At 48.5% G+C, this 72,089-nt stretch overlaps 1 protein-coding gene and 3 non-coding genes across 7 annotated transcripts; all 4 read right to left on the bottom strand.

Moving 5' to 3' along the window:
• Positions 1 to 7,697: 7,697 nt before the first annotated feature.
• On the bottom strand, positions 7,698 to 45,628 carry LOC133349283 (transcription factor AP-2-beta-like). Of its 4 annotated transcripts, none has more exons than XM_061562654.1 (8): positions 45,306 to 45,628; positions 41,000 to 41,449; positions 35,552 to 35,603; positions 29,809 to 29,940; positions 28,041 to 28,275; positions 19,078 to 19,196; positions 15,980 to 16,121; positions 7,698 to 8,564 (listed from the first exon to the last, which is right to left on the bottom strand). In XM_061562654.1, the coding sequence occupies exons 1-8, from the start codon at positions 45,351 to 45,353 to the stop codon at positions 8,270 to 8,272; spliced, it is 1,473 nt and encodes a 490-aa protein (XP_061418638.1). In that variant the 5' UTR covers positions 45,354 to 45,628; the 3' UTR covers positions 7,698 to 8,269. The 4 variants fall into 4 exon arrangements, with proteins under 4 accessions (XP_061418638.1, XP_061418639.1, XP_061418640.1 ...); XM_061562655.1 differs by lacking the exon at positions 45,306 to 45,628 and adding an exon at positions 41,881 to 42,367; XM_061562656.1 differs by lacking the exon at positions 29,809 to 29,940.
• Positions 45,629 to 65,339: 19,711 nt separating this feature from the next.
• TRNAE-CUC (transfer RNA glutamic acid (anticodon CUC)) lies at positions 65,340 to 65,411 on the bottom strand. The gene has a single exon. It is a non-coding gene; the product is annotated as a tRNA-Glu (tRNA).
• Positions 65,412 to 69,222: 3,811 nt separating this feature from the next.
• TRNAE-CUC (transfer RNA glutamic acid (anticodon CUC)) lies at positions 69,223 to 69,294 on the bottom strand. Its single transcript has one exon. It is a non-coding gene; the product is annotated as a tRNA-Glu (tRNA).
• Positions 69,295 to 71,283: 1,989 nt separating this feature from the next.
• On the bottom strand, positions 71,284 to 71,355 carry TRNAE-CUC (transfer RNA glutamic acid (anticodon CUC)). The gene has a single exon. It is a non-coding gene; the product is annotated as a tRNA-Glu (tRNA).
• Positions 71,356 to 72,089: the final 734 nt, after the last annotated feature.

Raw genomic sequence — 72,089 nt, forward strand, 5'->3', positions numbered from 1 at the left:
TGATTTTGTAAGTTATGAACGTTAGGCTCGACTATATTTGTGCCAAATGTCAGCTTGCTATCCAATCGAGAACCTCAGTATGATTTGCATAACTCAGTCAAGATCGTCTCTCATGTATCCAATCGGACGATTCATAATCGATTGTTTAGGTTAGGCCACGTGACGCAATGTATTAATCGTTTAGGTTAGGCCACGTGACGCAATGTATTAATCGCAGTTTTTTCAAGTGATCAGTATGTCTGTTGACATTGGTTGTGGTGATTAGGCATGTCCTTCACCCGCACCGCCGATTAGCACGGTTGGCTACGTACGGTGCGAAAGAAGTGCACCATGCAAACACACATCAGCGCAGCAGCGCACGATTAATATCTAACCCCTCCTCTCCTCCAGCTGATTTTAATGACGCGTTGAAAGCAGGCGGCGTTATGTGCTCCGTGGTACTTTATGGGTTTGCCGCGTTCAGTGGATTAATTAAGTGAATGGTTTTTTTCCCGTTCCTCGTGGCGATATATTTTACCTGTGTGGCTCAAAGCCACGGGCAGAGGAGGCGTCTCTCATTCTCAAAACCAGACGGGCGGCTGCATGCCCCCCCCCCCCTCCACGGCCTACGGAAGGCATCCAGTGGAGCGCTGGGATGAATTAAGCAATAGGTCTTTAATAAAACAAGGTTGAACTCAAAGTGGATTAAATAACAACGTTTTTTATAGTACCGTATACTGCTACATGTCGATCAGAGAACAAAGTTGAATGAGGAGACACTCATATTAGGGGATGCAAGTAGGATGGTGCAGGACACGCGGCTACCGAAGGGATGACAGCTGATGGTCGAAGCTGGTGACAGACCGCCAGTTAAAGGAGGGATCGCACCCGGTAGAATGACCACAGAGGAAATGGATGATGAGATCAGCTCATGTGCAGGAGTGAGATGGATTGTCGCAGCGGCAACTTGGGTAGGCCTTCTTTCGGTAGTGGGATAGATCAAGGATGATGATGTTTAATGAGGTTGCACAAATGTTAAATGTTTTTCATTTATGGTACATTACAATTAGAAACAGTAATAACAATACGCAATAATACGAATTATTTAGCCTTAAAAAACTCAATGAATATTGAGAGGTTTTGTCCCCAGGATACTGCATTGGGATATATGACAATTTTTGCGAATAAATCTTATTACTGATAACATGCAATGGCTAAGGCAATGGCTAATGCATTGCATGTATATTATTACAAAATAAAAAAAAATCATAACTGCCTGTGCTTATTTCAAGCACATTTGTCGGTGCCCTTTTTGAATTAAATTAACAACATATAAATACGTGACGTACATAAACAAACCAAATTGCTGAATAGGCAAATCATCCAATTTTAACACGTGCAACAATATATTCTCTAAAACGAAAACACACATATATTCACAAAGTTTTTGCAACAGACCTTTCCATGTTCATATTTCCATTGGCAGACATAAAATAAAAAAGTATCCAATCGACTCGCTACTCTTGGTGCTCATCAGTAAGCCAGAGTGGCTTACACACGTTGCTAAACGGCTTTGCACAGAAGTAAAAGTCGGCAGCACAATTATGGTGAGGCCCACCAATGTGTAGGTGGTGGTGGAGACCGGGGACTGGACATCTGTGAAAAAGAGCTTCATAGTTCATTTGATTCCACCAGCGTTAATAAATATATTGAGTCTTCCGAGCCTCTCACAATCTCCACAACAACAACAACAACAACCCCGACACGCCGAACGGTAACACTGCCCTACACAAAACATAAAACGACATCTACAATATGCACACCTTCTTCATGCCATCTCTCTGCCACGTTTCCTCGCGTCAGAGAGATGGCATGAAGTGGGGTCATTGTCAGAAACGTCGCCCAAATAAAACTATATTTTAATTACTTTTTAGAAGCGGCGCTGTTGACGAATATGTTGGAGTTCGTTGTTTTTTTTTAGCACTTCGTGCACCACTGGCAACACAGTCTCACAGAAAAAGATTTCCTCGACTTTGCTTTCTCCCCCCAGGGCCCGATCCTTAACCCCCCTCAACTCAAAAGCCCCTCCCCAACGCGACCCCCTGACACTCACGCTCTCCAGGCCCCGTCGCAGGCGCCCGGGACCCCTGATTTACTGGAGAAGCCAAATAAATTTGTTGCCTAAGCACCGTGGCGATGGTTGGAGGGGGGGGGGGGTGGTACGGGCAAAGGGGGGAGGGGACTTTGAATGGCGCACAAGAAGTCGCAGCAGCTACGACTGTGAAGCAGATGCTGCCTTTCCCAGACGCCGCCCTTCAACTCAAGCGGAGCGTTATAGCGATGAATAAACACGGGCCCCATTAACCCTTTGAGGACCGCCCTCCGTGCAGAATCAATTTCTACCCCCCACCCCACCACCCCACCACCGCCCTATCCAATACCCCCCCCCACCTCCTCCTCCTCTCGCACTCACTTCTCCGGGGCGTCCGTAAAATGCCATCCGTTCTGTATCCCTGGACAGCTCATGGACGATTTAACGCTCAAGGAACTCGTATTGCTCCTCTGTGTGCGCGTGAGCGTTTTCTTGTTGTGTTTGTTTCGCAATAGACGCTCCTACATCTGTTTGTTGTACGTGCCGAGTCTACGCTGTGTGCGTGTATGTTGAACTTCTTTCCGTACGTAGCCAACAGTCCGTGGTGCGGGGAAAGGACAACAAACTAAACACGAAAATCAGTTCTAAATAAATGCGTTTTCAATCTAGATTTAAAAGTGCATAGCTCCAGTAGCTTCCTAATATCGTAAGTAAGAGCGTTCCAGACGGTCGTAGATGCGCATCTGAAAGCGAGCGATGTGGTGACCGTCTTTGTTCGATGGCTGACCCGAGTTGGTAGGACAGCTTATGCTCCTTGACAAAATCAACGTGTGTGTGTGTTGGATAGAGCGGTTGCGTGATGCTTAGCACCGAACCCTGGTCACCTGAGTTCGACTCGCGTTCACGGATAACATCATTGGCGATTTCTATATGAACCGGTCCCGTGGCTCGCCTAGGTTGACTCGGCCTCAAATCAGTACCTCGTGGCACGTGTAAAATATCAGAGCTTTTAAGATAAGTGCGGACGGATGTGGTGCTGGCCACGCAAATTCACACGTGCCATTGTGCTGGGCCCTTCATAGGCGCTCGCGAACGACACTTGTCCCAACAGTCTGTATGACTATACGGGGGGTCTTTGTCTTTGTCTTATCGCACCCAACGTGCGTAATCTTACCCGTGTTTGTTATGTCCGTGCGAGTGTCAGTGCAGCTTTACTCTCAAGGCGACTCTGCCACTATAGGGCCTCGTATCTCCAGCGCCGACGCGAGACAATGTCGTCAGTTATAATCTACACGTACGATGCAATGCGATATTGTTCCATACAGCGTCTAAATGCATTTGCACCTCGCTGACACAATCGGATGTCGTTGTCTGCAATAAGCACGTGTGCAACTTGGGCTTGCAGATATACATCATCTTACCGGGCAGAATGTTGTTGATATTAACAAGGCCTTTTATAAGGTGCATTTTACCGTACAGGAATCATACAACAACAACAATACAAATTGCAGTCCTTTGTCAATCAACTGCCGAATCAAGGCCTGCCCACGCAGTGTCGTCGGTGTTGACAGCTCATGGAACTTGCTTCACCGCGACGATTGAGTGCGGGTTGTTGGTGACGGGGATAAGGGGGTAACAATCGCCCTTCAAATATCGCTCGCTATCCAATGACAATTGAACTTATTTTGCCCGGGTTCACGGCGCAGGGCAATAACTGCTGCGCCACCGCTCCGCCAAATAACGCTCTCGGATATTAGTATTCGAGTATAGAGTACAGATATTAGTATTGTCGGTTTTTCTTACTGAAAAGATCGCGTCGTGTTGTGACGGCCTGTCAGGCGAGCTGTGACTCGGTCAGCATCACGTTGTGATCTCGTCCCTTCAATATTTTCCTCCCGCTGGTATTTAACCAATGCAACTTTAAACACGGAAAAGATAACATAATGTATACTTCATATACGATAAATAGACGCGTTGCGTACAAAAAAAGAAAGAACGATAGGCGCAGGAAGGAAAACTATCCAATTATATTGAACACATAAATGTCAAGATATACTGTGGATGGCGAAGATAGATAGGCAATAAAAATTGTATTGGCAAAAAAATTGTGGCAATGTGTGATGCTTAGCCCACAGGTACATCACGCGTGTGAGGCAGATACATGCCTTAAGATGTTGGTTTACATGAACACAACTTTCACGTAGACAAACAAACACAGAGAGCTGAATACGTTTTGAGAATGAGATCCCGTCATGAAATAAATTGGGACCGGTGTCTTTTGATGTCCCATCTTTGGCCAAAAACTCTGTCGTACAACCATATCCCGTTTCAATTGCACATTGCAACATATGGGAAAATAAAGTACGAGCATCATCATCAGCAGCAGCCATGGTCAATCCACTACTGGATGAAGGTATTTCTCAAGTCGCCGCTACCGCTCATGATCTTCTGATGTATAAACATCATAATCCACCTACAAAATAAAGTATAGCATGCGGTCCCACAATTGTGCAGCACAAGGGTGCCAACACCGTCAATAATTTAGTTTTATTGAAATAGAAAAAAACAGGCGACTGTCCTTCGTTTATAATACATGCACAATATCGCCGGGCCCTATTCATGTACATGTGGTTGACCTCCTGGACCCGAGCCCAAAAGGCGAAGGGGGGGTTTAATTGTCCGTGTTCAAAAACACACACAATCATATTAGACGCTTTGCGAGGCGCATTGGTTAACCCCTTTTTGTGTGCGTTTCAAGCGATTATCATGGTCTTATACGCGGCTATTGAACTTGAAGTCTGCTCAGCCGGCTGCCCGCACCACTTACATCCACCATCTCCTCCCCCCTTCACCAACCACCACCACCACCCTCCCACCACCACAACCACCACCACCACCCTCCCACCACCACAACCACCACCACCACCCTCCCACCACCACAACCACCACCACCACCCTCCCACCACCACAACCACCACCACCACCCTCCCACCACCACAACCACCACCACCACCCTCCCACCACCACAACCACCACCACCACCCTCCCACCACCACAACCACCACCACCACCCTCCCACCACCACAACCACCACCACCACCCTCCCACCACCACAACCACCACCACCACCACCCTCCCACCACCACAACCACCACCACCACCACCCTCCCACCACCACAACCACCACCACCACCCTCCCACCACCACAACCACCACCACCACCCTCCCACCACCACAACCACCACCACCACCCTCCCACCACCACAACCACCACCACCACCCTCCCACCACCACCACAACCACCACCACCCTCCCTCTCCACCCCTTCTCGTCACACACACGCCCCCGACCATATGCAGCATCTATTATCAGCGCGCCTCTATTTATTGGAATGAGTGTCATGCTGAATTATGAGAAGGCTGATTAGCGCCAGGTGCAAGCATCATCGTTGTCCTAATCGGCGTGCGAGAGATGGGGGGGGGGGGTGAGGTTTGGGCGCCTGGCCCGACCTGGTAAAGACAAAAAATCAACAAAAACCAGAAGCGCCGACTCATAATGGCCAACATTCGCCTCAGCGTCGCGGGAATAAATCATTGGGCGAAATAAAGGGATGAAAGAAAATAAAGAGAGAAAGGAAAAAGATTAACTCGGATAAATCCTGACTGGAGTATATTTAATTATTAAGAGGTTTGTGTTCCATTTGAATGAGCACTTTACAAACAAAGAAAGCTGCGATAACTTAGCAGTCATCATCATCATCGTCGTCAATGCGTTGATGCGATACTTGAGATTGATATGGATTTTAAATAAAAGGTTATTTTTTAATGAGATAGAAAGCCACCACTTTCACCTTTGCTGTGGACACATTCTAACCTAAGAGCATCCAGTGTGTTAGTACATATATCAATTATAAATAAAAAATATAAATAGTTAACATACAATAAAATATAAGCTGTAGGCCTACAGATTATAGAGCATGTGTGTGTGTCTTTGTCTTTTGTGTATGGGCGGCGGTAGCGGTATGGTTCGCCGCAATGCGCTTCGAAGCTGGCAGTCCAAGTTTAATTGCCGGCCACGGCTGACATCAGTTGCGATTATCCAAATCGGTCTTGAACCTTCTCTGTGTCGAGACAGCTCTAAAATGAGTACTGGACATGGTTTCACGAGTGTACACAACAGCACTGGGGAGACAAACATGTTCATGGTGTTGTGCTGGCCACGCCGTTTGAGCCTTAATAGGTGCTCGCTCATGAGAACACACCCAGCAAACCTGTGCGTGTTATACCGGGGATCTATGGTGTAACAGCACGCGTGCTGTTCACGTAAACACATTGTGTGTGTGTGTGGTAATCTCACGCTTTGTCACGGTCAAAAGTAAACTACTGTATTCTGCAGTTCTCATAATAGTATCATTTTAATACAGTATTTAAATCTAATTCCTTACAAAACATATTCAAGCGTCACCGTAAGTTTCAAAGAGCACCTCAAGTTCATGCCCTCCCAAACCCCCCCGCCCCTCCCTCGCCAGACGCGCGCCCCCTCCTCATCGAGTCCATAAATGAGTTCAAGTGATCGAACATCTGATGCTAATACCTTAACATCGCATCGTATTCCAGAGGAGCCAGACAATAACAAACCACTACTACCGATCCTTCGCTTAGAAAACAAATCTTGATTTATTTATGTCCGTTTTTAGATGTTGTTGTTTTCCCTTGGGTTTTTTTAAATATACGCACGTATCATGTATCAAAATTCCGCTCGGTAAAGTCGACGCCTATGGCACTCGTATAGGAGGGGGAAACTGGAACGCAGAGAGCCGCGTTCGTGACATTGAAAAAAAGGGGGGTTAATGTTTCCAGTGGGCCACGGACTTTTCGAGAACACGAGAACATGACAGACGGATACGACTGTTGCACCACTTAACCGGACGGTGTACACAATTAGCCTAACACTGAAGAAACACTGTGTGCTCGATTGGAACATTATTCATGTTGTACACGTAAGTATATATATATACAGCACAACGTCACGTGGTGTAATGAGAGGCTATTACGCAAGGGGCAAGAAGGAACATGTCGATGGTGATTAGCAATAGGACATCTTCTCTCAGCAGATTCATGGACGACAAGGTCTTGGAACAACGCATGTGACATTTATTAAACCAATGGCCAAAATTACGAAATCACTTTTTTTGTAGTAAGTCAAATGACAAAATATCATACAGATACAAATTTTCTATAAGCTTAGTCCAATTTGTTGTTGCTGTTGTAGCTGTGTTTGCCTTTATCCCTTTTTTTTGTAATACAGTATTTGTATTTTGATTGTCTTTTATCTACAAATCCCAACAATATACAATACACTGTATCCAGAACAGCCATTCATCTACTCTAATTTCCCAGCACACCATTTAAAATGACACGAAAACATTGATAGTGTTGAACATATTATTATCACGAGAATTCACTGATATACTGTAGCAAATGAAACGTGCACCGTATTTACAATCCCCAATAAAACTGCACATAAATAAATAGACATTCACGTCAAAAAGACTCCCCCCCCTCCCGCATCCCCCTCCACCCCTCCCCTCCACCCCCTCCCCCCACCCCTCCCCTCCCGCCCTCCCTCCCGTCGAAATTATATCCTAAATCGAGCGAAAGCGCCGAGACTCGGACCTGTCCAATGTGCGAGTCGGCACAGCACTGGAGGCTACGACGCACTCAGCTGGAGAATTAACCGCTAACAATTTGGGGCAGTCTGTTTAACACGGGCGACACAATTAGAATGCATTGAGGACCGTTGACCCGTGGCACGGGGGAAATAATAAGGGAGGGGGGGGGGTTGGACGAAGAGAAACCCTCTTCAACAGCGATTGAATCGCGTATTCGTAGGCGGCTCTTTCTCTCTCCGTGGTCTTCTTCCGCTTATTATTTCGTTCGCTGCCTTTTAGTGGTGTTGTTTTTTCCCCCCTCTCCTAAATTTGAGACAACGCGGCTATAAACTGAAACCACTGGAAGGTGAACAGAGTCCCGGTTTCAGAGCGTCCTTCCTTGCCCGATGTCACGGATAGAGCTTGCTTTGTTTGTGTTATCCTCCTTGCACACGCGACGACGACTTTCATCCTCCACACTCTCCTCCTCCTCCTCCTCCACCACCACCACCACCTCCTTCTCCACCTCCCAGCCCCCTCCAGCATCATCACTTTCGGTGCTTCTCGTCTTTGTCGCTCGCTTTGCCCGAGTTCTCCGCATTACTGTGACTGTTGCTGGAGCTGTTCAGGTACATCTTGTCCATGGCCTTCAGAGACTCGTTCAGGTAGTTCTGCAGGGCGGTCATCGCTGCGCAGATGGCGGGGCTGCCGAAGCCGTGCGTGATGAGGCTGAAGTGCGTTAGGCAGCTCTGAATGCCCGGCTCCAGGATGGGGGGAGGTCGCGTGTTGCCCAGCGGGGAACGGTCCTGTGTCAACAGGTCCATGAACTCTTTACAGATTTGCCTGCGAGTGAAGAGAAAGGTCGTGTTGAGGGGAGGGGGGTAGGGAAGCGGGATAGGGGGAGGCGAGTGGCGGGGAGAGAGGGTGAGGTGAGTGCGGTGTTAAGCCGCGAGCTTGTCTCTTTGGCGAGAGTCCGTTTAAATAAATACGGGGCAGTTTTGAGATCAACCTGGCGATGTGCACGTATCAATAATACCTAATTTACACGTCACAGTCATTTGTCAAGCCTCCTGTCGGATCAATCGTGTCGTGTCGGTCACGAGGGCTCTTTGGCCATACTTCGGGTCCAACGAACGGTTGCGTGAAGGGGACCCGTTCAGATATTATAACCAATACATTGTTAAATCTTGACTGAAAGCTTTCGTGACTGCAGGAATTCATATTCTTTGGATCTTTCGGTAAAGTTACGTAGATAGGTTCAAAGAAAAAAATAACAAAAAACGACGACGTTTCGATCACAACACAAGCGATCGTCATCAGGAGGAAACGTGATGACGATTGCTTGTGTTGTGATCGAAACGTGTATTTGTTTTGTTATTTTCTTTGAACCTATCTACGTGACTTTACCGAAAGACCGAAACAATAGACTGCTAGCCATGGCCAGGAATCGAACTCAAGCGGCGCTGGGTTCACGGTGAAGTGTGCTAACCAGTGCGCCACCACTCCCCCCGTGAATTAATAGAGGTCAAACATATTAACTCAACTTCCGTTTTCTGTATCCTCACATTAAAATTAAATATATCTACATATTTTAGTATATTCGCTTTCGTTTTTCCGGCACCACCTTAACCCTTTAGTCACGCGATCTTTGTGCTCATCAGTAGAGTAAACACATTGAAATATGTTAAATATATCCCGTTAAATGTGATATGTCACGAATGTTTTGCGGGGAATTTACATATCGATGTACGGCGTTATTATATGCTGCTGTAGTGTGCAATGATGCATTATTGCAATACGCAAGTCTATTTTTTTATATATTCATCTTAGAACGCAACACAAGTACCTGAGCTGCCGTTCGGTATAATTTAGAATAAATGAATTAAACAATTATAATATTATTATCACACACGTGATGGTCACTTGCGAAGCAGTCCTCAATGTAACGAAATCCGGCAAGTAGTTAAACAACAGTAGCAAGCATCACCATACTCCATACAATACAGTCTACATGCAGTCTACATGCAGTCTACATGCAGTCTACATGCGGTCTACATGCGGTCCACATGCGGTCTACATGCAGTCCACATGCGGTCTACATGAGGTCTACATGCAGTCTACATGCGGTCAACATGCAGTCTACATGCGGTCTACATGCGGTCTACATGCAGTCTACATGCGGTCTACATACGGTCTACAACGCGTTCCAGCGGGGTACTCCCCTTGAACAACGCACGCGCGCGCAGGCACTAAATTACACTCAGGACATCTTTTAATTGAAAAAATTGAAGCACCGAAACAATTTTTTTTCGTACTTTGCACTGGCATATTATCGTGTGGGGGGTCCAAATGAATGAAACGTGAATGGACGTTATATAGCCTCCCTCGCACGCGCAACGGTGTCATTGGTTTTTATTGAGCTGGATTCAAGAGAAGGCAAAGCGCCGCATGCAATGGCCCGTGTAATGCCGCATATAAACTGTAATTACTTAAGGAATTAAACATATATATATAATTTTACTGTAGACAAATCGTACAGGTAAACACACGTGGCGATTATTGTTTTTTTTATTTCCGTAATTTTAAAATAACGCGGACCGTGTGTTTTGTTTTTATCACTATAATCGATACTCATTTATCTTTACGGTAACTCGATACATTCGTCAATACACCCCTCCCCTAATGGGAAACCTCACGGACAGACGTTTCGGGCAATGCTCCCTTCTCCAGCAGCTATGAAGAATGGGCCGCTGTCGAGTTTGTGTTATTGTTCGCGTGTGCACCACCGCCAACACAGCAGACTGTATACAATAAAAGCTTACAATTAAATTACATTTTTTTTCTATTTAAAAAAACATTCTCGTATTAACAATGTGCTTAGACATGAACCTTACATTTACGTAGATACCTATATACCTATTTTTTTAATTATCCAATTCTCAAAACGTGTCGATCGCTCTTCATCGGTAGCCTCATTGCGTGACCTTCGCATTAAGGCGGTCGACAGATCAACATCGACTCTGAGCAGCAATTGCCAATTAACGGCTCCACTCGAACGCTGGATTGCCACGTGCGCCGAGGTGCCGTTTTAATTAACCTCGCAACTGCCGCGCTCCTCAAACGCCAACTGTGGGGAATTGTCGCAAATCGCTTCGCGTCGCTGCCGAGCCCAGCGCCCCCGTGCACGTGATTGTCGTCGAGTGCACAGGCACTGCAACTGCGCCCGAAGGACGCGCACGACGGGGAGACGAACACGGGGCACGACATCAATCCTCGTGCCAGGCTCGTGCCAACCAACGACGCTACTGCTCTGGACAACGGTGTCCGCTCTATCCCGAACCGCGACCCTATCCGTATGCATCCATGAATGTCGAACTTTTTTCGCACCGTACGTAGCCAACCGCGCTAATCGGAGGTGCGGGAGAAGGAAAACAATGAACTATTTTCTTGAGAACTACGTCTAGTACTTTAGTTTTGCTTTCCTTCCCCCGCACCTCCGATTAGCACCGTTGGCTACGTACGGTGCGAAAGAAGTTCTACATGCACACAACGGCCATTGTTTCTAGATCAATTCTGATCGTGGCAGAAGCACGGTGCTTTGTCACTGCATGGCATTAGGGGCCATCCATTTAGCACGAACGCAAAAATATGTTAAAACATGATCCCTCCCCCCTCCCTGTACGCACGCGGACTTTTTACCCCCCCCCCCCCCACCTGTGTACGTAGCTTGACGCACCCCCCCCCCCCGAATCCTATAGAACGACCGATATTTAATCCACGCAGAAACGATCAAGGATGAATAATATTAACGTGTTTAAGAAAACAGACAGTCCACCGCCGGACTATCTAACTCATTTTAAGGCTAATGTAGACAAATTATTATCGAAGCTTCACTCCCCCCCGTTTCCGATGCGTACGCACATTGTCAGTAGACCCCCCATACGCAAGCGAACGCATTTGGGTTAACCCCCTCTCCCCCCTCCATGCGTACGAACTAAATGGATGGCCCTTTACCACTGCTTATTGCTTAGACGCCATGCACACAGTCTTCATGTACAATCACAGTCAAGCATTGCACTGAAGCGAAATAAATACCGAATGATGTGTTCAATATGAAGATGCGTGCACCCCTCTGTCAATCCACTGCTGCGTAAAACAAACAAAAGCCTCTCCCCCATGCCGCGTCAGTCACGAGGGTTCTCGTTCGGCGATATTTCACCCGGCCGGTTCTAGTGCGGGACGGTGAGGATGGTTGGTGCTGGGCAGAACCGATCCGTGCCTCGCTCGACACTCGCGTTAACCGTGGGCACCGGGGGGAGGAGGGGGGGCGGAATCGAACTCGGGTATTGAACGGCTCCAATAACGCAACCACCGCGCTCCCACTCGAACGCATTCAGCGTGAGGAGGCGATATCCTGAAGGCTGGACACGCAGACCTAAGTCGACGACGACGACGACTTACGACTCTCGCTCATCAACCGCGCACGCCGCACGCGCTGACAGACGCCCGCGCGACCGCGCTGCGTTCAAGCGCCGCCGCCAGAGTGGCGCGCGATTGGCGTCCGCGCGGACGTGGAGTGATCGTTTAATCACCACCGCGCACTGGAACGCGCATAATGAGCAGCGCCATCAGTCAGCGCCGGCACCCGCAGCACAAAGGGGGAGGCCCCGTCTCGAGGGGGATGGGTGATGAGAGCGACGCAACGTGAGGTCCAATCAATGCCGCCTCTGTCACGATCCATTTGCTGTCATAACAACAACAATAAAAAGAAGCACGTCTCCTCTGGACAAGGAACGACGCTGCTCTTAATTTGAACCGTTTGAGACTCGTACTTCGGATGAAGCAGTCTTCCCCTCGCCCCGCGCCCTTACTCGCGTGACGGGGCGCTTTGGTGCCAAGGGGGTTGGTGAATCGCGCAGAGATTGGGCTTCGAAGGTGGCCAGGATGTGGCTGGCAGTAGCGAGAGAAATATGTTTGTTCGCCCGTCTGTGCGGACGTTGGCAGCGTCATCCACTCGTGCGTTCGGTGGGTGTTAGCCGGGTGCTTCGGTCGCCGCAAGGAATTATGGCAGATGGTCAAGAACGCTGACGGGTTGTCAGCGAATGAAAAGAACTGCGTCCAAGAGGACGTCCATCAATAAGGTGGAGCGATGAAGTTATCTCGTGTGCAGGTGCTAGGTTGGTTATTATATCGCGGATTGACGAGGCCTTCATACATTAGTGGGTTGACCATGGCTGCTGCTAATGATGATCATGATGACAGCGACTTCGGTTTCTCCCCACACGCAGAACACTCGGTGCTTTTTCTGGAAGACTTTGCTGTTTTTTCCTGGATTTTTCTGTTTGCGCATAGTCACTTTAATATGTTTCTTGTTCATGTTTTCGTTTGTTAAGGTTGCACCCGATTCAAGAGCCGAATGGCTCGCAGGGCTATACCAAATAAATGAAACTGAAACTAGGATTTGGACAAACTCCCCAACGTGAAATTGAAACTTCAAACTCATGGGGACTTTTGCGTATTGAAAAACAAAAGGTTGCATGGTGATTGCAAATGGAGTGAGCCGATCAGCAGGTCGTGTGTCGTGGGGTAGGGTATGGAAACTCCCACCTCTTCCAAGACGTCTGACCAGCGTGGAAGAGTAGGCCAAACACCCTCGTGAGCAGGCAATTGCAGAGCTGCGCCTTTATCGTCCATTGTAAAGAGAAGGGGCAACTGGCCCTGGCAAACAGATGGTGTCCTCATGACAACGTTGTTTTGGATTAGGTCACGTAAATGTAACAGTGTCCTAAACCCACTTCCACACGACACAGCCAATTAGTAATGTTTGTCACGTGAACAGAATAGTGCAAATTATTTACTACATCAGCACCACCGGTGTGTTGGAGAGCAAAACCCACGACATATGTAATTGAGTGCGACGTTTCGCTGGTGATCACAACAACCGGCATCATCAGGCATGTCTGGTATGTTCAGTTCACGTGACAAACTTGACTAATTGGCAGTGTCGGGTGGAGGTGGGAGTACAGCACATTTACATTTACGCGATGTTACCCCCCCCCCAAAAAAAAAGCCTTATCATGAACAACATTGGTCGCCAAAGCCTGCGTTGTTAGATGATGAACCATCGGGAGCGCATCTCGAAATCCGTAACGTCAGCGTTGCAGATGACGAGCATTGATGAGCACGTCCCAAAGACATGTCCCGGGGGGGGGGGGGGGGGCATTCCTCCTCACGACAAACTCGCCGATACACATACGACTAAACGATACGCATTTTTCTTCTCGGTTCTTTCGGTAAAGTCACGTAGAAGGGAGGTAATAAAATAATAAAAATAAAACATAATAAAATAATTCTCACGACGTTTCGGCCACAACGCAAGCAGCCGTCCTCAGGTGAAGAACAGATCTGTCGATAGACCTGTTCTTCACCTGAGGACGGCTGCTTGCGTTGTGGCCGAAACGTCGTGAGAATTATTTTATTATGTTTTATTTTTATTATTTTATTACCTCCCTTCTACGTGACTTTACCGAAAGAACCAAGACGATGAATCCCTGCAGTCACGAAAGCTTTAAATCGAAAGATACACATTATTTTTATCTTACCAGGTAAGGCCCACCGAGCTAGAGAGCTCTTTGTCAGAAGCGACCTGGACACAAATGGTAGCCCAACAAAGTGGATCATCATCACGTGGAAATTTAGCAGCCAAATACTCTGAGCGCATGTTGATTCTAAATGTAGAGGGAAAATCCGGAGTGCCCGGATGAAAAATCCACACGACCACGGGGAGAGAGGATATACAAACTCTAAATATACAGGCGTCGTTAGGGTCGGGATCGAACCCACGACCTCCTGCATAAAAGGCGAGGGAGTTAACATCTCCTAGCGGCCTTCTCGCCACCGCACATCGTGCAGTACACCACGAACAAGCGGCCACAGATTGCTTCCTTCGTCAACGGTGGAATCGAACCACATCGGTTTGCACTTGTACATACGTACATGTTGGACTTCTTTAGCACCATACGTCGCCAACCGTGCACAATCCGAGGTGCGAGCACGGAGAGCAATACCCCAACTTACGTCCCCGCCCCCCCCCCCCCCCCCCCTTTGCCGTCGTTTCTCAAATACGCCGTCGCTTTACGAGTCCCGCTAACCAATTTGCGACGTCTCAACTCCACACACTCCCGTCATCGATGGCATCGTCCGTCCAACCCACTACTACCACTGACCCTACTACCACTGACCCTACTACCACTGACCCTACTACCACTGACCCTACTACCACTGACCCTACTACCACTGACCCTGTCAATTGCTTTGATTTGACGTCGTTTCAATATTCGTCGTCGCACCTTTCAGAAAGGCAATCCCCCCCCCCCCACTCCACCCCCAACGTACACCGGGGCATTACTGTACAGGGTGGTCCAGACGTCTTGTGACCCACAATTAATTTGACCTCTAACATTTTTTCCCCTTTGCATATGCCTTTCTGTTTTAAATAAACCTTGTGGTGCTACATGCTCTTAGCGAGCACCTGTCAAGTCCAGAATGAATGACATCGCAAGATCGTTGAGAGATGGGTGACACTTTGCGGAGACCTTCATCCAGCAGTGGAGTAAGGTCTTGACTACGCACGGCGGGGTGGTGTGACCGTAACCCACGCTCGTCCGCTTTGACCTCCACGGTACTCTCCTGGCGTTCACACACCGCCCCAGGTACTGATTCCAGTCTGAGCCGACCTAGGGGAGGTCCATGACCGGATTCAGATATAACTCAACACCGGTGTTAGCCGTGGTCGGGAATCGAGCTCGGGTTGGCTGTCATCATCAGGGCAGTGCACTAACCACTGCAGGAGCGCCTGCCACCAACCAAAGACAAAAACCCCCCGTATAGCCTTAAGAGAGTGTTGGGGCAAGTGCTGCTAGCGAGCAACTATGAAGGCCGTCACGGCAGACGAGGGCCACCACCACGCCCTGCCGCCTTTGTCTCCCCAGTGGCGATGTTCACACCAGCTACTCATTTGTGGATGAGTCGACCTAGGGGAGGCCCAGGACCGGCTCGGCTAATCGTCACCAGTGTTGGCCGTGAGCAGGAATCGAATCCGGGTCGCCAGGTTCGTAGCGCAGCGCGCTAACCGTTGCACCACCGCTCCCCATGCCAACCAACCAACGCACACACACACACAACCGTCCTACGAGAGAACGCCTATGTGGCCCTGGAGGCGTCACACTTTGAAAGCCAGCGTGCAGCAGGGGACCTACTTTGTGGCCAGGAGCATGTTCTTGCGACTGTGCAGATCTCCTGGGTCCGAGTGCTGGCGATTTAGAAAGTCCGCTGCGGCCTTAGCGGGGAATTCTGTCTCGCAAACAAATCCAAAATCCCGGGCGAGGTGCACTGCTTCTCCTGCTCGAGAATAAAACAAGACACGCGCACACAGACGGACAGACAGGGACGACGATCCCCCATGTAGCCTTTCACAGACTGTTGAAACAAGCGCTGTTAGCGAGCGCCTATTAAGGCCCGAACGGGGCCACCTTTGACCTCTCAACACTCTGCATTGATGCTCCCACTCCGCATCAACCGGTTACTCATTTGAGGCTGAGTCGAGCTAGGGGAGGCCCATAACCGGTCCTGTGTGCTCTAACCACTACACTTACGGACGTGCGCATGCCCGCACATGCGCGCACTAACATCGTCATGCTCGGTCACATAGTGCCTTTTGACAGGATGCCACTTCGAGACAGGCTCCTATGTGCAGGCTGCCCGTTCTGAGCAATCAGGTCTCATTCATGTCCAGGCTAAGACAATCGATCTACGCATCTGCCCGTGCAGACGCGTCTCCTCTGGATTGTGCAAAATATGCGCGTGATGCATGCGATGTGTCGGAAATGTGCACGCGAGTCTCCATCCCAAAATGTTTGCGAGCGGTCTTTGAGGTTTGGTGATTCCTTATCCCCCACCCCCCCCCCCCCCTAGTGGAGCATGCGAATGTGATTTGTTGTTGTTAAAATTACCAAACGGCTTGCCCCCTTCTTGTCCTCCTGTCGCATACAATAATGAACTCAAGTCCGCCATCTCCGTCGTTTTGAGCTGAGCGGCTACGCAGAGCACTGTGCGGCAGCATATGCGCAATGGTGTACGTCGAACTTCTTTCGCACCGTACGTAGGCCACCGTGCTAACGATGATGGGGTCAGCTTGACACACAAAGAATTCGTCATTTCCTCTTTAATGCTGTGTTGCTTAAGAGGCTTTTTTTTGCACGTGCACAGTATAATGTGACTCGATCTTTTTACGAATCGTTGCACTGTATTTGCTACACTATCTACGCGAGCACTGGTGCTCGTAGGTAGCAAATCGTGAACACTTCTGCTCTCGCCGCTGCCACCGCTGCTGATGTGGATTCTAGTCTGAAGGCGGCGGTTTTAAAAGGCGTGACATAGAAGGCGCTCAGGGCTGAAGCGCTCGACTGTAGCATGTGCGGGATAGAATGGGATTCGGACGTTTCCACAAGGCACAAAACACACGGCGTTTGAGGCTGTCACCGCCGCAGCCCAAATATCGTTCATTGGGGCGACGCGGCGTTTTTAACCGCGTAGGAAATGGGCACTCCGCGCTCGTAATTAGACATCGGGTAATGAATGTAATATTTTACGTGGGCAAACGAAGTGATTATGCGAAATCTATTTACGCGGAGAGAATTCTCGTAATGCTTAACGAGACGTAATGAACAAATAATGTTATATTATTTTCGCTTTAATGAGGATGCTTTCTTCGGATTACATTAAAAGGGACCGACGATATTGGACGGGGATGTCTGCTGCCTCGTTGTGCTGCGAGTCGCTCTGCTAATCATTTGTTGGGAGCGAACAGAACCCTAACGACCTCGGCGCTAAATGTAATAACACCATTCCTTTATATTACACGAAATAAATACTCGTTTAACAAGCGAGTGCAAATTTAAATTAACTTTTTCCCTGTTTTTACGATACATCACGTTAATACAATAACGGTGCGGAGACTTTTAGTTTCGCTTATCAATTGTAACTAAAAAAAATGTAACATTCGATTCTGTTAGATGACAGCATCGTGTGGCAATTATAAACTCCACATTGTAGTCCGTATGGACTGCTCATTAAGTACACAGGCAGAACTTATGTAACAAATTCAATCGAGACGCTGCAGAGCCACGCATTTGAGTACATGCATTGCCAGGGCTCCATCGCCTGGAAGGGAGTTGATCTCAACAACAACAGCCACATGGGCAAACTCACGCAGGATTTGTTTAAAGCTACCCTGAACTGCCGATGAGACCCACCAGGTCGAAACCGGTGCAGAGTTGCTTTGCTTAAACAACTGACGCTGTTTAACAGAAGCCCAGAAGGCCGATATGCCGATGGACTTAAAAATAAACGAATTCGTTTGACAGCGGGGACACGGAAGGAAGTCGATTCATTTAGGGAAATAATCTGACGACGCAATAAGCGCCCTAAGCTCATATGCAATGCATTGAAGGGGTCACGGTTAAACATGTAAGGGCTGAGAATACGTGCAATATAGGCTATAACGTTGCTTCCACATGTGCTCCCACTGCTAAACGTAAAGGAGCAGCCCTGCAATTGCTCGCTCATGCCCCTGCTGAGGGGGGGGGGGGCTACCCACACTTTACCCTACCACACGCCGAGAGGGGTGGGAGTTTTGAGAGGTGTGCTGGGGAGGGGGTGGAAATCGAAAAGAAAATGGCTCGCCGGGAGGTTGAATGAAGGCAGTTAACGAATGGTGGACGTCTCCGCAGCAGTGTTAAGTCTGAGAAGTGTTGTCTCGGCACAGACAGCAACAACCCAACCAGCGCGGCAGCGTCCCCGTGCCGACTGCGCGACGCAAACGTGTTGACGCCGTTCAACAAAAGAGCCTCGTCTGAGTTGGGAGGGAGAGCTTCTCATTGGCAAGGCGCTGCCTTTACCCCCCTCCTCCTCCTTCTAGCCCCCCCAGCCCCCACCCCACCGCCACAAAAAAAGGTGAGAAAGAGACGCTAATTTAGAGACGCTGCAGCAATTGTTTAAGCACCGGCTTCTATTGCGCGCGGCTTTTAAGTCACTTGAAGAAGGAGGAGAGAGAGAGAGAGAAAAACACCAGGGAGAGTTTGCTAAGGGGTAAAGACGCTAATTATCCGAGTGTAATGAGACGTGAAACTGATTACTGGTTTGACTTTCCATCAAATCGCCCCGGTAAGGGAAGGTTTATAAAGTGGAGCAAAGAAAGATTGAGAGGGGGGAAGAGAGAGAGAGAGAGAGAGGGGCGGAAGCCACGACAAAGTGACGCGGTAATTGAGACGCGGATTTTCGGCCGTCTTCTTCTTACCCTCCACCAAGGAGGTGAGCAAAGTGACGTTGGCGGCCTTGCGTCGCCCCGCCGGCAGATTCAGACCGATTTTGTCCAATTTTTCCCGTAATGATCTTCCACCGTTCTTCGACTTTGCCCTGTTGAGAACAGCAACAGCAGCACACCACCACACGCATACGCACACACACACACGCGCACACACACGCACACATACACACGCGCACACACGCACAACACGGTTTGTTTGTGGCCGCTTACAATTGGGCTCGTGGTGCGCAGGTTTCAATGCTAGTAACACAAACGAGCGCAAACGCATTCGGCCATAAACACTGCCCTAAAAGGAAAGCATACATAGAAGAAGACGTGAGAACATATACAGCATGATATATGTAACAACGATCTCCCGTATAGCCTGAACAGGCTGCTGGGCCAACTGCTGTTAGCAAGCACCGATGAGGCCAGCACGGCCTTTGTCTCCCCAGTGGCCATGATTTTACACATCGCACCAGGAGAGGCCCAGGTCCGGTTGAGATAATCGTCACCGGGAATCGAACCACGGTCGCCAGGTTCGTAGCGCAGCGCGCTAACCACTACTAGACTCTCGCTCACCACATGTCGATTGTATATAAGACACAACACAAAACAAAGTAGGGCTGAGCGATTTCGGGAAAATATCTAATTGCAATTTTTCTGAGCGATTTGAAATCGATTAATCGTTCGGCCCTAATACAAAGTTCCCCACCGCCCCGGACAGCTTTGAACATACTATTGGGACAAGTGCTGTGAGCGAGTATCTTTAAAGGCAGACAATATGCACTGGGTCGTGATGACAGCAAGTTCCAGCACCCCCCCCCCCCCCACACACACCCTGATGATCTTTAAAATATTTAAGGCTGAGTCGACCTAAGGGAAATGTTGAAGATCGGTTCAGATATCACTCGTGGACCCGGAATCTCTAACTCTGGGAGCCACGTCAGCTATTCACACGCTCACAGTTTATCATGACATTGTTACAGCCCTTTGTCAGAACAACGTGTCGGTCACTCGCGTTGATTGACCATACTTCAACAAGCTGGTGGGTGGACGTGGTTGAAGAAAGGGGTCACAAGGACTGTCCGGCCCAGATATCACTCGCTATCAATGTCAGCTACGGCCGTGAATTGAACTCAGGTGGCCGGAGTTGTATAACGCAGTACACTAAGCATCGCACCACCCCGTGTACAAATACAAAGGTAAAGATCCCCCGTCTAGCCCTTACAGATGCTGTTGGGGCAGAAAACGGCGCACAAGAGGGCGCAGTGGACAAGCACCACGCCCGGCCGCCTTTGTCTCCCTAGTGGCGATGTTTACACACAGCACCAGGTACTCTTTCGAGGCTGAGTCGACCTACGGGGAGGTCCATGACTGGTTCAGACTATTGTCACTGGTGTTGACAGTGAGCGGGAATCAAACTCGGGTCGCCCAGAGGCCCACATTACCACACGTGTCCTAGAAGGGATCACATCTGCGCCCGTGTGTGTGTGTAAGCGACTGTGTAAGCGCGCAAGATTGTGCCCGATTTTATGTGGCACTGTGGCCTGCGCGTAAAGCTAATTGCATGGAACGCTGTCACGTTCAACTTGGGATTTTAATTTCAAACACAGACAAAGTAATTATCGCAATTGTGGAGAGAGCGAATCATTGGTGTCAGCTTAAATATATATTAACGATATGAGCACTTGGTCGAGCAAAACGGCGATTTTTTTTTCCACTCTTTAATGGAAGAGCGTTTCAGAACACGCGTTACTCCGCGCGCGTGTGTGAGATAGAGACTTGTGTACGGTGGGAAGTACAGCGGGTGACGAGCATTGCGAGCTGTAGAGACAGACAGAAGCGTGGTCTCTGGTCTACAGGGATGTCTGCCTCGTAGACTCATTGGTATCCGTATGATGGCTGGTCACTTGGACAGGCAATGCTGCCGCTAAGCAGTTCAGAATGTTCACACTTGTACGTACGTTGGACTTCTTTCGCACCCTACGTGCCCAATCGTGCTAATCGGGGGTGCGCGGGAAGGACAACAAACTAAACACAAAAATCACTTCTAAAGATATGAGCTTCCAATCCAGATTTAAAAGCGCTTAGCTCCAGTGGCTTCCTCATATCGGAAGAGCGTTCCAGACGGCCGCAGAAGCGCATCTGAAAGCGCGCGATGCAGTGCCCGTCTTTGTTCAATGGCCAGCCAAGAGCCGCTGCGAGGATGATCGGAGCTCGCATGATGATTTATGCTCCTTGACGAGATCAACAAGGTGTTGTGGTTATTTTGTGACAAGCACTTGTGTGTGTGTATAATGAGTGCGACCTCATCATACTCATGCACAACACATCCCTGAAGCGGTGAGACTACGCGGAGAGGGCAAACTAGGGAACATCGATCACCCCTTCTGCATGGCCATTGATTATTTACGTACCTCTGCGTCCAGCTGTCGGGTAAGGGAAATGAGCGTTGCCAACCCATTTACCCTGCCGCACGCGATCATCGGAACCACACTGACTCCTCAGTAGTTAACATTGCGATGTAGACTGACACTGCCGGACGCATAGCGGCGGGTGCGAACGGTTAGCGACACGACAATGGCCACACGAGTTCACTTCCCCGTCACTATGAACACCAATGGCGAGTGATAGCTGCATCGATACACCCCACTTCAAGAAAGCCGAACCGGAGTGGTGAAGTATGGTCAAAACAACTCTTCACGACCCACACGGCATCGGGAGGCCTTCTTCCAGCAGTAGATTGACAAATACTGTCATACACTTGTTAATGATATTACAGACTGTAAGCGTAGCTATATGTAGGAAACTTTTACGATGTTTAATCCACATTGTCAGGGGAACAGAGATGATGTATGCAGAAGTTATGCTGCACTAATGTATTCACCACATGTACTCTGAGTGTGTGCCTTCGAAATTATCTCCTGTCGCATCGTTCCAACCAGGCCATGCACAGGTAGAAAATAAATAAAAACACGCTGAATCACTCAGCCACGTTGACCGTAATTTAATTTACGGTTTTCGCGACCTCTTATTTCATTCCGCCGGCGTTGATCGGTGAGGCCTAACGAAATCGCCGTTTTTCGCCGCGCGTAGAAGCGAGACGCCTTGTCGCCGCCGCCGCGTCAAGGAGGCGCTCGGAAAGTCATTTAACGGGGGGGGGGGGGGGGGGCGTTGTATTCCGCCAGCGCACGTGGCAATCACCACGCGCTGGATGCGAACATCGGTCGTGCGGCCACGCGGCGCGCGCGCCCACCCGCGCGCTGATCTGCAATTACGATATCACGTGACCAAATGTTTCCCCCACCTTCCCCCCAAAAAATTCCCCCCACTAGTTACGCCATGAGCTGCTCAGCCAATGAGTGATCGGCAGGTGCCACTTTACAAACGAACCGCGTGCATGTCCAAATCGTCGACGGTTATTGGGCGGAGGGGAGGCAGGCGGGCGGGGGGTGTAGATGGCATTTGGCAAAGATCGGGGCGCCACGGTGTCGAGATGTTAACTACCTCGCCTGGTATACAGAAGGTCGTGGGTTCGATCCCAACCCTGACGCCTGAATATTTATGGTTTTCATGTTCTCCCTGTGGTCGCATGGATTTTTCTCCGGGTCCTCCGGTTTTCCCTCCAAATTTAAGTGTTTGGCTGTTTTACATTTCTCTTTCATAAGCCACTTCGTTGAGCTATCATTTGTGGCCAGGTCGTTTCTTTCAAAAAGCTATATAGCTCAGTGGGCTCAGTGCTCTGCAACACACCGGTGTGCTGTACTAGTAACGAATTGGCATGTTTTGATTACGTGACAAACCTTACTAATTGGCAGTGTCGGGTGGCGGGTTTAACGACACATTTATATTTCCGTGATCTAACCCCCCAAAAATACCTATATCATGGGCCTCACCTGGTAAAATAAAATAAAACATGTTTAGTCTTTAGTTTATAACGTGTGCGCACGGAAGAAGTAGAGGTCATTAAATGATCTCGAGTGAGTCGGTGGTGCGACCAGTGGCCGAGGATAATGACGGAGTGAAAGGCAAAGGCGGGAGAGGTTGGGGGATCGAGGACGTACAATCACCGCCGGAGATGGAGCGGTGGAGGCGCGCACGCTTCTTTTTGGATTATTCATTATCATCCAGGATCGCGAGAGATGGTGCCGCCTCGGGGAGGCCTTAATCCCGCAGTGGATTGAGTGGTCATAGCTTAGGATGACGACGGCGATGATGATGATAATGATGGAACATGTGCGGAAAAAATGTGTCTGCTAAACAGCAAAATATATACCGGGAATGTCAGCATGCTTTGCATGGCTTGATGTCATCACAAATTCCTCTATCTATAAAACTATAATTATGCATGCAGACACCTACCTCTTACGTAATAGTATATAACCTATGGCCTTCACTATTCTCGTGCTCCTTAAATAGCGCGTTTGCGTCGAGCGAGATGAAATATGCTGGGTCGTGTTAGCAAATAAAATAAAAAGCAATTTCTCTAAACATAAATACATTTGTCAACGCGTGTGCAGATGCATCATTCTCCGAGCTGTGTACCTACAGCTTACGGTAGCATTTTATGCAAGAAGCAATTTTATGAAGTGCATTTCCTTATAGTGACAGATTAAACACGGGCGACAAACACAATGCGCTTGACGTATGCTCAAGGACGGGGGAATGAAAGAGCACACGCGCTAAATATATATATACATTTGAATTCAAGCCATCTTAAGTGCTTTTAATACATCAAATTATACGGCCTATTTCACTTCTCCGATTGCTGTTAAGCGCCATACAATACCGCCCACTCTTCAATATCTACACTGCATGTGGCCTGCAAACGATAGCCCCTACGTTGCGTGCTATTTTAGAATTAGTCGCTCAATTACTAAATTGCCCGAAAAGCTAAACGCGCAGGTCAATTACTGAACGTCAAAGGTGCCTTGCCCCCCACCCGACCAACACAAAATAAATTCGTTAATTGCAACCGACGATGACGATAGAGCGAAGTTTTGTTGTCGGAAGCGCCCTCCGCCTGTATGGTGAAGCCGATGTGACGCCGACGCGCCCAGAGAAGCACGAGGCGAGGTTCGTTTCCGTCACGGATAAACCCGCAGCTCTCGGTGCATATTGCAACTGAAATGAGATTCGTCACGCGAGCGCGTCCCTTGCCTCGCTATTTACGCTGGGCAATTGCGCGTGTTGCGCGTGTTTGTCTGTGCGATGTGTTGGTGGTGGTGGTGTTGTGTGTGTTAAAGGAGACAATGGCTTCGATGAAAGGTAAAGATTTGGAAATTGCACTGCCTTGGTGTGCGTGCTTGCGTCTGCTCGCCTGCTCCAGATACAACAACAGCACACACACGCACGCAAATACGCGAGAGAGCTGTCCAGGCCTTCCGATGACACTAAAACACCTGCACGACGCTACTTCTAAAAGGGGCTGTCATCAAGTTGCATGTTGAATGTTACAATAACAACAATAGCATGTCTTAGTATCACTTGATTTACAGCGCTTTGTCAATACACAAGTCGGGGTTACATCTGGTCCGGTTCCCGATCGATGTTGGTTTAACTTTAGCCGCGCACAATATTTCTACGCTGACAGTCTACAACTACTGTTACTAGGTAATTACAGTCATTGCCAATACACCTCCAGACAAAGACCTATCCACGCCGTGTCATGCGTGGAGGTTGTTTGACCATACTTCACTACCCTGGTCAGTAACGGTATTGATGAAGAGTCATGCCTAGGATCGGTTCGGCTATAACTCGTCGTCGTCGCTGACGAAAGCCGTGGTCGAGAATTGAACTCGGTTGGAAACGTGTTGGTATCGTAATGTGCAAACTACAGCGCCACCGCCCCCGCCAATATCAATAACAAAATAGCTGCTGGACTGATGTTAGGCGCTACTTGAACGATAATTTAAAGTGAACCCTGAGACATGTGTACACATTGCGTACCCCACGATGTATTCCACATGTCAATTTGCACGCCATCATCCCTATTAAGAAGACGCGCTACAATACCGTTGTATATGTACCACACATATATATGTATCAACTCTGGATTTCAACGTGAATGCAATGGGCTATGCAGAGTACTCTAAAGTCTCTCCCTCTCTGGCTGTGGGATTTATGTGCACGAACATTTTCAATTGCGGTACAAATAAACATGCCCGCTTTTTTGCAAGAATGGTGAACACGTAAAGGTTTTTTGTTTTGTTCTTGTTACAACGTTATCCATTATACAAGTAATTAAGCGGGCCCAACAAGCGAACAACAATAAGGCATTTGTAAACGTCTCCTTCGTCACCGGTTGTTCAGGGTGTTCTCTATGTAGCGCGGCAGAAAATGTGTTTATGCAACCCAAGCGCGCTCTTTCAAACACCGGCACACACACACAGACTCGCACAACGATCCAGTTTCAACGAAATAAGTTTGTCATTATGGGACAGGTGGTTTCCATAAATAAAAAAGGTATATAGGCTTGAACAATAGTTCAACTGTGCACCCCCCACCCCCGCCTATAAATAATGCAGCGTATATGAACGTGATGACAATAACGGATAAAAGACGCGCAATTAAGAGAGTGGCTCACACTGTCGTGCTAAGAGTCTGCGTGTCTGTGTGTGTGGTTTGTTTGTAAAATACACGGCAAGCGTGGATGGCGGCGCCGCAGCAACGCAGAAGAAACCAAGAGCACGAGTGACCAAATAGTTGCTACCCTGGCTAACATGAAACGTATTCGACATGCAGTTCTGTGCCTCCACTCGTAAACAAAACGCCGCGTTGTTGTAGTCCATCGGCCGATTCGCACGGCCTTCCGAACCAATATTTTCCAGCAGCATTTGTATTGCGCACCGGACCGGTTCGGACCACCTGAGTCTCATCCGCAGCGTCAGGCTTGCTAAACAAATGACACTGTGGTTTGCTAAATATTATTGGCATGAGCACCCCAGGTAAATTATGGGGCCGAGATGTTTGTGGATAGATCTGTGTACCTGATCATTGGTGGGGAGCGGTAGTGTAGCGACTAGTGCGTTGCGCTATGAACCTGGCAGTCCGGGTTCGATTCCCGCTCACGGCCAACACCAGTGACGATTATATGAACAGGTCCTGGGCCTCCCCTAGGTCGACTCAGCCTCAAATGAGTACCTGGTGCGATGTGTAAACATCGTCACTAGGGAGACAAAGGCGGCCGGGCCTGGTGTTAGCCACCCACCCCTCGTGTGCGGTGCCGGCCTTTATAGGTGCTCGCTAACGCCACTTGCCCCTAAAGTCTGTTAAGGCTATATGGGGGAATTTTTTTGTCTGATCAACGTGATTATTTTTTTTAAAGAGGAGACACCGGAAGGTCAAAGTGATTACATGTTCGTCAAACAAACGATTGAGTTCAAGTCAGCACTCGATGGACAAACCTCCTGCCGCTCGCACGAGCAAGGAGTGCACTCTCCTTGTATGTGCACGCTGAGTATGAGCCTCATGCATGTGCACGTTGAGTATGAGTCTCTCGTTGATGGTGAGGCAAGGACTCGGTGTGCATGTTTTTGGCTCACAATCGAGCATCGAACGTCCCCGCGGCATTGAGCGTTTGCGTACGTCTGCAGGCCCTTCTGTCAATCCGCTGCTGGATCAGGGGATGCCCCCATGCTGTGGCGGTCGTGGGGGGGGGGGGTAGCGGGGAGGGGCGGCGGGGTTATATGACCATACCTCACCACCCTGGTCTATGCGGCTTGGTGAAGGTGCTGAGGAATAGAACAGCAGTGGCTTTCGCTACACCGCCCATTCATTCGAGAGCCCAGGTTGATACATTTACAAGAGCATTTAGATGTCAATAGTGTCGACATGCATCTCATCGCACGGATGCCCTCATCTGAGCCTCAAGACTCAGTCCGAGCTGGTATTTAAGATACCTTTGTTCAGGAGATAAATTTGATTGAAACATTTTGCTTTGTGAAAGAAGATTAAAACACACAGATCACCCGGAGAAAACCACACGCATGCGAGGAGATAGCACAAATGCAGCACCAGCAGCGACTGAACAACCCTGTCCACTAACACTGCCATCCTCTGGCTACATCTTCTCTGGTGCAGGCGAGTGTCTGACAGTCACATCATCGCTCAAGCAATCCACACGAAAAGGGGAGGATTGCACCCAGCCACTGGATGAGTTATACATTACAAAGGTAGTATCTAGAGATACAGAGCCTTCTTCTTCTCTATCTCTCTCTACACATACAGTATATATATATAAACCAATGTATAGCTCTTTATCAACCATGGATGGGTGAAGGCCATGGAGACAGATTTCGCAGAAATGCACACCACACACAAATGCAAAGATCCCCCTATAGCCTTAACAGACTGTAGGGGCAAGTGCTGTTAGCGAGCACCTATGAAGGCCGACACGGCACGCGAGGGGGTGAGTTGGCAAGCATCGCGACCGGCCGCCTTTGTCTCCCCAGTGGGGATGTTTAGACACCGTGCCAGGTACTCATTTGAGGCTGAGTAGACCTAGGGTAGGCCCAGGACTGGTTCAGATAATCGCCAATGGTGTTGACCGTGAGCTTGGATTGGAACTCGGGTCGCCGGGTTTGTAGTTCAGCGCGCTAATTTGCTACACTGCCGCTCCCTACACTCAAAGACAACGAACATGAAGACAAATACAAAGATCCCCCCTATAGCCTTAAGAGACTGTTTGGGAAAGTGCTGTTAGCGCATGCACACACACAGAGAGACGCACAACAGAGACACAAGCACGTGGGAAGGGAGTAACAAAAAAAAGCCCCGAGCCGTAGACATTTGTATTGATGTCACGTTTGTGCTGCAACTGTGAGCTACTGCCGCCGCCGCCACTGCTGCTGCTGCTGTGCATCGAGGATGGAAGAGCAGGAAGATGGAGGATAGAGGAGAATGGAGGAGGAGGAGGATGGAGGATGATGATGATGATGGAGGAGGGTTACCTGCGCAGCACTCCGCCCAGGAGGGACGCGTTGAGGCACTCGGGAGGAGACAGACGACGCTGCACCTCGCCCACGGTGACCTTGTACTTGGACGTGGAGCTGAGCAGCGAGAGACGACCGGGCACCGAGCAGAAGATCTCGTTGGGGTTGGAGATGCTGGGGTTCATGAGGCCGTCCTTGCTGGACACCAGCCCCGCGGGCACCCCCCCGTAGGGTTTGCCCGACGCCACGGACGCTGCGTTCGCAACACCAATCAGCAGCAGCAGCAATGTTGTTCGCTTTAGCCGTGCTCATAGTCAATCACGGTAGTTTAGTCATTTATTATGGTACACTTTGGGTGTTTCGACGCAGGAATGTATGTATAGATGTACTCTGTGTACCCTATGTCATGTAAATGAACGAGTTTTGTTTGTTCGATGTATTGTTGTTGCAACGATTGCGTTCTCTCGCTGGGCGAGGTATAAGATTAGATTTTCCAGTTATTCAGTTGGCGCACGAGGGGTGCCAGTGAAGGGGTGACTTGAGGCGTAGCGGGCTCTATGCGGGCTTCAGCGTCACACTCCACGTGGGACGGATCTATTGGTGATGGATCGAGGAAGTACGTGTGTGTATGTATACAACGTGTTTGCCGTGAGACGTAAAGCCATTTAGAACGATATGAACGTCATCCTGGAATGAGTAAGTCATTCAATTTGCTCTTCCTGTATGCCTGTCCGGAACACTGTTGTAGAATACAGAAGTCGTTCAGGCATCGTCGTTATTACGTTTTAGATGGTACCATATATATGTCGAGTTTGAATGTTGTGTTTCGCGATATGCGTTTAGCCGATATGTTATACTATGACTACATAGTATAACATATCGGCTGAAAATGTATACACGAGACACATACTAGCGTTGTTGTATGTAGTACAGAGTTCGAACCACATCGCCTATAGCAGTGGTGCCCTTTCTGAGGGTGCGAAACACGGGCCAGATTTTTTGAGAAGGTAAATCATCGAAACACAAATTGAGCACGGGCACGTAAGTACAACTACTTTGTTCTTCGAACCTCTGTATGTATTAACATTACACTTTTTACGAGAAGCAAATGAGTGTAAGGCTGCAGTAAAGGTTCAGAACCACTGGTCAAGGTTCAGTCGAGGCCACATTAGCAATTAAACCAAGATTCGTGGCGTGACTAGCGTTGCAGCGTACAACTAAATTACCACTTTGGGTTAAAGTAAAACAAACACTAATCTATTGCTATCGTTTAACACAGCGTCCTTACAATGCAGCAAGCGATATCGGTTGAGTTGTTGTCATAGCATGCAGCATTTTTTTACCGTTTCCTTTTTTCAAACATCTGTGTGTAATCAAATTGAGTAGCGCTTGCCGCACGCGTTATAAGCGGGCCGTTGTGATCGCGAGTCAGCCAATTCGCGTCGGCGCCGCAAAGACACGGCAATAGGCTACTTCCATTTGCAAGCTCGGCAGCATGTTACAGAGTTAACCTTTGTCGGTCGCGTAGCGTAGCGCACGCAACGAGCCCCGTTTGCAAACAATGCTCGCCGCAAATGTCGACGCGGACGCGCCTCGTGATTTCAACACGAATGATCGGTGAGGGGTGGGGGGGACAGTTCCGCAAGCATTCCAAACGGTGGAGGTGGTGGGGGGGAGGTCGTAGGCCCTACGAGGCGCTACTGGAGTGGTGGGTGGTGGTGGTGGTGGGGAGGAGCAATGAGAACGTTATGTGTTCGTCTGATGGTAATGCATTTATGGGACCGACCTAATGACCTTGAGGTTAGAGTGTCCGGGCTGTACTCGGTTGGTCGGGGTTTCGAGTCCCCGGTGCCGGCGCTCTGCACCCAGGCGCTTAAAACAATTGGGTACCAACTGTCCCTTTGCGATGCGCAGGGCACTGTAGGAGTGGAAGTTGTGTTAACAACCCTGCAGTGGCGAGAGTCACCCTGTGCGCACGTGTGCGGGATGCGTGCGCTGAACGCGTTGACAGTGTGGCAGCAGCAGCAGCAACAGCAGCTTCAATGCTGTTATATTTGCGCGCATGCGTGCGTGCGTGCGCGTGCGTACGTGCATGCATGCATCCTGGTGACGCGTTGAGCATGGTGAATATATATACTTAAAGCGATTAGCAAGCTGTGATACGAAAAAACCCGGCGAGCTGAGTTCGATCCCAGGCCATGGCTACGACATAGCACCCGTGCGATTTCTGTACATTAATCGGTTCCGCGCCTCCGCTGGGTCGACGTTCAATTTGTAATTGGGTGCGATGTGGGGATTGTCAGCACTTGGGAGCCAAAGGCGGACGGGCGTGGTGCTTTCTTTCTCCCCCCCCCATCTTAATAGGTGCTCGCTAACATCACTTACCCCCAAATTCTATGTTGAGGCTATACGGGAGGTCTTTGTGTGTGCGTGTGTGTACACTGCTCTACAGACTGCCATCTCGCCTTCGAACGCGAGTCTGCATGCGGTGACATTTGGGCTGTAACAGTGACGGTGGCGGGCTATTTAAGAATGTGTTACCGCTGCCGTTCATGATTCACCATACGGTGTTGTGCCATTGCAATAAAACCCTTTTCACTCGGGCTGTACGTCGTCTCAATGGACTCGTTATCTCGTCTGAAGTAGACTGTCGTGAAATGTTGAATAACTTAATTCAAGAAGGATTTGAATTAAAGCGATGGAATTTTTTTTCTGCTCTTGTAATGCAACAGCGTGAAACGTCAGACGCATTTGAATTTCAATTGGGTACAAAGTGTAAGAACGTGTACTGACCGCACTCTGACTGTAGACTGACACTACGTTTTAATTAAGCGGGAGCTATATTCGTGTAATGCGTGACAACGCGCCACGCTATAGCAAACGTATTAATAGCTGCTATTAAGTATATGTAACAAACCGACTGTACATATCACATGTTTATATATATACGTAAATGTGACATGCTCCATATAACAATAACATATCCAACACCACTACCATTAAATTGTTTCAAAACAGGAATTCGTTTTTCTTTTGGCAGCTAACGTAAAAAAAATACCCATTATATATATTTATTGAGAACAATAACAACAGCAGCAGCAGCAACACCATATGTCAAACGCAATATTCGTGATTTATTTACAAATAAGCGCTCGGTGCGTGCCGTGGCATATTTAACACATATATTCTGATGGTGTTACACGTGTACGTGACAGCGGTGTCAAATATAAAATGACCGCGTCTCTAACTCCGTGTGGCTCGAAACGCGTATATCCCCGTCTGCTCTGAATTCCCATGTGATGGATCGCTTCTTCTGTTGCTGCTGCTGCTGCAGTAGTAGTAGTAGGCCCTACACCGCCGTGGCTTGGTCATTCAGAGAGAAGCATCAGGGGCCCTTAGGCATGTACTGTATTATGATTATTATTATTTTTGAGCGAAAGCTATATACATATACATACGTGTGCGCGCGTGTGTGTGTGGTCTTGGGCCGAAAGTGTCGTCTTACTGGCAAAACATTCCGTGCAAATATATATACAAACATACATGCGTGCATGCATAATACATACGTACATGCATACCCGCATGTGTGTATTCTTATACGATTGTCCGTATGTATATTTATGTACACAGAGTATAGACATGAAACCGAAGTCGCCCCCCTCCCCATAGCCTTAACGGACTGTTGGGCATGGTGCTGGCCACCGATTCCCACGTGTGCCGTGCGGCCTTAATAGGTGCTCACTAACAGCACCTGCCCCAACAGTATATACACATCCATGGATACACACACATACATACGTACACACACACACGCGTACGCATATATATACACACAAACGGTGTAAACACGTGCAGAATTGTCTAAATAATAATCATACCATAATAAATTACGCGGATTAATCGCACTAAAACACGGGACAGAATATATCTACGTTATTTATTGTAAGTTCATGCCGCCTCTTAGAATGCACACGCTTCAGGTTCGTCGTGAGTCGCCCCGAGCCGACTTGAGAATCGGGGACTGGGTGCGAGGGGGTAGCTGGCAGTGGGAGGGGGGGGGTAGATGGAAGAAGAGGTGGCGGTGAGGGGGGTGGGTTAAATCTCGGGTATTTTGAGAATAAGGCCCCCCTTTGTTAAAAATATAGATAAATAAATAAAGCCATGGAAAGATGGGGGGAGGGGGGGGGAGACACGCTGATGCATAGTCTGGGGAATAGACAATTTTCGTCGACGCTGTGTGCGGAGCGTGGCCAATGAGGACCCCGGCTGCCTCTCGCCTCGGGTGCAGAAGGCGGCTATGGCGAGGCTGGTGAGCGTTTGGCGTTAACCCTACCGGAAATTACATGCGCCGTCCACATTGAGAACCTGCAACCTGGGTCACTCCGTGGCGGGACACGCTTCCATTTATGAACGCGCTAATGCGTGCAGTTGCTCGCTCGCTCGCTCCGATATTCTCTCGGTGGGGGCACAGCACGGTGGTCGGGTGGCTGGAGAGAGCAACCGCCGCCACTATCGAGGAATGTGCAGTGTTTATTCCTCTGTCTGTGTCTGTGTGTGGAGGGCGGGAAGCGGTAGTGCAACGGTTAGCGCGCTGCACTACAAACCCGGAGACCCGAGTTCGATTTCTGCTAAACGGTCAAAAACTGTGACGATTATCTGAATTGCTCCTGGTCCTCCCCTAGGCCGACTCAGCATAAACTGAGTACCTGGTGCGATGTGTAAACATCGCCACTGGGGAGACAAAGGCGGTCGGGCGTGGTGCTGACCACCCACTCCTTTGTGTGCCGTGCCGGCCTTCATAGGTGCTCGCTCACAGCACTTGCCCCAACGGTCTGTGAATCCTATACGGGAGGTCTTTGTCTTGTGTGCGTGCGTTTATGTCTGTGTGGAGTGAATCAGAGTGCATCTAGCCTGGCACAAGCGCTGCATTGGCGACGCCTTCACTTTGTGGCGAATGGTCGCAGCTGATGTTGTTGGTGCGGTGGTGTTGAGGTTTGCGAATCGCACTGCGAACATATACGATTCGATTATCCGAAACGGTCCTGGGCTTCCTCTAGGTCTACTAGACCAGCGCTTGCCCCAACGTCCTGTGTAGGCTATACGGGCGGAGGTGGCCCCTTTGGCTTTGTGTATATGTTTGTAATAATAGAGACAGAGAGAGCAGATTGTCCAGGAATTCTGTAATGATTGTAATAATTGAGGTCCCGTTGTTTCAAATTCTCCACTTAGCACGCGGATAATGCCCCTGTCGAGTGAGTTCGTGCAGTGTGATTCACTGGCCGTGCAGATATAACGGCGCACAGTTCCGAGTGCGTCTGTGCGGACGTACGTATACGTGTTTTCGTGTTACTTTGCGGACGTCCGTGTGTCTCTGGCTGCGTCTTTGAGTGTGCGCGTTTGTGATCAATTAGCCAGACACGAAGGCGCATATATGCAGAAAGTGTGTCTGTCTGCGTATACGTGTGTGTGTGTTTGTGCGTGTGTGTGCTTTTCATAATTGTAATAACACTCTTTGTATATCTTTGCATGGGCCTAGATGCTCTGCGTATTACTTCCAGCTTAGCGCTCAGCCTGGCTGACCTAAATACACCCTAAGCCGTGGTGCCCAGCACAGAGTTGTATCGCCATGTAGCCTATTTCATATATTTATATTAACGGTCACATTTAATTTTAACCAATTAACCGCAAATGTGAACAACCACCGTATTTGATCACTCGCACACGATTTAGCGCTTAACTCACATCATTCGGTCAGTTAATTGTGTTTACATCGCAGTGCTAAATTAACACGACGCTGCAATCGTTTATTTTTAGTCTTTCTTTTTTACATTTTATAAACTCAAGCGCGTTTTCGATTCTACGCATGGTGTGAATGGAACGTAATTTTCTTTCCGAGATAAGCCGGGTAATTCCGGTTACAAAAGCCCATCTTGTGCGCGTGTCTCTCCTTCTGCTCTAACGCGACACGGCTCTATATACCGAGGAGTACGCGTGACTTATTTACATTGGCTCGTACGAAATAATTCACAAAGATAAATGCTGACACCGTAACAAAGACACTTTTTTTGCGAATAGTATAAAATGAAATAAGAAACAACAAAAAACCCCATCATGGCCAATTTCTATTAAAACCCATTATTTTTTTTGCGAAACATCAAGAGAAGCCCATTAATTGACACATGGCTGCTCTCTCGCGGTTTCTTTTGCATTATAAATTAAGGAAAATAAGCATCGGAATCAAATCGTTATCTTAATATAGCCGGTGGACTGTGAACTGCGTATAATCAGATCACCATGTGTCATGTGCGACGCATACGTAATTCGACACGGGTTTACTCGACACACGGATGCGTGGCCTAAATAATAAGGATACTATATAATACTAACAATAAACGGACCAGGAACACAACAGGAGGGGGAGAGAGTTGCGGGCTAGGGGGGGGGGGGGGCATTCTCCATCCATCCATCCCGTGTGTTCACGCGTTCTCAACTACCACATTTCACTCCGCTCCTCGTCCACCGCTGCTGTTGACTGTGACTCACACAAGAGCAGTCGCGTGGTCGGGGTAGCGGTGTGTGTGGCGTGTGTGTGGCTGGGTGGGATATCCCGTCGCGGTATAACCAGGTCGTCGCAGATGATCGATGGCAGTCGGTATTAATAGCCCAGCAGGGTCTAATACAGGAAATTAGAGACAAATGAGCTCCAGAGAGCTCTAATGAACAGGGCAGAGTTATTATTGCATCACACAGAGGGAGCGAGCGAGCGAGGCGCGAGGCTGCCCGACCTGGACGTGGCAAGGCGCTAATCACACGCAGTCCCGGGGTGGTCGACGCGAACGCACACGGGGCCCTTTTCCGTTGCGCTTTATTCGCAAGATTTGTGTGTTTACAGAAAGAAATCACTACGGCTGTGGGCCGCCAGAGGTGGGGAGGGTGGAGACGGGGGGGGGGGGGTAGGTGGTTGCTCGGCTGGGCTGGGATTACGGGGGAGTGTTGGGGGAGGAGGTGTGGGAGTCGGTTGTGTGTGTGGGTGGGGATATCGCCGGTTCTTTGCCTACGGGCACCGCTAGCCACTGCTGCCTTCCATAAAGCCCAGCGGATTTTCCCGTATCTAGAAAGCCCCCCACCCCCTCCCATCATCAGCATCCTCCTCAGTCTCCTCCTCTCTACGAACAGCCCCCCCCGGCCCCTACAGACAAAAGCTCCACCCCCCCTCTCCTCCTCGCCCTGCCAGTCTCCCTGCACCTGATTACCGCCAATAATTACATCAAGCCCAAATGACTATTAATCAGCGCCGAGCTGCAAATTAGCAATCGAACAACGAAGTGCAATCATTTTTTTTGGCATGCGCAGCTCATTAAATGTTTACAAGCAAACGCGAAGTGAGCGGCGATTAACGTCTTGGCTGTGAGCTGCAATCTATCCGTCTGCGGAATGTCACAAAAAAGAACGCATTCGGGTCGGCAAATGCGCCATTTATCAATTACCATAATCGCCGCGCGAGCGAACGCTCGAATGGGAAGTCTCACCTTTTTTAATGACTGACGGCTCCATAATGTTTATGTTATTCGGATCGTCAACCTGCAACGACAACAACAACAATAACAGCAACACGTATACGAACCGCTGCCATCGTCCCCGCACGCTTTAATAGCGACGCGCGCGACGATCCGAGATGAAAGAGAAAGGCGCGTGTGTGTGGACTGGCGCGCGCCGAGCATGTCATCATCGGTATACGGATTTGCAATTAATGCCGCAAATGTAAACAAGGCCATTCACACGCTGCCACACACAGTACCCCCCCCCCCCCCCCCGAGCTAATTCGAACAATCCCACCTCTGGCTTTAAAGTTTTACCCCCCTCTATACACACGGCAAATACAAGCGACACAGAGACTATATATATACCTGAGCACTGTCCATGAATGATTCATTGTTCGAGCCACCGTTCAGTGTTCAGAAAGCGGTACGGATTGCAGGTGTACGGTCGGACGGGATGACATCAGGTTGGTGTGTGTGTGTACGTGTGTGTGCACAGACGGTGATGTAGCGGGTAGCGCGCTGCGCTACGAACCCGGCGACCCGAGTTCGATTCCCGCTCACTGTCGGCACCAGTGACGATTATTATCTGAATCGGTCGCAGGCCTCCCCTAGTTCGACTCTGGTGCGATGTGTAAACATCGCCACTGAGGAGACAAAGGCGGCCGGGCGTTGTGCTGACCCACCCACTCCCTCGTGTGCCGTGCCGGCCTTCATCAGGTGCTCGCTAACAGCACTTGCCCCAACAGTCTGTTAAGGCTATACGAGGGGGGGGGGTGAATTTTTGTCTTTGTCTTGCACAAACGTAAACGCTGCAATGCTCAAGTGCCCCTAAGATAAACTCCCAGATGACCAAAGTGAGCGCACGCGTGCAACGCGAAACGCAGCAGAGCGGGTTGGACAAAGCACGCGCTATTAATTATAATGAGGGTGAGGCAGCACCAACAATAGCGATGCTTTCGCCAGAGATAAGTCCGACAATAGCCACAACGCGATATTGTCATCTTTCAACCAACCCGCGTTGACCACCGTGGTGAAGTATGGTCAAACGAAAGAACATCCCATGATCGATATTTGGCGTGTGACGACCTTGAATCCATGGGTGGGATTGAGAATATTTGGACTTTCATATTTGTTATCATGATCATAAGAAATAGTGTGCTGATACAACTGAACAGATATATATATGGTGTATGACTGTTTTTGTTTGCGGGAGAGAACTTGCGTTCCAACATCTTTCTCATTCTCATTTAGGCGTCGAGGGCGGGTATCCCGGGACCGCCGGTCTCGGTTGATTTTTAAGGAAGGACCACAAAAGAACCAATGTGGCTGGCCCTCGTTTGTAAAGTTCAATTGTTGTGTGCACGTGCTGCCGACGTCACAGAGCGGCAATTCGACGCGTGTAGGTAGCGGCGCACGGAGAGAGCTTTATTATTTTTTTGCAAACAAAGTTTGATGAGGTATATAAGTATGTCTTTTTTTTATTAGTAATCTATCGTTTTTGGAGCGTTACGTTCAACATTTCTGGGTTTGTTCCTCGATGGCAAATACTGTGCACGCTTTGGGACACATTATTTAACGTCTGACGTGGGAGCACATGCTGAGAAGTAACAACAACAACAATCATCATCATCATCATACAAAAACCACTCACGGTGTCGTGGCTGTCTCAATTCACGTAAAAAAAATTGGGAGTGATTAACGGCGCTGTTTACAAAAAAATCTCGCAGGCATTACCACACGCGCGGCGTACATCAACGACCCACACAATTACGAGACGATTACCACACGTGCGGCTAAATTAATCTGCTTGGCGAGATATCCGATGTGTATATATGTATTATTTAAGAAAAAGGAAATACAAATGTCTGCCCTGATTGCGCTTGCTTGTAGTTAAAGATGATGCATCCCTTTTAGGCGACTTTCAAAGGCACGCGCTTATCAATTATAAAATATTGCGCTGTATGATTAATGAGGATTTAACAGTGGATTTAAGAAATTATAATCAATAATTGATCTTGTCGTTTCGGCAATTTTATCCCCCAAAAATTGTACATATGGGCAGACAGACACCGGATGTGGCTCTTGGTTATAATATCGACTGTGCGCGTTGTTGTTTGTAAGGATTTTTATTTTACAAGCGGCGTTAATGTTCAGGAATATTGAGGAATGGGTGACGAGTTGCCAATTCTGCTGGTGCAATTAGATTATCGTAAACGATGATGATGATAATGATGATAATGTATTCGTGATGGGGCCTCCTTAAAATGACTTACATCGCATGGCAGTTGCGAAAAAAAATCCCACACCGCTCACCATCATTGGCGAAGCGTAACTTCGAAGCGGTGCTGTTGCGTAATGATTAACGCGTTAATAAACACAAATCTAATTTGACAGTCCTATTAAAACAAACATTGCGTGACAACTGCGCTTCGCAACTCCGTTGAACGTCAACGAATTGATGCAACGACGCGATCAGCTGCTTGCGGTTTGACACGTGGAGTTTTATCCTGCTGCTTTATCCGCGGTTCGTTACATCGCATTCTCGTCATATGAAGTAATAGGAATTCCAGTGCATTGTATAAGCATGTCACCTTATAATTTCAGAAGGTAATTGGAAAACAAAAACGCCTAAACGTAAATGATATATATTTGTTTACAAACGAAGCCGTCATAAATTACAACAGTTTTAAAAAAGAGGATATCAGTGACACTTCGGATGCAATCTCGCTAGCCACACGACATACGTTATAAATATATGTACATAAAAAAAACACCCCACGTTGTTTCTCTCGTTATACATTTCAATATTCTGCCAATTAAACTCTGCAAGGCTTTGCACAAGAATCGCATGAGCAACTGACAATACGACGGACAAATGTCGCGTTATACAAAGTGTTCCGTGATGCATCTCGCAGGACAGATGTCAAGCTCAGCGAGTGAACACCACACAAAGACACACTCAGAGACACAGACAAAGACCACCCCCGTATAGCCTTAACATACTGTTGGGGCAAGTGCTGTTAGCGAGCACCTATCAAAGACGGCACGGCACACGAGGGGGTGCGTGGCCAGCACCACACCGGGCTGCGTTTGTTTCCCGAGTGGCAATGTTTACACACCGTACTAGGTACTCATTTGAGGCTGAATCGACCTAGGGGAGGCCCAGGACCGGTTCATATACTCATGACTTATATTGGTCGTGAGTGGTAATCGAACCCAGGTCGTCAAGTTCGTAGCGCAGCGTTGCTGACCGGTACACTACCGCTCCCCACAAAGAGACACACACCCAAAGACACACTGACACCACACACCCAGAGACACACTGACACACCCAGAGACACACTGACACACACAGAGACACACTGACACCACACACCCAGAGACACACTGACACACACAGAGACACACTGACACACACAGAGATACACTGACACACAGAGACACACTGACAACAGACACACAGAGACACACTGACACACACAGAGACACACTGACACCACACAGAGACACACTGACACACAGAGACACACTAACACCACACACCCAGAGACACACTGACACCACACACACAGAGACACACTGACACACACAGAGAAACACTGACACACACAGAGACACACTGACACACACAGAGACACACTGACACACACAGAGACACTGACACACACAGAGACACACTGACACACAGAGACACACTGACACCACACACACAGAGACACACTGACACACACAGAGACACACAGAGACACACTGACACACACAGAGACACACTGACACACAGAGACACACTGACACCACACACACAGAGACACACTGACACACACAGAGACACACTGACACACACAGAGACACACTGACACCACACACCCAGAGACACACTGACACCACACAGAGACACACCCAGAGACACACTGACACACACTGACACACACAGAGGCACACTGACACACACAGAGACACACTGACACCACACACCCAGAGACACACTGACACACAGAGACACACTGACACATACTGACACACACAAAGACACACTGACACCCCGAAACACACTGACACACCCAGAGACACACTGACACACACAGAGACACACTGACACACACAGAGACACACTGACACACACAGAGTCACAGGTGTACAGAGCCGTACACGCACACCACACACAAAGAGACGAACACATACAGAGAAAAAACAATGACACAGACACCCACAGACAAAACAAAATCCACAGATACGCGGACACATACGCAAAGACAGACACGTTGACACAAACACGAAGATATATACACAGACAAACATATAGACAGATACAAAACAATGACAAAGATTCCCGGTATAGCCTTCATAGACTTTTGGAGCAAGTGCTATTAGCGAGCACCTTTGAAGTCCGGCAAGATATACAAAAGGGTGGGTGGCCAGAACCACGCCCGACCGCCTTTGTCTCCCCAGTGGTGATGTTTGCACACAGAACCAGGTACTCGTTTGAGGCTGAGTCGACCGAGGGGATGCCCAGGACCGGTTCAGATTATCATCACTGATGTTGGCCGTCAGTGGGAATTTAACTTGGGTCGCCGGGTTTGTAGTGCAGCGCGCTAACCACTACACTACCTGCTCCCTACAAGATAGATATACACACAGAGACACAGGCACAGACTAGCATATTTACGTACATACAGAGAAGCAAACACGAATAGATACAACACGCATATAACGACACACACACAAATACACACAGACACACACACACAAATACACACACACAAATACACACAGACACACAAATACACACAGACACACACACAAATACACACAGACAGACACACACAAATACACACAAACAGACACACACACACAAATACACACACATACACACAGACACACACACAAATACACACAGACACACACACACAAATACACACAGACACACACACACAAACACACACACATACACATACACACACACACAAATACACACAGACACACACACACAAATACACACAGACACACACACAAATACACACAGACACACACACAAATACACACAGACAGACACACACACAAACACAGACTTACACACAGACACACACACACAGACACACACACAAATACATACAGACACACACACAAAGACGAGTGCCCTTACCGAGCATCGACACACACTCAGGCATCCAAACAGCCACACGCGCACACAAAGACAATGATGTCCCCCTCCGTATCCTGAACACACTGTAGGGGCAAGTGCTGTTTGCGAGCACCTATGAAAGCCGGAACGGCACACGTGGGGGTTGGCTGGCCAGCACCACGCCCGGCCGCCTTTGTCTCCCCGAGTGGCGACATTTACACACCCGACGAGGTACAAGGCGTGCGGACACCTCCACCCACCACCACGGCGCTGACGACGGAGCGCGCGCTCCGAGCACGGTCGCCGGTGCGTACCTGAACCTCGTCGATGCCGTGGTGCCCTAATCCGGCGAGCTGCAAGCCGTCGAGGCCGGACTCCATCGACTGCCCTCCGTGAAGCGCTTCGGGCCGCCGCACCGACGGGAAGTCGCCGCGCCGATGCGGCTCCAGGCCGGCGCTGAGCTGCGGCAGCCCGCGGTGCTGAGCCAAGAGCCCCGAGTCTCCACGCATGTCGCCTCCATGCCGCTGCTGCCAGGGACTCTGTTGCTGCTGGTGGAGGACGTTCAGGTAGGGGTCGGCCACGTGCGAGTAAGGGTCCTGCGACTGGTGGTAGGGCAGCGGCTGGTAGGGAGGCGGGAAGTAGGGAGGCTGGAACTCCGGGTTGGGAGTGTGAGACAGCGGAGGCGCCTGGTACGGCGACTGGCTGATGGCTCCGAGCTGCGTGAGTCGGCTGGCTCCGTGGCCGCTCGGCACCTCGTGCCGGTCCTGGAAGGGAGAGGTGTCGGGGAGAAGGGCAGAGGGAGTGGAGAGGGAGGGAGCGAGGACGAACGCGAGGTCACTGCGACGGCCGGGGTGGTTGTCGTTGTTGGGGTTAGAGACGGAAGCAGAATCGGATGGAGAGCCGGAGAGAGACGGAGAGAGCCGGAGAGACGGAGATGCGCTGCACGCGAGAGACCGTCGATTCCGATGGTGCGCGCGAACGACAGCGAACCCCTCCCGCCTCCCACCAAAAATATCAACAAAGTTGCATCCGCTGCGGCGATGATGATGATGGAGAGCGCAGAACGACTTCCTCGCGTAGCACTTCTGATTTTCTTTACACCCCCCCCCCCCCACTATCCCCATTCACTCCCGCAAACCCCCCCGGCCCTTGTCCGAGAGAAGTAAGACGAGTGCTATACGAGCTCACAACTCACCATGGCTTTGTAACTGTGGACTAACATGTCTCGAGTTGTTAAGTCAATGTCCGCGAAAATTCAACCCAGCAGAGGCTTCGTGCGGAGAGAAGAAGCGTTGATCGAGCTTGGGGGGAGGGGGGACAACCAGAAGGCGAATGTGGCTCTCTTTTTTTTAGTTTGGAGACTTTTGGCCGAAGGGCTACTGTGGTGGCTTCTCTCTCTCTCCCTCTCCTCTCCTCGTCTCGTCGGCGAGTCTCAAGACTCAGAAAGCAAGCAGCTTCTCTCCACCCACCGCCCTCCTACCGACCCACCCACTCCGTTCTCTTCGCTCTCTCCTTCGGGGCGCTTCGACTAAAACCGGCCGACCATCAACTCGGAGCGAGCGGTCATGACTCGCTGTTCGTGTGCGGCTCGAGCGAGCGGAGCGAGAGGAGGCTTTGAGCGCGTTTGGTTGACGATGCTGCTGATGCTGCTGCTGATGATGCTGCTGCTGTTTGCTTGCGTGCCCGCGCGCGGACGCCCCGTCGGGAGTGACGCGTCGTGTGCACGACGATCGCGCTGTCTAATCACAGAGCGAGGCCCTCCGCCGCGTCATGAATAATGAACGAGGCGAGACCGAATTGCCCACCGATTTACAAGAAACCGAGCGATATAAACACTGAAACTGCAATCCCTCCGATGGCGCTTAATTAACTTTCAGCGTCGCCGGGACAAGTACTTTGCGCGTGTGCCGTGAGTCGTCGGCGTCCACGTGTGCGCGCGTCTCTGCGTGTGGGGAGCGGCAGGGTAACAACGGGCTCGCGGTGAGCGTGCTGCGAGTTCGAGTGCCGCTCACGGCCAACACCGGTGACGATTATCTGAACCGGTCCTGGGCCTCCCTTGGGTCGACTCAGCCTCGAATGAGTAGCTAGTGTGCGGTGCGTGAACGTCGCCACTCGGGAGACAAATGCGGCCGGGCGCGATGCTGGTCACCCACCCCCTCGCGCGCCTTTCCGGCCTTCACCGACGCTCGCTAACATCGCATGCCCCAACAGTCTGTCACAGGCTGTTTGGGGGATCTTTGTCTGCTGCGTGTGTGTCTGTGTGTCCGTGCTTGTGTGCATTCGTATCCGCGGCTCGTAATTTTTTGTCGTTTTGAGTTTTTGTTGTTCTGTTATCTCGTTGTGTCAGCGCTGCTGTTGCGATGCGCCCGCATTTTCTTAAGTCGCGTCCCTTTCTAGTCGAGTTGTGTCAGGGCAGCTCTCCCTCTCCTCCCTCTGTAGCCGAGGATTAGAACATTGCATTCAGTACATCGTGCAGTGTTTTAACTTGGCCAATATAAACGACATGGGGATACTTTATCTGTTAACATTCAGAAGCGTTCAGTAGTTGAGTATCTCGCTCTCTCTGCACGGGGAGCGAGCGCGTCTGATGATGACAATGCACGGTTGGCGATGTACGGTGCTAAAGACGTTCAACATACATCGGAACTAACTTATTGTTTCCCGCAAAAAAAACACTTTTACTAATAATGGTCAAACGGCCTTTCTGAGACATTACTCAATCATATAGACATCAACCTCATTATCATCATAGGTCCATTTTCATTTCTCGCGACCAATATTATTGTTTTGAAATAAATATTACGGTTATATATACGTATTATTTTAATACCACGAATTAATTGGCTGCATCTAACCCTTCTGAATATACTTTACGCATTCAAATCATGTTTAGAAATACGTATATTATATATAAAAAAGTAAGTTCGGAACTTATAATTTAAATTAATCGTTCGATAAAAAGGGATATTTAAACCAAAATGTACATGAGCTCGAGTGGCACGGAACGACTGCGATTGTCACTTGAACCTCCTGTCCATGATGCATGCAGTCACAAAGACAAATATCACCGTATAGCATTTAACAGACTGTTGGGGAAAGTGCTGATAGCGATCACCTACGAAGGCCGGAACGGCACACGTGGGGGGGGGGGGGGGGCAACACCACGCCTGAAAGCCTTTGTCTCCCCATTGCTGATTTTTACACAACACACCAGGTACTAATTTGACGATGAGTCAACTTAGAGGAGGCCCATGACCGGTTTAACATATTCACCACTGATATTCGTTGTGAGTGGGAATCGTGCTCGGGTCGTCGGGTTCTTGTGCTAACCACTAAACTACCATATTCTTTGGTTCTTTCAGTAAAGTCACGTAGTGCTAACCACTAAACTACCACTAAAGACTTAACACACACACACGTGTAAATACACACGTGCGCATACACATGTCTATGTGGTATGTGAGCATATGCACATTCGCGCACACGTGTCGATATACATACGGCATTTCCAGCTTCCAACAATACACGGAGCTTCTCCAACACATTCATTTTAATTCTGTTGATTATACAAAACATCTAAATTTCCAAAGCGGCTTGCGAAATGCATCGATATATTTAATATATTAGTTCATGCATTACGTGGCATTCTAAGTAATACGCGGTGTTATTGAATCGTGCGTATTGCGTGATAAGTGAGTATGCAGTGATTACAATAACGACGAAACTATTATGAGCACGTGACATGCATATAGTCAAATATAATTTAACCCCGTTAAAACGTCTTCTGACATTGCAGCTTCGTTTGTTACACGCGAACACACGCGCAGTGTTTTCTGTGCGTGCATTTTAAACATTGACTTCACACGAAACAGCACTGTTTTTACCATGCAATGTCAGCTAGATTAATCAAATGTACCACATTCTGTACGTTGTTTTTTACGTTCCTAAAGAGGTTTAACCAAACACGAACGGATCACGCTTTACTCATGTTTTACATCACGTTATAGTCGCATCATCATATCAGCACCCATTATAAAGATTACTCTATCGTGTATCTCCACGTATAAATTAAATATACGTTGTGCCCACCAGCGCTTTTTTAGACTTTCCAGAAAAACATTATATTCACCCTCATTTATTTTTTAAGCAAAGGAAACTTGAGAGCGGTTTCGATCCTCTGGGTCTCATCAGCAGCGTCAAGTTTGTTAAACCAAACTCTGACAGATTACCGGATGCTGCTGGAATGTCGTAATGCATTCCATACAGGACGACGCGACTCCAAAAAGGCGCAAGTCGCGAATCTGTGTAAATCTACAGACTTCACACGCGCAAGTTTTGTATACGGGGTGCAAGACGGCGCGCTCCGAACGCGACGGGTACGAGGATCGTACGGAGCTCCACACGGCGCGAAATGACTCCGCGGCTACGCTCAACACAAAAGGCAAGAAGTTTCCGCGGGCCGAAACCCAGGGAGTGGCATGGATCATTAGGCGCGGGACAGACAAGCAGCCGCAAAAAAAACAGACGCGGATTAAGCAAGCGCTTTATTGTAGCCCTACGTCCCACAGGGGATATAGAGAGGAGTAAGTAAGTTGAGAAAGTCAAACGGGGAAGTCATACCTCGTACACCTCGTCGTACTTCATTCTATCGGTAAGTTTCCACAGCATGGTGGCTTGAAGTCTTGTCCCCCCACGTTGTAGAAGCGACGTGATTGCCTACAGCTACGTCTCGAGTTAGACCTCGTCCTCTAGCTACGTTCAGCTTGCGTAGTGATATCGAGACGACGGCGGCGGAGTGAGTTGGTTTGCGAGTGAAGCAGCAACAGCAAACAACCGTCGCGTTGCTGTTGCGGACGCGGCCCCGTGAGAAGTCGGCGAAGTAACCAGCAACCAGCGCCGCACATTCACGGCGACGTGCCCAGATCTCCCTCTCACGGCCACTAAGCCACTTCTCTGCGAGCTGGGATCGTGACAAGCCTCCTCCACGCACACCACCCCACCCCCTCTACGTACCACCCAGTCCCACCGCTTCCCCCCCACCACCACCAACCCCCCCTCCCCACCCCCCAATCTCTCGTCCTGCGAGCCCCGCGGCTCAAGGCAGTTTTCCGGGTGAAGGCAAAGAGCGTGTTTGTGTGCGCTCCGCCACCGTGTGCGCACGCGCTCCCAGAGCCGCGTGTGCAACGCGATATACACACTGCAGTCCGCGCATCACCAACATCACCACCAACATCACCATCACCACCATCTACTCTGTGATATACACACTGCAGTCCGCGCATCACCACCATCACCACCTGATCACCATCACCACCATCATCTACTCTGCGATATACACACTGCAGTCCGCGCATCACCACCATCACCACCTGATCACCATCACCACCATCATCTACTCTGCGATATACACACTGCAGTCCGCGCATCACCACCATCACCATCATCACCATCACCACCATCATCTACTCTGTGATATACACTTCGCAGTCCGTCATCATCACCATCATCATCACCATCATCTACTCTGTAATATACACATCGCAGTCCGCGCATCATCACCATCATCTACTCTGTGATATACACATCGCAATCTGCGCATCACCATCACGATCATCATATGTTATAGTCGTTGTTTTAGAAGCCATAACGTATGAATAATCGTTACCATCAAGTATGTCATGATCACCATTATTGTTCTTTTAAATCCATCATCATCGTTATGTTGATCATCATATATGTCTTACATTATCATAATCGCCATCATTCCATTATGAATGTTATCTGTCATATATCATCATGATCATTCATAAGTCGTTTGTAAATAATCATCAAGATGATCATCAGTCTTCTAAATATAATTTGTCTCAGCATCATCGTCGTCGTCGTCGTGAGCTGCCATTGCTCACACACGCCACGTGTGCCTACAGCGCTGCGCACAGACACAGCCGCGCGACAGCTCTCGACAGCCAACGCCGCGCGCCCGCCGCCGCGACGAGAGCGCGCGCGAGGCTCGCCGCTGCGGGGTCACAGCGAGCGCGCCGCGCGCGAGCATCGTCGGCGGTCGGCGAAAGCGCGCGACGCCAAAACCCCCGGCACACGCGGGGGGCGGGGGGATGGTGGAGGTAGACGTCGCGAGCCGCCGTGTTTAACGCAGTTGTTGCCCCACTGCTTTTGCGCCACGCGAAAGTCTGGGAGCGAAGTGCGGCGGTGATGATGATGGTGATGAGAGCTCTAACTGCACCGCCGCTATTAAGTGAAGCCGCTCCGGGCACTTCTGTAATTCTGTGGCACCAGCAAACATCTTTCACTCCCCTCTCAGAACCGCAAATCCTCAGACCTTCTATGCTTCACCCCCCGCCCCCCATTCATGCCTTTGCCTGCCACCTCGGCCCCCCCTTAGCAAGCGAGGGAAGCAGACTTCCTTTGTGCGACGCGCGTGGCCGTCGTCGTTTAACGCGCGCGCGTTCGCGCCGTCTCGTCGTCGGCACGGCACCCGCGTCGCGGCGGCGCGGCGCACGAAGAGGACTCGGAACGGAATGAATCTGTCCACGATGTACGACGCGGACGGCTAAGCTAGCCGACGGTGCGTCGTGTCCTCACTCTCTATTTGTCTCTACCTCGCCGATACTAACAATAATATCACCGTTAGTCGCAAACGCGCTGTCTGCAGTGAGCCGTAGGCGCGTGTTCTCCGATGTGTTTTTCGCTGTTGTGCCGCGTCTCGTGTGTTTGTCTCTACCGGGCCTTTCGCTCCACGTGCTGAAAGCTTCTGCAAAGGCACCATGAGTAGCTGATTTAAGTCGCCCAAATCGTGGCCCCTGTGGCCACGGTCATAGCGCGCCACTGTCGAGCATTCGCATTAACCAGAATTCAGTGTCTGAAGAAGATCCACAAACGAGCATGTGGAAACGAAACGTCGGGCAACACGCGGTACACTCCCCCCCTCCCCCCTATCACAGATCTGTACAGCAGCACATCCTGCGAAGACCTACGACGCAGTAACATCACGAAAGCTTCGTGCACACAACGGGAGTATCGAGATGCGCGTGCGTTGTACGCGGCGGGCTTTGTAACCGATATCGCTGTGCGGAGTAATCCGCCTTTGCGCAACTCGCATTGTGTAACTAGCTTACGTAAAGTTCACAAGGACCTCGCCGACGGGCAAGCGGAAGGCAGATTATGAGGTGTCAAAACATCGCTCCGCTGTGCGCAATAGGTAAGCACACCGCATTAAAATCAATTATTAATTTTGGCAATTACGTCGCAGCGTATTCAGCGGGCGCGGGGTTTTGACTTGGGCCGGGAAAAAACCCACTCCTATCGACATATTCTCTCTGTGAATGTGCGTTTTGACTTTGACATTGTCGATACATTCGGGGAATTGAACGAGCGGGAGAGTTAAATATGTGACAGGGAATGCGTCGTCGCTGCACGTTGTTAATTAAGTGCAGTTGGCTGTGCGTGAGTGAGCAAATGTGTGTGGGGAGCGGTAGTGTAGCGTTTAGCGCGCTGCGCTACGAACCCGGTGAACCCGAGTTCAATTCCCGCTCACAGCCTAAAAAGCAGTACCTGGTGCAATGTGTAAACATCGCCACTGGGGAGACAAAGGCGGCCGGGCGTGGTGCTGGTCACACACCCCCTTCATGTTCCGGGCTTCATAGGTGCTCGCTAACAGCACTTGCCCGAACAGTCTGTTCAGGCTATACGGGGGATCTTTGTCTTCTGCGTTGGGGTTCCTTGCTTCGTAAACTCGGCGATCCCGGCAGTTGCGCTGCGACACGCAGAGCGCGCGCGCTGCGGTGATCGGAAATGGTGATCGTGACCTTGTCGCCACGCTGGCGAGCTGAGGCGTCACGAGCGGCGTTATAGGTCGCGAGTCTGGAGTCTCGCGGCAGGCGTGCATCCAGGCGAGTAATATAATTTGATACCGAACGTGCGCCTGGGTTGTGGCGGTAGTGGGTGGTGGTAGTGGTGGTGGTAGTGGTGGTGGTAGTGGTGGTGGTAGTGGTGGTGGTAGTGGTGGTGGTAGTGGTGGTGGTAGTGGTGGTAGTGGTGGTGGCGCGAATCGGGGGCTCTCATCTGCTAACCTCATGTAGATGTATATATATTTGTATCTCCTTTGTTAAAAAAAAATAGCAAAACCTTTTTGATGGATCTCAAAATGACGTACGTTAGTTAAGCTCTGTTGGGAAATTGAGAGCGGTAATGCTTTGTCCAGTACAGTCCATCATTCCACGACTGGTTGAACGCCTCGGATCTCGGAACCAAGTCCCGTCGGTCTTGGCTGTTGCCTGACCATACTTCGCCATGCGAGTCAATACTACTTGGTGCAGAAGACGGGGCGGCGGCGGTGGGGGGGATGATCTGGGGAAGAGTGAGGATGGAGGGGAGGGGGCGACCAGGATCGGTTCAGATAGCGCGTCACTGATCTTAACCGTGGCCGAGAATCGAACTCAGAGGAGTCAGGTTTGGGATACAAAGCTCTCATTCCCGCGCTGCCGAGGCCACTTGTGTATGTTGAACTTCTTTCGCACCGTACGTAGCCGTCCGTGCTAATCGGAGGCCAGTAGCATACGAAACTGGGGTGCCGCAATGCTCAACGCCTGCTTCTTAAAATATCTTACCGCAGCACGTGAACCCATCGTACCCCTTACACGTGTGTGTGAACATTAGTAACGACGTCTCAGTCTTCAAACTCGATCACCACGCGACTCCACGGGTGTTCAGTAAACGTTCCATGTGATACCGTTGAAAAACTAAAGGTAAAGACATTTCACAGCACGGTAGCTTAAACGATTACCTGAGTCGCATATAAGTAATATATTAATAATGTATATAGGCCGACGGAGTAACAATCCATGATGATGATGATGTGATATCCTTAAGAAAAGTGCGGCAAATTGCCACCCACTTATCGTGAACCTATTATAACATATACTTTCAGTACACCAGTTGTTTTTTGATGCATTTTTTTACACACGAGTATACGTGTATATATTGCCTTTAAAGTTCGTGGGGAATATGTCCTCGTTATAAAGTGCTGGACCGCCTGTGGTAAACGACTTTTGAGAATGAGACATGTGACAAAAATCGCCGCAAACTACTCGTGACAATATATCGCTAATTGTTGTGAGCCTCCTCGCGTGGCGATCAGTAGCCATGCATTAGAGTGCACGCAATTACGACGCTGAGTGTTTTTATTGCTAAAGAGAGTTTGCACGTTGTGTACTATTATCATATCCGCACGTGTACAGACAGGGGTACAACCGCAAGTGGTATAGCAACACGACGTGCGCGACTTTAATCTCCGCACGGGACCGTTCGTGATAATGATTGGCTGTGTATCATCAGACACCTGCAGACGCAGGCGCAGGCGACGCTACTATTTCTGCTGGAGTTAAGGGACGTGAGTTTGGATTTTATTTAAGTGATGAACACCGCCTTCCACGTCCATCCCTTAAATATATCCCTTAAACACACCCCTTAAATATATCCCTTAAACATATCCCTTAAACATATCCCTTAAACATATCCCTTAAACATATCCCTTAAACATATCCCTTAAACATATCCCTTAAACCAGTGGCTCTTAACCTGGGGTGCACGCACCCCTTGAGGGTGCGAGACGTGGACAGATTTTTTTTTGTGAGAAGGTAAATCATCGAAAGACAAATTTAGCACGGGCGCGCAAGTACAACGACTTTGTTTCATCAAACCCCTGTGCGTTTATTACCATTATAATTAAAATAAATCAATGATTGAGAACCAAAAGGGGTGCAAGGCTGCAGTAAAGGTTAAGAATCACTGCCGTAAACGCATCCCTTAAACACATGCACCACCGCACGTGTTGCGTGATGTATACCGCACCGGTTAGCCGTGTCCAACGCAGAGGTGCATGGACATGATCCGGTGAAGTTACTCCGTATATTTATATTTTCAGTAGTATTTCATAACAGCAAATTATACTAATAATAAGTATTATACATTCTTTACAGCCGCTGTGTGTCAATCCACTGCTGGATTATGGCCCTCCCACGGCATCTCGATTATGGGTACGAGAGGGGGGGAGGGTGGCGTTGTTTGACCATACTTCACCACGCCGGTCAGTACGTGTTAGTGAATGGGCTTGTGGTGGGGCTCCAGGATTGCTTCAGACATCACTTCAAACTAAAGATGTAGACCGTGACCAAATACACTCGTGTCGCGATACTAACCAAGATAATATCAACTACTGTATATTTATTTCACCAGGTCAGGCCGACTGAGCTACATTCTCTCTCTTTCAGAATCGACCTCGCCACAAATGATAGCTCAACGAAGTTGCATATCACGTAGACATTTATAGCAGCCAAAAAAAAACACTTTAAATACTCGAAACCCAGTTTCGCCCAGCCACTACACCCACCGCTCCACGCCCGTGCATAACAGCGGCATGCTTCCAACCAGTGGGGGTGCAAACCGATTACTGCTACTTGGAGTCGTCGGTACGAGCCAGCGCGTCCAGTTTGCGCATTGAGCAAACGTTAATGAATTGAACGTTCAAAACGAGACATCTGTGGGGCGGGAGGAGGGAGGCGTAGTGGCGCGTGGGGGGTGGTGGTGGTGATGGTGGTTCACTCAGTGGACCAATCGCAACGGAGCTCCCACCTACAGGATCGGTCCCGTCCGTCGACGTCGCGAGCGATACCGGCGTTGGATGGACTCGGCCAGCAGACCACAACGAAGGGAGTTGATTGACAAGTCGTGGGGGGGGGGGGGGCAGTAAACGCCGTTGTTACGAAGACGCCCGCATCTTAAAGATTACAACAACATCTCCGTTTAAAATGACAATGCGTACATTACGAGTGCGTGTTTGTTTGCATCTTTTGCCACAGATATGTGTTGCTAATGCAGCCTTAATGCCTTGCAAGAGGTGCGTCTATTTGGTGTTTAAACATCCTAGCACCCGTTTTGTTGCCAGAAAGGGTCAAACATATCCTTATTCATAATATAGGGTTCATTTTTGGTTAGATCGCATAAATATAAACGTGACGTTAAACCCGCCACCACCCGACACGCCCAACTAGTAAGGGGTTTTCACGTAAACAGAACTTGGCCAATCTGTCACTAGTACAGCACGCCGGTGTGTTGGAGAGCAAATCCACATTTGCAATCCTATTCTTATTGTTTTGTTTTACAAACTACACTTGTTTGTATGAAGCTGTGCTGTTAAGGCTGGCTTGGGAGCAGGGGATTTCCGGCGTAAGGCACTACCACTAGATCACAGTGCACGCCTATACCCGCGTTCGCCGCGTACCACTTGACCGCGTGGTTCTTATTGTATCGCCGCACGAGAACAAATTGGCGTGCGGCGGTCGAGAACGCGAGGGCGAGTTGAATGCGACGCCTCTCGTGGGGGCGTCGCTCGGCAAGCGGCGTCCTGCACTCAAGTGAAGCGTCGCGGCACAAATGGCGCGCGGGCGCCCTCGTCGATCGTGACGGCGCATCGTTGGCCTCGCGTGCGATTCCCCGCTCACACCCCCCCCCCCCCCCCCAAAAAAAAGCGGCGAACTGAGGATGGGGGTGGAACCAATGAGAGACCTCGTGAGCCACGCGACATCGTAAAAAAACACTCGCAGCCAGTGCCAAGTCCAGCTCAAAGTTCAACATACGTACACCACTATTATTATTATTCATTGTAGTACACGCAAACAAGCACGTTTTGATATCGGAACCCGTCTTGCGGCTCAGCGCCAACCCGCGTGGTGAAGTATGGTCTACTAAGCTGGATCACAGGCACGGCGTGGCGAGGCCCTCTCACCCAGCAGTTTGTTTACAAAGAACTGCCATTTGTTGTTGTTGTTGTGTTGTTGTTGTTACCGGTAGTCGTTAATTGCCTATTTCGCCAACCCATACATTGAGCGTATGATGCTGACACAATATGAATTGCGAACCTTTCACGTTTTGAATAATGGTGATAGCCATGCACGTTTTAAGATATGCACAAGAATTACTGTGTTGAGTGTGGGGCGAGGGGGGGGGGAGTGGTGGCGCAATGGTTAGCGCACTGCTCATCCGAGCCCCGTAACGAACCTGAGTTTGATTCCTGGCCACGGCTGACGTCTGTGACGTTCGATATTTAAACCTGTCCCGGACCCTTTCCCCACTCACCAACACACACTCACCAACCCACTCACCAACCCACTCACCAACCCACACTCACCAACCCACACTCACTAACACACACTCACCAACCCACTCACCAACCCACACTCACCAACCCACACTCACCAACCCACACTCACCAGCCTACTCACCAACCCACACTCACCAACCCACACTCACTAACCCACACTCACCAACACACACTCACCAACCCACTCACTAACCCACTCACCAACACACACTCACCAACCCACACTCACCAACCCACACTCACTAACCCACACTCACCAACCCACACTCACTAACCCACTCACCAACCCACACTCACCAACCCACACTCACCAACCTACACTCACCAACCCACACTCACCAACCCACACTCACCAACCCACACTCACCAACCTACTCACCAACCCACACTCACCAACCCACACTCACCAACCTACACTCACTAACCCACACTCACCAACCCACACTCACTAACCCACTCACCAACCCACACTCACCAACCCACACTCACCAACCTACACTCACCAACCCACACTCACCAACCCACACTCACCAACCCACACTCACCAACCTACTCACCAACCCACACTCACCAACCCACACTCACCAACCTACACTCACCAACCCACACTCCCCAACCCACACTCACCAACCTACTCACCAACCCACACTCACCAACCCACACTCACTAACCCACACTCACCAACCCACACTCGCCAACCCACACTCACTAACCCACTCACCAACCCACACTCACTAACCCACACTCACTAACCCACACTCACCAACCTACACTCACCAACCCACACTTACCAACCCACACCAACCCACACCAACCCACACTCACTAACCCACACCAACCTACACTAACCAACCCACTCACCAACCCACTCACCAACCCACACTCACCAACCCACACTCACTAACCCACTCACCAACCCACACTCACTAACCCACACTCACCAACCCACACTCACCAACCTACACTCACCAACCCACACTCACCAACCTACTCACCAACCCACACTCACTAACCCACACTCACCAACCTACACTCACCAACCCACACTTACCAACCCACACTCACTAACCCACACCAACCTACACTCACCAACCCACACCCACCCACACTCACTAACCCACTCACCAACCCACACTCACCAACCCACACTCACCAACCCACATCCACCCACACTCACCAACCCACACCAACCCACACTCACTAACCCACACAAACCTACACTCACCAACCCACACTCACCTACGTTGTGACGTCATCATCATCATCACGATCCATGTAGCAGATCGCCCGCAGGTGTCCACTGCACATGTCGTCACTTGTGCCCACGTGGTGAAGTCTGGTCAATATAACCACTCGCGATGTTGACAAGAGCTCAACATTGTCCGTAATAAAGTTGTTTTATTGGGGGGGGGGGGGGGGGGGGGTGGGATCGCGTTAATATAAATGTGTCGTTAAACCTCCCCACCACCGGGACACAGCCAATTCGTAAGGCTTGCCGGAGAAATGAAGACGTGCCAATTAGTCAAGGCTTGAGCACGCCGGCGTGTTGGAAAGTGAAAACCCAAACACCGTTGAGAATACATTGACAGGCCGACGCGTCAAGCAGCCCGCGACCCCATTGCGACGTGTCGGGCTTGGCCTGCACGAGCTCACCTCGGTGGCAACGCCTCACGACAAAGACAGCGCGACGCTTACGGCGACGGAGAATCTCCGTGACGTTCCAACATCAAGTGCCGCACCAGTGAAGTCGGGGAGGGGGCGGGAGGTTGTCGTCGTTCTTCTTCTTCGTGCGATGGAGCATCCCCAGCAAGGCGGATAATTCCTCTTTTTTTCCGCGGGGGGAAAAACAAATCGCCCGCGGTGCTTCCCTTTGCGCGTGTCAACGACAGCCGTGGCCCTGCGTGTCCAATAAACAACAACGCAACGCTTGCAAATGCGCTACCTGCGTCGGTGGTTATACCGATAGGGTGAGATGTGAAGACGTGCAGCTGTCTTCGGGATGGGGGGTGAGTGGGGGTGGGGTGCTATTCGCAAAGTTAACACTCGGAATGTTGAAAATATACACGTAGCCACAATGATTGCTTTACAAATAACAACAAAGTTTCCACTGCGTGGTTGGTTTGACCATACTTCACCACGCTGGCCAACGCCGCTTGGTAAGGGAGGGGCCCGAGACCCCGTTCACGTACAGCACTCGCCACTGATGTTAGCCGTGGCCGCGAATCGAACTCGGGAAGCCGAATTCACAGTGCAGCGCGCCAACGGCTTCGCCACCGCTGCCTCCTAAGAGTTGCTTCTTGCTTCATCGGTGCCATTTCAGTTGCTCGGCGGATAAAAGTGATTCTGTATATCAATGCCAATGACTCACTGTGCATTGCTTGATTATACCTGATACGTGTCAATGGGAGGTGATTTGAAATAGCATTAACACGTAGACGTTTTAAATACCTCTATCTAAAACGTTACTTTCGCCATCGTAGCTATTAACGTGGTAATGTATCTGTCTCGCGAAGAGAAGGCTCGGTATTGAATTTAGTTTGTTGCGGTCGAATGAGAATATAAACGGTGATTAACTGCCTCCTGCCCATTGCTGTGTAAACAGACATTATTTTGGTTTTGCCTGATCCCACACATAAACAACACGGAACAGGCTTCCTATCAGAGGCAACACACCAACCCATGAGCAATGCTGGACCATGCACGGAGTGGATATCGCTAACAGCGCTGCAACAGATTCAATACAAGTTCTGCCAAAACAAAATACATTTATCAAACTTCACTTTTGCAAAGTTATCGGTCTGTATATATTTTAAAAGGCAATTCAATGTAGGCATATATCACGACTTTTTTGTTGAATTTTAAACATTTATGGGAAGTCATGTAACTCACCAAATGGCATTTCGCTTCTGTACAGGCCGCGGGATTATCTTTATGTAAAGAAGCATGCATGTGCTGTGTTATTATTTATCACCTTCCCATTAGTCGGGCCCTGCGATAGTGGCAGCCTTACATCGGTGTAGAAGACAGAAGAGATTTTGTCGTGCATGAACCAAAGTGTTCATTGCAAACCTTAATTACACAGGTGTTATACCTACCCAACGCAGCCAGGCGTGTTTGTGTAAGTTACATTTACGTTGTGTCCGTTTTTGCTGCAATGTGTGCACTATTTTATACATAACACAATTACTATGATTACAATACGTTTTGTAACGCTGAATTGACAGCGCCATAGGTACACAAAACTGAAATCGGTCGTCAATTAAAAGCACGCGGGTTTTCATAGCCAACATCACAACTCATCATAGATGTGTTGATTACTCCTAAGCCCAATCGATTATAAATCGCACTTGTCAACAACTGCACTAAAAGTAAAAAAACAACCCAATACCTTAAGAACGGTGACTTCTCGGGTGATGACACATCTTTATATCGTATCTATTTTATGTTACAATAATGTTACATGTCCAATCCACGTTATTTAATGATAGTGGAAACAAACACATTGTATTTAAAATATAAACAAAAATACCCGCTGATGGGTACGTAAGGAATATTCACGCACTCACCCACAGCTTAATCTTACCGTGGGTTTAAAAAGTACAAATAACGCGTACAAGATGAAATGACAACGTTGATAATATAAGTTAGAGATCCAGCCTGAGTTCCTATGCATTCAACAAGTGTCGCTTGCAATAACCTACGCGTGATTAAAATATATAGCGTGTCTGCAACCTACAGCCATATACTAATATAAACACACTTTCTTTCAGGGAATGACTAAAATATATCTTCTGTGCCGTACCATGTCTCAAAGACGTCAGCAATCATGACCTCCCTTTCATTTAGCTCTGTCCACTATGTTACAAACTTTGCATTATATACTCTCAGTTGCGTTCAAATGTAAAAAAATAATGCTTATTGCGTAACTTAATTCGCTGATTTCTCCGGCTTATAGGTACGAACCTACTACATTATTCCCCGTCAAAACATGATGCTTCGGTCTGTTGTGGTCTAATTACTAAATAAATTGACAAACATACACGTCCTTCCCACGATGTCCATCTCCAGTACGCGTGCGATTAGAGGTCAGCGTCACTGAATGAGAACACGTGTTCAACTTGAAGGCGATTCATTGCAATCGTAACACGTGGACGAATTTATAATTCGTTTTTTGAAATTTAGAAGAAGAAAAAAAAAGGAATACAAAGTACGTTGCCGAGTATCATCAGGCCAGTCACAACAATTCCACAGGTCTCGTCTATAAACTTGGTTTCATTAATGAGATGATGTGATTATGGAAAGTTTATGAAAGTCCAATTAAGGTAGTAATAGTATTATTATTTATCTAACATTAAATACGATGAAGCCCTTTGTCAATCCACCGCTGGATGAAAGCCTTCATCCCCATGCGGCGTCGATCAATGGGGGTTGTTCGACCATGCTTCACCCTATGATGACAGTACATTTGCCGGCTGATGCACAAAAATTGTCCTGTATGCACACGTATCGCACGATATGTCAACGCAGAAGACAAAGTGAGAGAGGACTTAGCTAAAGCGTTCATTTCCAAATCACTTGGCCACATACACCACACAAAGAAACATCGGATTAGTTGAACTTATATTCTGAACTGTCAAAACCGCAAGCAGTCGCTATACAGGTAGTCGTGCCGTGCCCAATGTTGTGTATATGCCATAGAGTACTGTAGAGGTATTGTGCATGACAAATAGAATACCGATCTAAGCGATGTTCACGTACAATGGAGTATACGCATGTAAGCAGTGTGTTACACCATAGAGTGTTGTGCATATACTGTACCATAGAGTATACGTAAAGAAGTATCGTGCATACACCAGAGTCCGTATAGGAGTGATGAGCATGCACCACAGAGTACGTATAGGAGTATTGTGGTAGATCATAGAATACGTCTAGAGGTAGTGTGCTACTCCAAAGGAGTACATACAAACATATATCGTGCACATACCATAGAGTGCGTACAGAGACGTATCGTGCACATACCATATTGCGCGTATACAGGCATTTTGCGGTATCCCTTTGAGTACATATGGAAGAATTGTGCATACATCATGAAGTACAGACGCATTGTGCGTATATCATAGAGAGAGAGAGCGCGCATTAGCAGTTGTATCGGTTACTAGTCCTGGAAATAACACAGCCAACAGAATAGTCGGGCAATTGAAGCGTATCGAGTGACCTGGGACGCGCCTTTCCATTTGCGACGAACGAGGGATTCGTTTAGCCAACTCCGACTCCTCAAAGTGAACGGTCCGAGCCGCCCGTGAACGCGCCGCCCGTGAACGCGCCGCCCGTGAACGCGCCGCCCGTGAACGCGCCGCCCGTGAACGCGCCGCCCGTGAACGCGCCGCCCGTGAACGCGCCGCCCGTGAACGCGCCGCCCGTGAACGCGCCGCCCGTGAACGCGCCGCCCGTGAACGCGCCGCCCGTGAACGCGCCGCCCGTGAACGCGCCGCCGCCTTCACCACGCGACACGTGCCCTCGCGTACACACCGAGGGCACGAGCAAGTGTGTGGTATGTGGTGTGTGTGTTGTGTTGTGTGTGTGTTGTGTGTGTGTTGTGTGTGTGTGCTATGTGTGGTATGTGTGGTGTGTGTGTTGTGTGTGTGTGTTGTGTGTGTGTTGTGTGTGTGTGGTATGTGGTGTGTGTGTTGTGTGTGTGTGGTGCGTGTGTTGTGTGTGTGGTGTGTGTGTGTGCTGTGTGTGCTATGTGTGGTGTGTGTGTTGTGTGTGTGTGTTGTGTGTGTGTTGTGTGTGTGTTGTGTGTGTGTGGTGTGTGTGGTATGTGTGTTGTGTGTGTTGTGTGTGTGTTGTGTGTGTGTGATGTGTGTTGTGCGTGTGTGTTGTATGTGGTGTGTGGTGTGTGTTGTGTGGTATGTGTGGGTGGTATGTGTGGTGTGTGTGTGTTATGTGTGGTGTTTGTGTGTGTTATGTGTGGTGTGTTTGTGGTATGTGTGTGGTGCGTGAGTTGTGTGTGTGTTGTGTGTGGTGTGTGTGTGTTGTGTGTGATGTGTGTGTGTGTTGTATGTGTTGTATGTGTGGTATGTGTGTGGTATGTGTATGTTGTGTGTGTGGTGTATGTGTGTGGTATGTGTTGTGTGTGTGTGTGTTGTGTGTGTGGTATGTGTGTGGTATGTGTGTGTTGTGTATGTGTGTGGTATGTGTTGTGTGTGTGTGCTGTGTGTATGGTATGTGTGGTATGTGTGTTGTGTGTGTACTGTGTGTATGGTATGTGTGTGTGGTGTGTGTGTTGTGTGTGATGTGTGTGTGTTATGTGTGTGGTATGTGTGTGGTGTGTGTGTGTTGTGTGTGGTGTGTGTGTTGTGTGTGTGTGGTGTGTGTGTGTTGTGTGTGGTGTGTGTGTTGTGTGGGGTGTGTGTGTTGTGTGGGGTGTGTGTGTTGTGTGGGTGTGGTATGTGTAGTGTATGTGTGTGGTATGTGTGTTGTGTGTGTGTTGTGTGTGTGCTGTGTGTGTGCTGTGTGTGTGCTGTGTGTGCTGTATGTGTGGTATATGTGGTATGTCTTGTGTGTGGTAAGTGTGTGTGTGTGTGGTGTATGTGTTGTGTGTGTTGTGTGTGGTATGTGTGGTATGTGTGGTGTGTGCGTGGTATGTGTGTGTTGTGTGTGTGTTGTGTGTGTGTTGTGTGTGGTGTGTTTGTGGTATGTATGTGGTATGTGTGTGTTGTGTATGTGTGTGGTGTATGTGTGTGGGGTGTGTGTTGTGTGTATGCTATGTGTGTGTGGTGTGTGTGGTATGTGTGTTGTGTGTGTGCTGTGTGTATGGTATGTGTGTGTTGTCCGTGTGGGGTGTGTGTGTTGTGTGTGTGTTGTGTGTGTTGTGTGTGTGTGGTATGTGTGGTGTGTGTGTGGTGTGTGTGTGTTGTGTGTATTGTGTGTGTGTGGTATGTGTGGTGTGTGTGTGGTGTGTGTGTTGTGTGAGTGGTGCGAGTGATGTGTGTGTGTGTGGTATGTGTGTGGTGCGTGAGTTGTGTGTGTGTTGTGTGATTGGTGCGAGTGATGTGTGTGTGCGTGCTGGGGATTCGGCGTTTTGACGCAGCATTCTTAATTCTCTTGTTCAAGCGCCTCCGTTAAGGCGCTCTATAAATAACACGAAGATAAGATAAGCGACGGCGCGTGAGCACAATTAACAATGAACGCGACACAACTCAAACAACACCACAGGTGCTCAATTACACGGCCACTGTTGCTCGCAGCACTCCACGGTTCAACCAATCAATCAATTAAAAGCACGCCCGTACCTCTGAAGATGTTCAATTCGAGCTACGCTTCGGATTAACCCAACCGACGGCCGCTTTCCCCACCGCCTCCCCCCGTCACGCTCAGGGTGTTTTCCTCTGTAGTTTCGTTAATAATGTCAACAATGCAAATGATCGTTCAACAGTGCTTCAGATCACGGGGTGCACGGTGTGTGTGCTGTACAGGGGAAGCGAGACACCACAGGCGCTATAGGCACTAGCCCTGCGTACATTTACACCAACATCATCACCACCAAAGACAAAGATCCCCCGTATAGCCTTAACAGACTGTTAGGGGCAAGTGCTGTTAGCAAGTAGCACCTATGAAGACCGGCACGGTGCTCGAGAGGGGGTGGGGTGGCCAGCACCACGCCCGAGCGCCTTTGTCTCTCTCAGTGGCGAAGTTTACACACCGCGCCAGGTACTCGTTGGAGGCTGAGTCGGCGCTAGGGGAGGACCGGCACCGGTTCGGAATACATCGTCAGCGGCGTCGGCCGTGAGCGAGAATCGAACTCGGGTCACCGGGTTCGTAGCGCAGTGCTAACCGCTGCGCCACCGCTCCCCACGAACATCACCATCACCACCGCCACCACCATCGCGTCTGCCGCCACGACTTCTCGCGCCTTATGAACACCTCGCTGGCTCCGATGTAAAACACGGGCGTGAGGGTAGCCGCTGAGTCGTTAGCTGGAACACCCCCCCCCGATCAACCCCCCCCCCCACCGTTACCCCCCCCCCCCCCCGATCACCCCCCCCCCCCCCCTCACTCACCACCACCATCGCTGGCGGGGCCAGATTGTTAAGAACCATTACGGGACGAGGTTATTAATTATTTGCCAAATAACCCGAGGAGCCGCCGCCAGTCCAGTCGGCAACTGAGCCTCTGATGCCGCCAGCCTCGCATATTTCCATCTCTCGTCTGTCTCAGCCAGTGGCTCGACTCTTCTTCGCGCTGTTTCCACTAACAACACCGCCAACAACACCACCACCAACAACACCGCCAACAACACCACCACCAACAACACCGCCAACAACACCACCAACAACAACACCGCCAAAACAACACCACCAACAACACCACCAACAACAACACCGCCAACAACACCACCACCAACAACACCGCCAACAACACCACCAACAACAACACCGCCAAAAACACCACCTACAACGACACCATCTGACATACAGAAGAACGAATCAAGAATACGAATCCCGTTGAGCATAATGAGCGCAACATACCTGCCAGCCGTATGAGTGTTTTCCCAGAATTGACATCTTAAATTGATGTTGGGCGATGGGGGGGGGGGGTCTCTTTGTATTATTAACAGCAGCTCGCGCTAAGCAAATGAATGGGGCGAAATGAGAGTACTGTAGCATACGAGGGAGAGAGCAAGGAAGCGAGCAAGGCTGCTAAAAGAGAGAGGGGGGGAGGGAGAGAGCGCGAAGAGAGAGCGAGGAGGAAGGGGCGGTGGGATGATGGACGGACGGCGGAGGGAGAATCCGCGCGTATACCTGGAAGGGGGGGGGTGTTGGTGGCTGAAGGGGGTTGTGTCGGTGGGTCTAGGAGGTGGGGAGGGTATGGGAAGGGTGGATTGGGGGTGCAGGGGGTGCAGGGAGCAGGGAAGAGATTGAGTGAATCGAGAGGCGCTGCAAGGCGACACTCGAGACGCGTTGGGCACGCGATGCGCTTCTGCGACTCTGCGGCCACCAGGCGCTGCAGCCCGCGGCTGTGACGACGGCAAGGCGCTGTTGACAGCACGCGCGGCTTTATCCACTCACAGCCGCCCTCTACAAACCCGTCGCGCCGCTTCGAAACAGGCAGGGCGATGTGGTGGTGGTGTTCGTGTTGTTTGTCTCACTGCCTTCATCATCATCGTCGTCGTCATCAGCTATACCATCAGCCCTCTCTGCTTCAGCACGGCTAAGTGTTTATCCGATTTGCGCATGCGACACGCACGCGTTAACGGCCCGCAAGCCGCGCATGGGGAATTCTAAACTTGTCTCTAACTTGAGTCACGGGGCATCTCACGATTCGCGTCTCTTTGTTACGCGTGATCTCTTTGTGTTATTGTTTTCACCCGCGCAACGAGTGGCGAGTGATATCACAGTCCATCGTACAGGGGCTTCCCCCCTTACTTCACTGACCCGCCGCTGACCAGCATGGTGAAGTACGGTCAATGCAAGGTCACTTTCATCCAGCAGTAGAATTGACAGAAAAAGGGCCGTGCATTCTTCACCCAAAATGTCGAGCTGAATCATGTGGTGATTGAACAGAACCCATTCGTTGATCAGTGGACATTACCGATCGCGGCTGTTGGCGTGAACAGCGCTCTCATAAGCTCTCGGCGCAAAAGCGAGGGATGTGCAATACCGAGACGCCGTGCAGCAGTGCGGCTTTGTGATGGCTTATGGAGCCCGCTGCTGGAACCACGTCGGTCTCTGGCTGCGGAAAAACAAGTTTTCACATCACGGCGAATTCGATTCTCAGCTGTTGTTTGTCAGGTTTCCACACAACGCCTGCCACATCCTCATCGCCCTGATGTCCGAGAAATGAACTCGACAATTGTGTCTACCAGGTGAAGCCCATTGAGCTATTGGCTCTGTTATAAGCTCGCCGAATTGGCTCACATCATCATCATCATCATCATCCCACGTGGGGATTTATTGTCGCGGGCAAATAATATAAGCGCATGTTGATTCTGAATGGGGAGGAGGGGGCAAAAGCGAAGTGACCCGGAGAGAATACAAAGAGACAGCGTTAATGTCCGGGATCGAACCCACGACCTCCTCCGTACCAAGATCGGGAGATAACATTTTCTCGCCACATTCAAAACGGTGCCTCAAATACGATATCAACATGACCATCATATCTATCCTGTTTGGGGGGGGGGGGGTTGACTCAGCCCATCATCCCATCGGGTGTCGATAAAATGAGCATCACTTGTGGCACAAGTAAACCGTGGATGTCCTATACACGGACTTGTCCCCGCCATAGGAATGATGAATTTCCATTACTGGCTCATAATCGCATACTGTATCTCACGTATGTGTGTTGAACTTCTTTCGCACCGGGTGTAAGCCAACCGTGCGAGAGAAGGCCGACACCACGTGATACATCGTGATTGAACGAGTATCGTAGTTAGTCCGTGTGTCTGTCCTGACACTGCACGATTTTGCTGCCCATTGTAAATTATAACTACTACGACGACACACTTAACCGACAAAATCCGACGACCATATATATATATTTTGTTCATATTTGATTCCATAAAAATTACGACCTGAAAAGGAGGTTACTGTAATTGTTTTTACTCATAGGGCAGATTCAGCCTAAAGTTCTACATTGCATTTAGGTCTCGAGCCAAATACTTAAAGTCGACAGATTGGCCATCACCGCCTCCAGTGAGCTGTGACCCCCATAACACGACGAGAAATCGGACATGCAACAGGCAGGCTACTTATACCTAGCGCGCTCTGTAGCGACTCCGTAGCATCACGGGATCACGTTTAATTGTAGCCCTAAACCATACGCATGTACGTGGTTGGTGCCCTTACTTTGCGTCGCGAATAATGGAGATCGTAATCTGCCTCGACATTTAATGTAAGCTTAAGATTATACATGCCCTCAATCCATTGAGCTGACGTCGTTGGATTTATGTATGTGCGTTAAACTTATTTCGCACCGTACGTAGCCAACCGCGCTTATCGGGGGTGCGGGATTTATCACGATTCACTGCGCAACTCACTCTACAACACTTTATTTAAAGATACACGGAGAGATGCTTTCGATTTTCAGACGAATGAGACCGATGATTATAGCCTTTAACAGACTGCTGGGCAAGTATAAGTGACCACCAATGAAGGCCGGCACGGCACACAAGGGGGTGGGTGACCAGCACCACGCCCAGGCGCTTTTGTCTCCCAAGTGACGATGCTTACAAATCATACGAGGTACTCATCTGAGATTCAAATAGTCGCCACTGTCACTGGCCGTGACCGGGAATTGAACTGGGCCCGCCGGGTTCGTAACGGAGTGCGTTAACCATTTGCCGGAAAGACAAATATCAACCGTGTAGCCTTAACAGTTTGTAGGGGAAAGTGCTGTTAGCGAGGACCTATCACCACGCCCGACCATTTCTTGTCTCCCCAAGTACTCATTTGAGACAGAGTTGAACTAAGGGAAGCCCAGGAACCGGTTCAGATAATCGTTACTGTTGTCGGAGCAACGGAATCTGTTCACGGGATTGACTGTGGAATCGTGAGACCGTAAGAGATGGCGACTGCCTGGGGAAGCCTTCGTTCAGCAGTAGAAGATCAAGCCTGGTGATGATGCGGGACACGTGGAGGTACGTCTTCCAACTTCCCTGGTGTTCTCGTGGTTAACTTCGACTCTCTCAGTGCTGTGGCCTGGGTTCAATTCCCGGTCAGGGAATGAGGCTCTTGGTGTCTTTTTCCAAGCAATTACACTAAACTTTATTTGAAGCTTTCGTGACTGCAGGAATTACTCTTTGGTTCTTTTGGTAAAGTCACGGAGAAAGAAAATAAATTAAATAGAATACGACGTTTCGATTGCAACATAAGCAAGCAGTCGTCATCAGGTAGAACAAAATTTGAGAGAGAGATTTAAAACACAGACACACAGATAGACACACAAAGAAAAACACACAACATAGAGACCCAATGCCTCTGTGTCGTGGCCTTAAATCGAGAGAGGGGGCAGAGAGAGTGGGGGGGAGAGGTGGGTCTGCTGGAGCAGAGAAATTAGCATGTCAATGAGAGAGCTGTGTGGAAATCCACCCTGCCGCCGCGAGGTGGATTTTGCCTGCCGCCGCGAGGTGGATTTTCACACAGCTCTCTCATTGACATGCTAATTTCTCTGCTCCAGCAGACCCACCTCTCTCTCTGCCCCGCCTCCTATCTCTCTATTTAAGGCCAGGACACAGAGGCATTGGGTCTCTGTGTGTCTACCTGTGTATCTCTGTGTTGTCTCTCACTGCTTGTCTGTCTCCATGTTTGTGTTTTGTCTCTCTCTCAAATTTAGTTCTCCTGATGACGACTGCTTGTGTTGCAATCGAAACGTTCTCTATTTAATTTATTTTCTTTCTACGTGACTTTCCTGAAATAACCCAATAGCATATGATAATTGGTTAATAAAAAAGAAAAGTTTTTAATTATGAAAAGAAAGTGTTCCCTGGCCGGGAATCGAACCCGGGCCGCGGTGGTGAGAGCGCCGAATCCTAACCACTAGACCACCAGGGAAGCTGGTTGATATGTCTCCACATGTCCTGCTGTCCTGGCACCTCCAACACCGGGAGCTCGCTCGAGAGGAGATGGAGCATTGGAATCTGTTCACGGGATTGACTGTGGAATCGTGATACCGTAAGAGATGGCGACTGCCTGGGAAAACCTTCGGTCAGCAGTAGAAGTTCAAGCCTGGTGATAATGCGGGACAGCAGGACACGTGGAGGCACAATCACAAATTTCCCTGGTGTGGCAACTGGTTAGGTTTTGGCGCTCCCTCCGCCCCCGCTCGGGATCGAATCCCCGTAAGGGAAATACTATTTTGGATTCATTTTCAAAGCAGTTCCACGAATGCCTCAATTAAAAGTATTTATATTATTGATTAATTCGGTAAAGTCACGTACATAGAAATAAAAAGTAAACACAATGCAAAGGACAATATTTTTTTAAAGTAACAAAAAAGAAAATGAATGGAAAATCATAAAAGCAAAAAAAACATACGATGAAAAAATACGAAGACAAAATTTTAAATCAATTGAAAATAATAAAAGCAAAAAACCTTCGAATTTTTTATTTTATTTAACTATTTTTATTGTTGGTTTTTTTCTTTCATAATTTTCAATGCATTTTTATCTTTATTTCATTTTTATTCTTTTTAATTGCATTTTTTATGTTATTTTTTGTTTTTTTCTTTACGTGACTTAACCTCACGAACCAAGCATATGAATTCCTGCAGTCACGAAAGTTTTAAGTAAAAAAATAGTTAACTTTTTTATTTACGTAAAAAGTGTTCTTTTATTCTTTGGTTCTTTCGGTTAAGTCACGTCTAAAGATAAAATAATAAATTAAATAATTGCATATTACGACGTTTCGATTGCAACACAAGCAATCATCATCAGGCATAAAAGAAATAGCAACAAAAATCTAACTAGAAAACTATAGACAGACATACAAGCAGACAGACATCACACGGACACACAGAGAGAGGACACATATCGGCACAAAGAGAGAGGTCGTTTCTGTGACGGTGCCTTAAATATAGAGAGGGGGGCGGGGGCGGAGAGAGGGAGGGGGCAGAGAAAAAAATAGCATATCAATGAGTGGACGGCAACGTGATGCTGCTGCAAGTAAGATGACGACGCGGCACGTCAACGTAAGCTTGAAAATCAGGAGAAAGGCACACTAAAATTAAATAACCTCGCAAAATATCGAAATATAATGTAATGCAACACAGAGAGTCGGTCAACACACAATTAACGCATAGCCCGGTTGATTACGTATTTCAAAGATTGCTAAGTTAGAATTTAAGTGTGAAAATTCCAAAGAGAGGACACAGGCAGAGAGAACAAATAGCCAGAGAGAGAGAAAAAAAGATGAGCTTAAAACTTCCCCGTAGAAGTGGTTCAATCTTAATTTTGGAGCTTTCGTGACTGCAGGAATTATTATTTGGTTCTTTCGGTTAAGTCACGTTTAAAGATAAAATAATAAATTAAATAATAGCATATTACGACGTTTCGATTGCAACACAAGCAATCATCATCAGGCATAAAAGATATAGCAACAAAAATCTAACTAGAAAACTATAGACAGACATACAAGCAGACAGACATCACAAGGACACACAGAGAGAGAACACATATCGGCACAAAGAGAGAGGTCGTTTCTGTGACGGGGCCTTAAATATAGAGAGGGGGGCGGGGGCGGAGAGAGGGAGGGGGCAGAGAAAAAAAATAGCATATCAATGAGTGGACGGCAAGTGTTCTTTTACAGGAATTCTCACCCAGGCCGCTGCGGTGAAAGGACCAAATCCTAACCACTACACTACCAGTGAAGATGGTGGAGGTGTCTCCACGTGTCCTGCTGTCCTGGCACCTCCAACACCGGGAGCTCGCTCGAAAGTTGATGGAGCATTGGAATCTGTTCACGAGATTTACGTGGAATCGTGAGACCATAAGAGATGGCGACTGCCTGGGGAACACTTCAGTCAACAGTAGAAGTTCAAGCCTGGTGATGATGCGGGACAGCAGGACACGTGGAGGCACACTCACCAATTTCCATGGTGTGGCAACTGGTTAGGTTTTGGCGATCCCTCCACCCCCGCTCAGATTCGAATTCTGGTAAAGGAAATAGTCTTTTGGTTTCATTTTCAAAGCCGTTCCACGAATGCGTGAATTAAAAGTATTTATATTATTGGTTAATTTGGTAAAATCACGTATATTAAAATAAAAAAAATTTAAGAAAATACAAATACATTTTTTAAGGTAATAAAAATAGAATAAGATAAAAATAATGAATGGAAAATCATAAAAGCAAAAAACCTACAATAAAAATTTAAAATTAAAATATGAAAATAATTCAAAAAATCAATTGAAAATAATAAAAGCAAAAAAAATACCAATTTTTACTTTTATTTAATTATTTTTATTGTTGTTGTTTTCTTTTATCATTTAAAACACAGAAAAATTCTATTTTTGTTCTTTTTAATTATTATTTTTTTAATTTTCTTTGTTTTCTATTTACGTGACATTACATAACGAAACAAGAATATGAATTCCTGCAGTCACGAAAGTTTTAATTATTTACGTTAAAAGTGTTCTGTGAACGGCAATCTAACCCGGGCCGCTGCGGTGAAAGGGCCAAATCTTAACCACTAGACTACCAGTGAAGATGGTGGAGGTGTCTCCACGTGTCCTGCTGTCCTGGCACCTCCAACACCGGGAGCTCGCTCGAAAGTTGATGGAGCATTGGAATCTGTTCACGAGATTTACGTGGAATCGTGAGACCATAAGAGATGGCGACTGCCTGGGGAACACTTCAGTCAACAATCGAACAAGGGAAGGACCTTTCCCATAGAATTGTAATGTATTACTTACTGTTAGTACCTCAGCTTATTGGAGAGTATATTTAGTATACTGATGATACTATGAAGTTTATACTTTAGTTTTTACGTGGTTGTTTGGTTGCTGCAGCTGCATACTATTCACAGTCCTTCCCTTTGTTGGTGCTGCCCCTGCCCCTGCCCCCTCCCTTTGATGCTGCTAATCCTACATAATGCATGGGCATAATATGACTTTGAAAAAACCCCCGCCCACCTCCCACGCATTTCACAATTAGCACTATTCGCATTCCTGCATTTCCCATATATATGCTAAATTCCTCTTCAAATGCAAATTCTTTTGTCAAGGCTCTCTTCCTCCTCCACCTGACAGCTTAAATAGACACTCCAAGCCTAAGACGTGTCATTTAGACTCTGTCTTATCGACAAACATGTTCTTCACCTGAGGACGGCTGATTGCGTTGTGGCCGAAACGTCGAGATAATTATTTTATTATGTTTTATTTTTATTATTGTATTACTTCCCTACTACGTGACTTTACCGAAAGAACCAAGAAGATATATACGGAGTGGTAGCTCTTGTAATATCTCATTTACTTGATACAGCTGTCGTGGCTGTGACGGTTCCACCTGAAGACGGAAGCTTGTGTTGCCTCCGAAACGTCGTGATTTTTATTTTATTTTACTTTTATTAATTTTTTATTTTTTTCTACGTGACTTTACCGAAAAAACCTAAGAATATGAATCCTTGCAGTCACGAAAGCTTCAAATCGAGAATCGAACATCAAGCCTGGTGATGATGCGGGACAGCAGGACACGTGGAGGTACATCTTCCAACTTCCCTGCTGGTCTGGTGATTAAAATTCGAAGCTCTCAGTGCTGCGGTCTCGGTTCAGTTACCGGTCACGGAATGAGACTCTTGGTGTCTTTTTTAAAGCAGTTAAACTTTTCCGTAAAGAAGAAAATAACTTTTTTTATTATTTATAAAAAAGTGTTCCCTGACCGGGAATCGAACCCGGGCCGCGGCGGTGAGAGCGAAGAATCCTAACCACTAGACCACCAGGGAAGCTGGTTGATATGTCTCCACATGTCCTGCTGTCCTGGCACCTCCAACACCGGGAGCTCGCTCGAGGGTTGATGGTGCATTGGAATCTGTTCATGAGATTTACGTGGAATAATGAGACCATAAAAGATGGCGACTGCCTGGGGAACACTTCAGACAAAAATCGAAGATCAAGCCTGGTGATGATGCGGGACAGCAGGACACGTGGAGGAACACTCACCAATTTCCCTGGTGTGACAACTGGTTAGTTTTGGCGCTCCCTCCGCCCCCGCTCAGATTCGAATTCTGGTAAGGGAAATAGTCTTTTGGTTTCATTTTCAAAGCCGTTCCACGAATGCGTGAATTAAAAGTATTTATATTATTGGTTAATTTGGTAAAGTCACGTAAATAAAAAATAAAAAAATTGAAGAAAATACAAATACATTTTTTAAGGTAATAAAAATAGAATAAGATAAAAATAATGGATGGAAAATCAAAAAAGCAAAAAACCTACAATAAAAATTTAAAATTAAAACATGAAAATAATTCAAAAAATCAATTGAAAATAATAACAGCAAAAAACCTACGAATTTTTACTTTTATTTAATTATTTTTATTGTTGTTGTTTTTCTTTTATCAGTTAAAAAACAGAAAAATTCTATTTTTGTTCTTTTTAATTACTATTTTTTTAATTTTCTTTGTTTTCTATTTACGTGACATTAAAGAACGAAACAAGAATATGAATTCCTGCAGTCACGAAAGTTTTAATTATTTACGTTAAAAGTGTTTTGTGAACGGCAATCTAACCCAGGCCGTTGCGGTGAAAGGGCCAAATCTTAACCACTAAACGACGAGTGAAGCTGTTGGAGGTGTCTCCACGTGCCCTGCTGTCCTGGCACCTTCAACACCGGGAGCTCGCTCGAGGGTTGATGGTGCATTGGAATCTGTTCACGAGATTTACGTGGAATCGTGAGACCATAAGAGATGGCGACTGCCTGGGGAACACTTCAGTCAACAATCGAACAAGGGAAGGACCTTTCCCATAGAATTGTAATGTATTACTTACTGTTAGTAGCTCAGCTTATTGGAGAGTATTTTTAGTATACTGATGATACTATGAAGTTTATACTTTAGTTTTTACGTGGTTGTTTGGTTGCTGCAGCTGCATACTATTCACAGTCCTTCCATTTGTTGGTGCTGCCCCTGCCCCCTCCCTTTGATGCTGCTAATCCTACATAATGCATGGGCATAATATGACTTTGAAAAAACCCCCGCCCACCTCCCACGCATTTCACAATTAGCACTATTCGCATTCCTGCATTTCCCATAAATATGCTAAATTCCTCTTCAAATGCAAATCTTTTGTCAAGGCTCTCTTCCTCCTCCACCTGACAGCTTAAATAGACACTCCAAGCCTAAGACGTGTCATTTAGACTCTGTCTTATCGACAAACATGTTCTTCACCTGAGGACGGCTGCTTGCGTTGTGGCCGAAACGTCGAGAGAATTATTTTATTATGTTTTATTTGTATTATTTTATTACTTCCCTACTACGTGACTTTACCAAAAGAACCAAGAAGATATATACGGAGTGGTAGCTCTTGTAATATCTCATTTACTTGATACAGCTGTCGTGGCTGTGACGGTTCCACCTGAAGACGGAAGCTTGTGTTGCCTCCGAAACGTCGTGATTTTCATTTTATTTTACTTTTATTAATTTTTAAAAAAAATTCTACGTGACTTTACCGAAAAAACCTAAGAATATGAATCCTTGCAGTCACGAAAGCTTCAAATCGAGAATCGAACATCAAGCCTGGTGATGATGCGGGATAGCAGGACACGGTACAGGTGCATCTTCCAACTTCCCTGGTGGTCTGGTGATTAAAATTCGAAGCTCTCAGTGCTGCGGTCTGGGTTCAGTTCCCGGTCACGGAATGAGACTCTTGGTGTCTTTTTTAAAGCAGTTAAACTTTCCGTAAAAAAATACATTTTTGTAATTATTTATAAAAAAGTGTTCCCTGACCGGGAATCGAACCCGGGCCGCGGCGGTGAGAGCGCCGAATCCTAACCACTAGACCACCAGGGAAGCTGGTTGATATGTCTCCACATGTCCTGCTGTCCTGGCACCTCCAACACCGGGAGCTCGCTCGAGGGTTGATGGTGCATTGGAATCTGTTCACGAGATTTACGTGGAATCGTGAGACCATAAGAGATGGCGACTGCCTGGGGAACACTTCAGTCAACAATCGAAGATCAAGCCTGGTGATGATGCAGGACAGCAGGACACGTGGAGGCACACTCACCAATTTCCCTGGTGTGACAACTGGTTAGGTTTTGGCGCTCCCTCCGCCCCCGCTCAGATTCGAATTCTGGTAAGGGAAATAGTCTTTTGGTTTCATTTTCAAAGCCGTTCCACGAATGCGTGAATTAAAAGTATTAATATTATTGGTTAATTTGGTAAAGTCACGTATATTAAAATAAAAAAAATGTAAGAAAATACGAAAAAAAAATTAAGGTAATAAAAATAGAATAAGATAAAAGTAATGAATCTAAAATCATAAAAGCAAAAACCTACAATAAAAATGTAAAATACAAATATGAAAATAATACTAAAAATGAATTTATTGTTGTTGTTTTTCTTTTATCATTTAAAAAACAGAAAAGTTATATTTTTGTTCTTTTTTATTTTCTTTGTTTTCTATTTACGTGACATTACAGAACGAACCAAGAATATGAATTCCTGCAGTAACGAAAGTTTTAATTACTTACGTTAAAAGTGTTTTGTGAACGGGACTCTAACCCAGGCCGCTGCGGTGAAAG

The sequence above is a fragment of the Lethenteron reissneri genome, chromosome 29 (assembly GCF_015708825.2).
Source record: "Lethenteron reissneri isolate LAM-NWPU_2019-01 chromosome 29, ASM1570882v1, whole genome shotgun sequence".
Classification (NCBI taxonomy): Eukaryota; Metazoa; Chordata; class Hyperoartia; order Petromyzontiformes; family Petromyzontidae; genus Lethenteron; species Lethenteron reissneri.

Bases quoted from the DNA above. Each gene is read 5' to 3' on its own strand.
- LOC133349283 (XM_061562654.1), bottom strand. From the start codon at position 45,353: ATGCTGTGGAAACTTACCGATAGAATGAAGTACGACGAGGTGTACGAG. The intron at 35,604-40,999 runs GTACGCACCGGC...TTGTCGTTGCAG, and splicing joins ACGGCATCGACGAGGTTCAG to GTTGACGATCCGAATAACAT. The intron at 8,565-15,979 runs GTAGGTCCCCTG...CTTCACTCGCAG, and splicing joins AACATGCTCCTGGCCACAAA to GCAAATCTGTAAAGAGTTCA.